The following is a 60948-nucleotide window of genomic DNA, read 5'->3' on the forward strand; positions in this document are numbered from 1 at the left end:
AAATAAATAACATTACGGGAAAGTAAAATTTGTTACGCACAAAATAAGCCCTCACACAGCTCTGTACACGGAAAAATGAAAAAGTTATGGATTTTTGAAGTTGGAGAGCGAGAAATGAGAGAAAAACCCTGCGTCCTTAAGGGGTTAAGGGATTAAGTATATGGTACAATAAAAGCAGAATAGAAGGGCACTGGGGGGGTTAGGGATGGGGGCAGGGGGTCTATGGAGGAAAGTGTTTAACCCTTTAGCTGCTGCCTGCAGTCACTGTAGAGTACCTGTTATCACACTGCAGCAGCTGCACACACTCGGCTCTGCTTCATCAGACGAACTTCAGTGAGGAGCAGGAGGAGGTGGGGGCAGGGAGCCATTGATGTAGCAGTGCTGGAGAGTTCCTGCCTGCACGGAGGATGATCCCCTGGGGCTGCTGTGCAGGGGCAGTGCAGAGAACATGACACTCTGCACTGCTCCATCCATCCATCCATCCATGTGCCTGCAAGTGGCAGCCTGAGGACAGGGAGGGCTCTGCCTCCCAGGGGAGGGGATGGGGGAGGTGCCGGCTCTGCAGCAGACAGCCCGGGAGCTGGAGAGGAGGAGGACGCTGTACCCCGCCCCCTGGCTTCTCTGTATCCTGAGCAGGACGGGGGCGGGACTCGGGGGCGGGACTCGGGGGGGGGCGGGACTCGGGGGCGGGACAAAACGGAAAAATCCGTGAAACCGCAAAAAAACCGGGACTTTCACTTAACGGTCCGTGCAGGCGGGACAAGGGTTAAAAAACGGGACTGTCCCGCCCAAAACGGGACGGTTGGGAGGTATGCGTGTATGAAATGGCTGAGACATAATGATTACCCTCCCTTCCAGGCGTGTGTCTCGAGTTCAGCACCAGCTAAGGAGATGTTATCACACACAGAGGTGATGGCCTGCTGGTGCAGTGCCAGGTTGTGTAGACAAGGAGGTATATACACGGAAACCAGAAAGTGCAGTTGTTTTGGTGCTGACATTGACCTGCAATTGTCTTCTGTTTACTTCTCCATCAACTAGTAATTAAACAACTCAATTAATATGGAGAAAGCTTCACCACTGACTGACAGCTGAGTTCTGCTGGAGGGAAGCCAATGATAATTGTATGGTGCGGTTTATATAGATCTATCACGTCTACTGAAGATGTATGGCAGACAAAACTGCAGATTTTTAACTCATTGGTTCCTAGACTTGGTACCATTTTTTCCTGCACCAGATTTGGTTTAGACAAGTCTCTTAAAATGATGGCTAGATACTTCTGTCATTCTGTAGATCTTTTATTAAAATATATAATATAAAACATAACAAAAACATAAAACAAACATTATGTACAATATATACAAAATATTTACAACAACTCACCTGCTCGTCCAGCCTCATTCACACCTAGCTAACATAAGATATCATTAACACAAATGAACATAAACACACCCTCCACGCTCTAATAACAGACCACCCCACACAAACAACACATCCTACACCCAAAAACATTTATTTTTTTTTTATTAAACAAAATGCGCCCTACACTAAACTGAATCCCATGCCCACTCCCTCCCTGAGACACTGGTCTAATGTCCAAAGTTTGCATTAAGAAGTCCAGACCAGTGTCCATTCCAGTCCAATATCAGTTCCAAAATCCCACCACCATCACCCCCCTCCCAACCTAACACTATATCCCAAAGCCCACTATATACAATATATGCATACAATATAAACACTATTTACAACATGATGAATACAATCATATAAACCAACTAGATAAACCAACCACATAAAGCCCAGGTTTGGCTCCTGCAGCCCTACATCACTATATACTCAGAACACAAAACAAAAATCTACTGTGCAGCATCAGCCCAACACCAGGAGAGGAGATGACAGACTAAGGGACACTAAAGGAGAACCCCCTCCAAAGGAGAGAGGACCTCCCCGTGCCAAGCCTCTCATACTCCAGAGAGCGCACCTTCACCAGGTCACCCAGAATGTTCCTAACCACCTTATCCACCGGGAGGATTTTACGCTGCGTCGATACTAAGCACCATGCGTTCCACTTGTGGTACCTAACCACTAGACTAACTAGGAATAACGTGCAGCGGTCCCGGCCACCCAGGCCTCTGAATGCTCCATAGGCCCACTCCGCATAGGAGAGACCGGCCAACCCGGGCCAATGGATGGAAGCGCCCACCCGGTTGTACACCTCTGTGTTAGAGGGGCACTGAAGCAGGAAGTGGTCCATGCTCTCCAGCATTCTGTAATTCCCCCAAGTGTAACCAAATTAGATAAGAACTTTTCACATTTTAGTACTAGAGGGAATTGTATACTATTTTCCAAGACATATGGAGCAACAACAAATTGGAATGAATAGGTTCAGACCCAAACTTAATATTTTGAAAAAATTGGCTACGCTTCAGCAAAGTGAATCTTGGATCTTGAATTATTGCCATTTTGGGCCTTGATCCCCAAAAGAGTTGTGACCAATTATCACACTCCAAATAAATAGTTGTCTATCCAAAGACAATTTGGCAACATTTTTTACATTTTACAGAAAAATAGTAACTTAAACGTATCCCCCTCTTATAGTTTTGGCAAATAGCAGCTATGCCACAAGATTTGTAAGTATCAAACATGTAAGTATCAAAATGTGGTAACTATATTGCTAGTGACAGTATGTTGGATATGGCATAGATTTACCAATAATAGCTATAAACAAAGTCAGCCCATTCTGTTAGAGTCTTGTTTTGCCATCAGTTCTTGGTGAAAATGTGTAAAAATTTAAAAGACTTAGCTTTAATATAATCATACAGTGGCATACCTAGGAGAGGCAGTGCCCCAAAACAGAACAGCCCCCCCCCCACACCCTCAGAAAATATACATAATTATATACTCACACATTTATACACTCACGCACACATATTTAAGCACTGATGTATAGATTTTTACACTTAGATCTGACCCAGTAACTGCTGACCTTATGGGGGAAATAGACAGAAGGAAATAGAGACAAGAGATCCATAGTCCTATTGCTCTGCTGTCTCCTTCCTCTCCCTTTACATTTCTTATCTGAGCTTCCGATTCATGCTGTGTAGTCTGGAAGATGTGCGCTGTTATATGCATATTATCCTGTACAATGTGCAGGATAATATGTATATAATGGTGCACATCCTCCATTCTTTATTGTGTCAGGACAGATGCGGGCCCCATAGCAGCTGCTATGGCTGCTAGCACTTTAGTTATGCCCCTGTAACCATATCACTGTAGCTGGACTTTATGGTCTAGGACAGTGATGGCGAACCTTTTGGAGACCGAGTGCCCAAACGACAACCGAAATCCACTCATTTACCATGAAGTGCCAACATGGCATTCTGGCGGTAACTTATTGCTACCAGTTCTTCAACATCTTTCAATCGTATCGGCCCCCTAAGGACACCAATACAGTTGAAAGAAAGAGGGCAAATTCAGCCCATAATTGTAGCTTCTTTCCAGGGTCTCTCTGTACAGGAAGAATTGTGGGTCCAGCAGGAGGCCCTTCAAAGTTTTTCTGTCAAAACCTTCTCATTCTTCCTGCAGTTCCACACAGTCAATGAAGTGTCGCTTTAAAATAGCGGTGATGGGAGCATTTCTTAAGTTGCCTGGGAGGAAGGAAGAATCTGTTGATTTTGTCCTGTTTGGTGAACTCTGTCCTGGTGTGATGACCTGAGTGCCCACAGAAAGGGTTCTGAGTGCCACCTCTGGCACCCGTGCCATAGGTTCGCCACCACTGGTCTAGGACATTGGTCACATGGGACTTTTCCCAGCATAGAGATTATCAGACGAGCTCCTAATCCTCCGGTCCCAGGCAGCCCAGGACAAGTCACGTTTAGCGCTATTTTAAAGGTTTGGATAGGACTGAATTATAATTGAAGCTCGAGGACCAAGTCCAGTAATTTTTCATATATGAGGGGCCCTTGAGGGAGCTACAATAATAATTCCCACCTTTTCAATGTTATTAATGTCTGCAGGACACTGATGTGTTAAAAGTTGTGGAAGAGCAGGCAGCAATACGATAGCAATAAGTTACTGCTCCAATCGCTGTATTAGCACTTATTGCAAAAAATAAGTTGGTTCTGGGTTACAGTTTGGGCACTCGGTCTCGGAAAGGTTCTCCAACACTAGTCTAAGGCGATCAATAGTTTGTAAAACCATTGGTGGTCTGAGAGTTGTGAGAGCTATATAGATATAGGAGGTTATGCACTTATTTTACAGATTTTGGATCAAAAAACACAAAATTCTCCAGACCTTATGAGCAAGACTCAACATACAGATGTCTTGTAGCGTAAAGGCCCAGTGCTGATCCTCCTTTCATCAACCCCAGGCTTACTTTCACACCTTTGTCATTCCCATGTGTAGACAAGAAGTGACACAGTGTGATATAAATCTCTTATGTCCTGTAATAAACAGGTAAGTGACCCCGCCTGTTATTGCTTTCTCTCAATAAGTGAGTGCCTCATATGGACAATCCATGTGCAGTATAGTCACTTCCAGGACACACCAAGGCATTACTAAACTGTAGCAGCATTGTGTCTTTGTTGTCTCCCTCCCTCATTATCCCTCAACGTGTGGTCACTGCATTTCCATACATTCGGGAGGTGACTGATTCATTGGGATAATAGCACATCGTAAAGATGGAGCTGCTCCTGAACAAGACAAGACACGAGCCGGAGTTCCAACAACAGGGGAGAAATCTGCCTATTGTTCAACACCTTATTCCCGGCTACTAAAGAAGTGATGCTGTAGTATACTTATAGTATAATCAGTTCAATGTTGTAACAAAATTCAGAAACAGCGCCACACCTGTCTATAGTTTATGTCTGGTATTGCAGCTTACTGCCATTGAAGTGGAGGTAAGCCACATAACTCTTCTCTTGCTTGTTAGATAATTGTTGGTAGATTCTGCCAATATATACAGGATGCATCAACATAGTATCCGTTTTACCATCCCTCTAGGGAAAAATCCTTTGGTCTTCTGCAGAGGGAGAATCTGGGAAGTATGTAAGGAATATAGGAGGTGGATGCTCCGAGGTATTGGAGACCTCTGGGATTAAATTAATTAATATATGCTTTATACATACATATCTTTTTAATAAGGGCAACTGGAAAATTTTATATGAATGCTTTACTAGAGGTAGGTACCCACTGAATGTATTCTTCCCATAATCTTTCTATCTACTGTATCTATCTCCTATCTATCTATCTATCTATCTATCTATCTATCTATCTATCTATCTATCTATCTATCTATCTAGAATCTAATAGTGTCCAGCAGCACCAATATCAACTATGGGTGTACACAGTGTCGGACTGGGTTTCCCTAGGCCCACCAGAGAAAATCAATCCGGGGGGCCCACTCTTTATTATCCCCCAGGAAATATACTCTAGCAGCCTTTAAATTGTGTTGTTTTCTGATGGACCTCTAGGGTTCAGTATTGGGTTGAACCAGGGCCCACCGAAGGATCCTCTGCTACTCTGGTGGGCCAGTCCGACACTGGGTGTACACCATGGACTTGGATAAATAAACACTCATAGTATATAGAATTCAAAACATGGTAGAACATCTATCTACCTATATCATATCTATCTACCTATGTCATATCTATCTACCTATGTCATATCTATCTACCTATATCATATCTATCTACCTATATCATATGTATCTACCTATGTCATATCTATCTACCTATATCATATCTATCTACCTATGTCATATCTATCTACCTATGTGATATCTATCTACCTATGTCATATCTATCTACCTATATCATATCTATCTACCTATGTCATATCTATCTACCTATATCATATCTATCTACCTATGTCATATCTATCTACCTATGTCATATCTATCAGTCTATGTACAGTAACTATCTATATTAAGTGATAGTCCAAGGCAGCATAATTATATATTCCTGCCAAGGAGGGGCACAAAAGCCGGTAGGTCTCCAACAGGACCTCTTGTAGGTATGAATGAAAATAGCAGGCAGTACACCAGGTGCCAATAAAAAGAAGGTGGTGGCTTTATTCCTTGTGTCACAACGTTTTGGTATATACTACACATTTTGCAAGCCTTGAAAAAAGGTGTATTAAATATTAAAACTTCTATCTAAAATATCTTTACAGGCAGTCCCCGGGTTACATACAAGATAGGGTTTTAAGTTGAATTTATATGTAAGTCAAAACTGTATATTTTATAATTGTAGATCCAGACAAATTGGACAAACTCCAATTGGAGTTTCAAAATTTTTTGCTGTAATGGGACCAAGGATTATCAATAAATCTTCATTACAGACACCTTACAGCTGATCATTGCAGTCTGGGACTATAGTAACATCCAGAGACTTCACCAGAGGTCACAGTGGGCAGAGGGGCCGGTCTTTAACTAGGGGTCGTCTGTAAATCGGGTTTCCTTAAGTAGGGACTGCCTGTATATAATTACTTTCATCTTTCTATGTTTATAGTCATATTTACAGCCCTCATTTTGTGACTGATTCTCTCTTCATAGGGAACAGGTATCACCTCCTGTGTTCAGGTGGGAGACAATTTTCCACAGCCTCCAGCTATGAAGCCATTGCATTTGGCATGGGAGCGGTGTATGTGGTTACTGATAAAGTATTATTGCCCCTTAATTATGGTAATGTGATGCTTCTTTGTTTAAATCTATTCAGACTTCTACACTGGAGGTTACAAGTATAGGACTACCAACCCTAGTATTTCATTCATCATTGTCTGTCAGAGATTGTGGTGACCACATACTGACTCCACATACACACGAGGATAAAATTGTTGGTACCCCTCTTTTAATGAAAGAAAGTCCCACAATGGGCACAGAAATAACTTATATCTGATAAAAGTATAAAATACATAAAATATCTATGAAAATGAACAAATCAGAGACAGGCATTGCTTTTCAACCAAGCTCAACAGAATTAACTACTTAACGCTCGGAGATCGGAGCTGAACCGTCATCAGAATACACTGGGTGTCAGCTATAAATAATAGCTGCCATTGCAGTGTAACACCTGCAGTCAGAGTGGGCTCCGATCGCGGGTATTTGACTTGTTAAATTTGACAGGGGTCTATAACCCACATTCGCCCATCTACACCCCACCCATCCCCACCCTACGCCCTCTTCGAGGGGTTCTGATCACTGTCACCGCACCCCTGAGGTCCGATCAGGACCCCAGGCTGTCTGCAGGCAGAGCCAGTAAGATCCCATCTTTGACGGGATCCTAAGGGCACTGTGTCAGCCTATGTACTGTATGTGCATAGGCTGACACAGCTAATACCCTGCAATACATAAGTATTGCAGGGTATTATCACGAACAAGCAATCAGGTGATTGCTTGTTCATGTCTTATGGGGGTAGTAATACATTTTTATTTTTTTTTAAATTGTTCTGAAAATAAATAAAGTTAATCAAAATAAATTAAATAAATTAAAATACATTAATAAATTAATAAAATGCCCATAAGCCACATAAACATAAAAAGAGACATATAATGCAAAAAAAGTCTTAATCAACACATCCGTAACAAGCGTAGATTTAAAAAAGATTATTATTGAACCAGCTTGATGAGTATTGTAGAAAAAAACGCTAAAAACCCAACAAAAAAACATATGCACTCCAGAAAGAAACTGTTGCAAACTACAACATGCCCCGCCAAAAAAAAAACCCAGCAACATCAACCAGCTCCTTAGCCAAAAATGTAAAAATGTTATGCCATTTGGCAGACGTTGATGAAAAACATGTTTTGTAAATTCATGCTTTTTTATGAACTGTTTTCAGAAATAGTGTCCTTCTTGGTTGTCTCCCATTAAATCCATTTTGGCTCATACAATGACAGATGGTGCGATCTAACACTGATGTTCCTTGAGCTTGAAGTTCACCATTAAATTTTTTAAAAGTGTTTCTGGACTATTCTGTTACCATTCATATCATCTCATATCATCTCTTTGATTTGTCATCAACCGTCCAGGGAGGTTGGCTACAGTCACCTTGATCTTAAATTTCTGAATGTTTGCAACTATAATCACAGGAACATCAAGCTGCTTCGGAGATGGTCTCAAGGAAGTGAAGGAAGCAAAATTGTCTCAGGAGCTTAGAAAAAAAATTATAGGTAGAGCATATTATGTTAATAAAGCTGAGGGGCTCTTGGGAGCATTATCAGAGCCCCTCCATGTTGTAGCTTCACAGGTTTTCATTCCCCCCTATTTCCTCAGCCCCTTCCTCTGTCTGATGTAATATAAAATAGTGGGAGGTGGAAGTGCTACTAGACAGTGTAACATCCTGTGAAGCTACAGCACGGAGGGGCTCTGGTATTGCCCCCAGTTCCCTTCTGGCTCATTAGCATAATTTTAAAAGCTTTAGAAGGAATGAGGCCCCTAGTGGGACAGTAAAAAAAGTTTTTAAGTTTTAAAATAATTAATAAATAAAAAATTAAAACCCCACAAAAATCACCTATTTCCCTATATATATATAATTACATATTTGCAAAAAAAAATAACACCCCCACACAAAAAAATGATATTGTTGTATCCGTATCAACCTTGGCCAAGCAGCTAATGCAAATAAAAAAACTGATTAAATATCGCAATTTTAGTGCTTCCTACCTCCCAAAAATAACTTATAGAAAGCAATCAAAAAGTCATATGTACCCTGTAACAGTAACAATCTAACGCTAGCTTTCTCCACAATTAATAGACCCTAATAATCCTCTTTTGATTGAGGAATAAAAACGCTATAGCAAATATGGCGACACAGACAGTTTCAGGCAAATGCAGTTTCTTGAAAAGGTGTTTTATTTACTAAAGTAGTAAAACCTAAGAAAACCTGTACATGTTTGCTGTCTCTTTTATAGTCCTAACCTACAGAATTGTTGTTTATTATACTCAACGATGAACTGCTGTTTTATTCTCTTTCACTGCAGGAAAGAGTTAATAAATTTAGATCATCATTCTATTTTTACCCAAAAAATTAACCCATTAGACTCTTATCGCAAAAACCTCTGGCTGTGCCCACCCCTCGGCATATAATATTCTGCGCAGAAATAAATGCAGCAAGTGCGCAGGCGTTGGGACAGGAAAGTGACGCGCTGGCTGCATGGCCCCTGGTGGGAAGGTGGCGGATAGGGGAAAATAATTGCAAGTGCTAGCAATAAGCTGAGCCCTGATAAATATCCCCCTATGTATTCCATGGTTTGGACACATTGGGGGATATTTATCAGCACCTCTACGTCAGAAAACTGGTGTAGAAGCCCTGAAATAACACTTGCGATTATTTCCCCCTATTGGCCAGCTCCCTGCCAAGGGGGCGTGTAGGGGCGTGAAGTGGGGATCGAGGTCTTGGTAGAATGGGTCGGTGGGGGGTGTTTCTGCGGAAGTTTGCATGCTGCTGAATATTTCTATGACAGGTAGGAAAGAAGCTTCTTGATGTATGGGGCTGCACAAGAGGGGCTGCAACATTATTGTATGACAAATAACCCCCTTGTGTTGTCATTTTCAGGAAATAATTGATATGGATTTCATAAGGAAGTGTTATACAATTTTCCAATATACTTTCTGTATCAATTCCATTCCATTTTCTAGATCTCTCCTTGCTCTCCTGCTGTCCGGCTTTTTTTAGTTTACTTTCAGTGGATAGAAATCTGTCCATGGTGATATGATGGATGTGCAGGTGCACACGCTGTTATTATCACAGAGAATAATCAGAGCCGTGTGATAATAACGACAGATTTCTATCTACTGGAAGTAAACAAAGTATCTTCTCATAGAATGACAGCAAGCAGAGATGTAGAAAATAGTGAGGAATTGATACAGAAAGTAGAGTGGAAAATTTTATAACTTTTCATTACACAAACCATATCAAATATTTGCTCAAAGTGGACAATCCCTTTAAAGAAGATCAGCTATTTACAGCTCTTCTATAGAGGAGAGTGGTACATAAGCACATTTTGGACCCGGGGATACATGATAAATATCTGAGAGGGAGATGACATTTTAAGGGTGCACACGTGTCTGGCGTTCTTTCTATAGAGTCATACAAAACATTTTACAAAAATTCTGTCCTGTTATAGACATAGGGCACATTAACTTACTTGGTCCCTGCGCGATCCCTGATCCGGGATGTGCTCCGGAATGCCAATCTGCCGCGATTCATAAAGATTGTGCGCCCGATTTCTTGCATGTGTCACTTCCCTGATCAGGTCCACCGGAGTTTACCTTATTCTTCCCGGTGCATGTAAGTGCTTTGCTTGCGACACAAATTAAATAGTTACAACCCGCGCTTAGTCCGAATCCCTTGGATCATCCGATGGCCCGCCCCCCACCATTTGTGTTGCGTGAAAGCCGCTGCGATTGTGAAACAAAACGATTGTGTGCAACACAATGCCTTGCACAATCCCCGAAAAGTCGGGAAACCCGACGAAAATGTGGCCGCGGGACCATTAGTAAATAAGCCCCATAGGCTCATCATACAAAGTGCACAAATATGTGATAGAATGTATCTGGTTCTGGCATAGAACAGCTAAAATATGTTACCGCAGCCTAAAAATCACAAATGTTCTCCAATAACCTTCAGAAGATCATCATAAATCTGTATCCTAGACCTAAAATCCTCAGTGCTTGTGGTGATGTGCATGGGGACCTAGCCCCCTCCTGTTTGGCCAGTGGTATTTGACTATTGTCTCTTGTGATGCGATTTTGGATTTTCCAATCTGTTCTTGTTTCTAATGTTTTTAAGGAACCTGAAAGAAGATATTCCATTTATGGGACCATCTCTGTGTGACCTGATGCCAGCTTGAAAGTCAACTGACCACTGTTGTTGTTCCCATAACCCCCTATGCTACATCAACTGTTATCATGGGGGAAATGTACAGTAGCCTGCCCCTTCAGGGGAAATATAGTACTACATGGCAGTTACTCATATAAATTGCCAGTTTTTATAATCTGTCGGAGTTTAGCCCACTCTTTGTAATCTGCTTTGATATGAAGAGTGGGGGTCCCCTCCAAAGCATGCATATGTCCTGTTATGTAAATTTTTTAACTTCTTTATAACAAAGAACATTGGGGCACCAGATTCATGAAGAACAGGCACTACAAATCCTGGTTCTAGTGCCCTCTGTACACTACACAGGCAAACTGTATGTAGTGCAGTTTGCTCTCTTCTTAATAAATTTGCCACATTGAGTTTTTTTGTCTGCTAGTCAGTTACCTATTACTGGGAAAGCTGGGTTACAATGAATATGTCCTTGTATATATTAACCACCGGGAATGTTGTGTGACTAAAGAAACACCAGATCACCAAACAATTAAACTTTTGTTTCTTTTATTATCTTAAAGTAAAAATATAGATTTTATAATAAAAATGTCTGTAAACAAAATGTGCAAATTATACATATGTACAAAGCCTTGTTGCACGTCGCCCCGTCGTATTTAACCCTTTAGCCAGTGGAGAGCCCAGCAAAGCTTTGTCCTCCAGCAACTAAGTGGTTAAAATAAATAATGCAAATCGCATACTCATTTAAAAACCCTTTGGGTTCACAAGGGTTCTTACTGTACCCCTATATTAATATATTCAATCCCCTTAAAGGACTAAATGACCCCACAGTGTATTGCTCAGAATTATCTTCCATGCAGCAAGTGGTTGTGTAGGTAGGAACATATTTACAAAAGGAAATGATGGGTGTGGAATAAATTATAATGGGAGTCTTGTATTTCAGCCATAAGTCCATGCTTGGTCTGCATCAGGTTTCCCAGATGGTGCAGCTTAGTTTTTGTTTGGCCCATGACGGGTCTTCACCAAGGTCTCCAAATGGAGTTGGTTGGCTGAGGTGGGCTTATTGCTTGTGGTCTTGGTGCTGCCTGGTTTGGAGAGAAGCAGATCATCTCTGATCTTCTTGGGCTGAGGTGAAGCACAATTCTTGGACTGCTGTTGGCTTTAGCACTGGGGGATTTGGTGCAATCTTGACAACAAAGCTCTGGGCTCCTCTGCAGATGGTCCAGAAGGCGAGTGCAGGTGTCTCCAGCTATGGCATTACTCTTCCTGAGGAGACCACTGAGGCGTTCTAGACAAGCTCTGTACCCCTCTCTGTATTTTTCTGTAGAATCTTAAAAGAAAAAGAACAAAGGAACGGTTAGATCTCAATCAAGTCAAGCATCAAGTCTATATTTTATCACCTATTCATCTACTGTCACATAGCTAGGACTTCTTAACCCTCACGGACTAATATCATCAAGTGTTTATGTATCATTCCCTTTAAAATGTCTCAAGACAGACATAAGGCCCTAGTTATGACTATAGAACATGTACTTACTTTGTGTCTGCACTGGTGGGATATCCTTGAGGAAACGAACTGTCATCTCCAGAATATCAGCTTTTTCTAGTTTGGAATATCTGGAATTCTATGGAGAAAAAAAATGGAGGGAGAAGGTTACAATCAGAAACTCAGTAGAATCCAAGGAGCTAATGTACAGGACTATGAAAGTAATATGTCGATGATAATAAATGTACTTACATCTTTTCCTATCAGAGGCAGGATGAGTGTCTTGAGCTGGTTGAGACTCTCATTTATCCTTGCTCTTCTCCTTTTCTCCATCAGAGGTTTAAGAGTCTGCAGAATAAGGAGGAACATTTGTTAATATCTAGTTACATTTCTCATAAAACAGAGTCACCATAAAACATGTCAGTGCAGAGACAATGAATCTTCCATGTGCTCACCTTTCTCAGCTCACTGGCTTCCTTGCTCTTTTTGCCAGGCTTGGGCTGGTAGCTGGGAGCAGACTCTGAGATAATCATGCTGGGTGCCATGGCTCAGTGACAAGCAGTGCTCTCTCACTGTGCAGGAGGTAAGAGGTAGTATCTGCTATGGGATGCTGCTCTGCTATTTATGGGAGCTTCAGCTGGAAACTCCACCCACACTGGGGAAGGACAAAGACCCTCTGGGGGACACTCCCAATACTTTTCCCTCCTCTATGAGCCATCTGTTCAGGACAGGTAACTGACTCCAGCACTTGTATGCAAAAATAAAATCATAAGAATAAACAGGAATGATATATTTTAAGAAAATCAGCCACCAATCCAATATTCACACACTGCAGAATGATAACGTCACTGAAGACACTACATAATCATTCATTAAACATACCTATGTATCTATATTCCTGTCTATGTATCTAATATCAATTTATAATCTACATTTTAATCTTCCTATAAATACATTAACTTAATTTTATTATTTGTGCTACCTTTTTAACTTTATCTTGCATTTACATTTATCTTTATTTTTCTATTATCTATCTTTCTCTCTCTCTCATTTATTCATTATTCTGTCGATCTATCTATCTATTTATCTGTCCAACTATCAAATCTATATAATTATTTTTCCATCTCTTGCTCATGGGTAGATAATTCCAATTGCAAAATATGTATATATTCGTTCTTGTATAACTTCCTACCATGTTATCTATTGTTGTCTAGTCATCTATATAGCTATCCTCTACCTACTATCTATCTATCTATCTATCTATCTATCTATCTATCTATCTATTTTACTTACCTGATATCTGTCTATCCTTTACCTATATTATCTATCTTATTACCCTGTCCAGTTACCTAAATATCTGTCATCTACTTTTATAAACTATCGATCTATCTATCCACAAGTGAATCTCATTTCCAATACTATATTTTACTATATTTACCTTAGGTTTACCCAACCTTACATATTCACCTTACTATATTTTACTTTAACGTTAATATTCTGTATAGTGTCTGAGGTTTTTCTTTTCTCAGTAGAGGTTTTTCTTTAATCAGTTAAGAAAGGAAACAATGTAATAAAAGAAGGGTGTTTTCACATTGCATTTCTAAGTGTCTTCGTTGCTTGTATTGTGCCAACACTGAATGTATAATGGTCTGTGGATTCACAGAACACACAGGAAAGGTTTCGAGGGAAACATTGATATGCAAAAGATAACAAGAAGATAATTTGACTAAAGTTAACATTTGCATTAACACACGTGGCTCTATGTGTATTCACTAATGTGTAGATAACATAATCTATAGTATTGTGAGTACAAGGTACAGTAGTTCAAATAAGAAAGGATGGATAGATAGATAGATAGATAGAGATAGATAGGCAGAGAGAGATAGATAGAATGCATGAGATAGAAAGGAGACAGATAGATCTTTAACACATAATATACACAACATACTTTAGATACATAGAAGTGCGATAGATAAAGATTCCACATTATATTGTATACATTATAATAATGTGATATATCTTTCTATCTATGTATCGTCGGTTATACATAATACTTTCAGATAATATATGATATATCTAAAATATTTACTCTAACAGCTTAGATGAGACAAATCCCCTAGACAGGTAATTGCACTTGGGAATTACACCCCAAGCCAAGCTACTGTATTATGTGGGCATATGGGATACATTAAAGGGCTCTTCTGATTGGCTGAGGACCTGTCCTGCACAGTATTGATGATTGCATCGTTAATGAGTTTCGTACAAAGTGTTTTATATTGTCTGCATTTTGTGTTTTTCTAATCAGCATGTCCCCTAAAATATAAGGGTGGGGGTAGGGATGGGGGGTCAGTGTGACATATGAAGCCTTCAGCAGAACAGTAGGTTTAACAAGAAGAGCAGATGTGACATCTATGTATGTAAATGATTGCGGCTTTCATAACCTGGATAGAGACCTCCAGCTGCACCTGGCTTAACCACCCTCCACTTGTTCCTGGTGCTGTTCCCAGATATCTCATTGGCTGCATGGGTTGATATGTAATCCCTGCCCTCATCAGGACCACCTCCATGTCCCACCCCACCCCCTCCCCTGTCTCTTGTTAAGTTTGAATTTTCAGTTGGGATTTGACTATTGAAATAAATATTGGCTTGGGTTCCCCATCTGGGGGGTCAATGTTTAAACACCCCCCTTCCAATTTGGGTAACAAAGTAGCAAGCAGCTGGCAGGGTGTCATAGCTGGATTGGTGCTACTTACAAGGAAGCCTTTGTCCTCCATAAAAAGTATGAGATATAGTGCACAAGTTTGGCTTGGTTTGGGATTATATACAACCCATAACAGTAGGAAGCTAAACAGCATCCCAAGCTGTAATTATCCTGTATTCCCACAATCCACACACAGCAGATGACTACTACATGACTCCTATGTCTGTGCAATCATGATGGACTTAGAAAATCTCCTCTGTGCTTTAGGATTTGGGTTGAGGCATCAGATATCAAATCTGTATATGGATCAGAACGTGTTAAGATGCTACTATATAAATATTCTACATTATAACATTATAATAACATATTCCAGAACTATAACATTCATGGAAATACCCTAGAACCACATAATAGATTCTTCCAACTATGGTATATGTTAAACTGGTGTATACTACGATCTACTAGTTGAATTGGATCAGGATAGATTTCTATTAAAACGCTATAACCCAATATTTGTCGAGCAAATTCTGTATTAGATACCAATGTTCTGATCTTTTTTTGTAAAATTAGCATTGTTGTTGTATTGAATGTTACTATATTGTGTAGGAAATGATTGATTTGGAGGCTTTATTATGTTATTTTTCAGCATTTTTGATATCTTATATAGGGGAACTATATGTGCACATGTGTACTATAGACTATGATCTATTAAACTATTGTAAATCGTGAATACTGTGGCGTGTCGTGTACATAACTGTGCTAGATATGTTTTCTGGGGCGTTATATGTACTATATATGTACTATTATATGTATATAATATATGTATAATATATATACTATATGTACACAGTACGATAGCATTGCGTTTTTTATTATATTACTCTTTCTTGCATAATAAGTGTAACATCAGTAGAGGTCATTGAGTATATGATATACAGTTTCATCATTTATTTGATTACATGTTACCACTTGTATTGTGTGTAGATGAGTGATACTGTATATCAGTAGAAAGCCATGTTCTTCCAGGTTTGGCACAGAGCTGACATTCCATTACACAAAATATACAATTTTATTACAATGTTTATGATTTTATATTATTATACTGTGCCTAGAGATGTTAAGGCTTGTATCTGGGTCACTTTAGCCCCTGGTCATGTACATTGTATTCCTGGAGATTATATTTGGAGGCTGATGCTGGTTTGGGAAGCTGCACGCGTCTGACACACTTCAAATTCCCCGCCAGCCCCCTCCTATGTCCCCCTTGAGACCCCCTGCCTGCCCATCCCCCCGCTTACACGCTTCACAATCCAAACTTTTCCATAGCAGCTTTTTTTGTTCTCTGTTTTAAAAAAAACACATTTTGGCTTGGCTGCTCCATCTGTTATATATGAGACAAAGGAGACCTGTTGTATATATTTATGATTATATGGGGGGGGGGGGGGGCAGAGGAGGGGAGGGGGGCATCAAATCGATTGGGCAAGAACAATTTCTACATCGAGTAAAGACTGTTCTCTACAATGGCCATGGTGTAGAGATGAGTTTTGAGGCTTCTTGTTCTGGTTGTATTTATATGTTACTGTTTTCTCTTTTAGGTTCTGTAATTGCAAACATGACACATTAGAAGAACATGTCTGCTGGATGGTCCCCACCACATCTCCTATCAGGTAGTAATGTATGTCCTGTTATTTATATTTTTGTGTTGCCAGGGTGTTTTATATAATATAATAGATTGTGAAGTGGGATAACTACATGTCTAGGATACTAGAATGCAGTGTGAAGGGTCCTGCCAGAGTACATGCAGGGAGTGGAGAGGGTTAATCCTTATTATTATAAATTGTTCTAAATTACTATACGCAGAATACATGTTTCTATTCTTATTAGTGGTAAGGACTTGTCTGTATAGTGAGTGTCTATAGTCCATTGAGATGTAAGAGTGCTGGTGACTGCACTGGACCTGCACACGCTGCCAGGCAGGAGGCACGAGCCACCGGCCCCACAGCTGCACGCGCCGAGGAGTCACAGGCCAATTATCTGCACGGAGCGAGCCTCCACCCTGCACAACCTGCCCTGCCGGCTCTATCCAGCCTGCACTATGCACTCCAGTCTCTACTATGTATCCTCATCTCCAGCCTCCACTATATATAGTTATATCCAGCCTCCACTATATATTCTCACCTCCGACCACCACTATATTTAGTTATATCCAGCCTCCACTATATATAGTTATATCCAGCCTCCACTTTCTATCCTCATCTACAGCCTTCACTATGTATCCTTATCTCCAGCCTCCACTAAGTATCCTTATCTCCAGCCTCCACTATGTATCCTCTTCTCCAGCCTCCACTATGTATCCTTATCTCCAGCCTCCACTATGCATCCTTATCTCCAGCCTCCACTATGCATCCTTATCTCCAGCCTCCACTATGTATCTTATCTCCAGCTTCCACCATGTATCCTTATCTCCAGCCTCCACTATGTATCCTTATCTCCAGCCTCCACTATTCATACTTATCTCCTGCCTCCACAATGTATCCTTATCTCCAGCCTCCACTAAGTATCCTTATCTCCATCCTCCACTATGCATCCTTATCTCCATCCTCCACTATGTATCTTATCTCCTGCCTCCACTATGTATCCTTATCTCCAGCCTCCACTATGTATCCTCATCTCCAGCCTCCACTATGTATTCTTATCTCCAGCCTCCACTATGTATCCTTATCTCCTGCCTCCACTATTTATCCTTATCTCCAGCCTCCACTATGTATCCTTATCTCCAGCCTACACTATGTATCCTTATCTCCAGCCTCCACTATGTATCCTTATCACCAGCCTCCATTATGCATCCTTATCTCCAGCCACCACTATGTATCCTTATATCCAGCCTCCACTATGTATCCTTATCTCCAGCCTCCACTATTCTTACTTATCTCCAGCCACCACTATGTATCCTTACCTCCAGCCTCCACTATGTATTCTTATCTCCAGCCTCCACTATTCTTACTTATCTCCAGCCTCCACTATGTATCCTTATCTCCAGCCTCCACTATGCATCCTTATCTCCAGCCTCCACTATGTATCCTTATTTCCAGCCTCCACTAAGTATCCTTATCTCCAGCCTCCACCATGCATCCTTATTTCCAGCCTCCACTATGTATCCTTATCTCCAACCTCCACTATGTATCTTCATCTCCAGCCTCCACCATGTATACTTATCTCCAGCCTCCACTAAGTATCCTCATCTCCAGCCAGCACTATGTATCCTCATATCCAGCCTCCACCATGTATCCTTATCTCCAGCCTCCACTATGTATCCTTATCTCCAGCCAGCACTATCTATCCTTATCTCCAGCCTCCACTATGTATCCTTATCTCCAGCCTCCACTATGTATCCTTATCACCAGCCTCCATTACGCATCCTTATCTCCAGTCAGCACTATGTATCCTCATCTCCAGCCTCCACTATGTATACTTATCTCCAGCCTCCACTATGTATCCTTATCACCAGCCTCCATTACGCATCCTTATCTCCAGCCAGCACTATGTATCCTCATCTCCAGCCTCCACAATGTATACTTATCTCCAGCCACCACTATGTATCCTTACCTCCAGCCTCCACTATGTATTCTTATCTCCAGCCTCCACTATTCTTACATATCTCCAGCCTCCACTATGTATCCTTATCTCCAGCCTCCACTATGCATCCTTATCTCCAGCCTCCACTATGCATCCTTATTTCCAGCCTCCACTATGTATCCTTATCTCCAACCTCCACTATGTATCTTCATCTCCAGCCTCCACCATGTATACTTATCTCCAGCCTCCACTAAGTATCCTCATCTCCAGCCAGCACTATGTATCCTCATATCCAGCCTCCACCATGTATCCTTATCTCCAGCCTCCACTATGTATCCTTATCTCCAGCCAGCACTATCTATCCTTATCTCCAGCCTCCACTATGTATCCTTATCTCCAGCCTCCACTATGTATCCTTATCACCAGCCTCCATTATGCATCCTTATCTCCAGCCAGCACTATCTATCCTTATCTCCAGCCAGCACTATCTATCCTTATCTCCAGCCTCCACTATGTATCCTCATCTCCAGCCTCCACTATGTATACTTATCTCCAGCCACCACTATGTATCCTTACCTCCAGCCTCCACTATGTATACTTATCTCCAGCCTCCACTATGTATACTTATCTCCAGCCACCACTATGTATCCTTATCTCCAGTCTCCACTATGTATCCTTATCTCCAGTCTCCACTATGTATCCTTATCTCCAGCCTCCACTATGCATCCTTATCTCCAGCCTCCACTATGTATCCTTATCTCCAGCCTACACTATGTATCCTTATCTCCAGTCTCCACTATGTCTGCTTATCTTCAGCCTCCACTATGCATCCTTATCTCCAGCCTCCACTATGTATCCTTATCTCCAGCCTACACTATGTATCCTTATCTCCAGCCTCCACTATGTATCCTTATCACCAGCCTCCATTATGCATCCTTATCTCCAGCCACCACCATGTATCCTTACCTCCAGCCTCCACCATGCATCCTTATTTCCAGCCTCCACTATGCATCCTTATCTCCAGCCTCCACTATGTATCCTTATTTCCAGCCTCCACTAAGTATCCTTATCTCCAGCCTCCACCATGCATCCTTATTTCCAGCCTCCACTATGTATCCTTATCTCCAACCTCCACTATGTATCTTCATCTCCAGCCTCCACCATGTATACTTATCTCCAGCCTCCACTAAGTATCCTCATCTCCAGCCAGCACTATGTATCCTCATATCCAGCCTCCACCATGTATCCTTATCTCCAGCCTCCACTATGTATCCTTATCTCCAGCCAGCACTCTCTATCCTTATCTCCAGCCTCCACTATGTATCCTTATCTCCAGCCTCCACTATGTATCCTTATCACCAGCCTCTATTATGCATCCTTATCTCCAGCCAGCACTAGTTATCCTCATCTCCAGCCACCACTATGTATCCTTACCTCCAGCCTCCACTATGTATCCTTATCTCCAGCCTCCACTATGTATCCTTATCTCCAGCCTCCACTATGTATCCTTATCTCCAGTCTCCACTATGTATCTTCATCTCCAGCCTCCACTATGTATACTTATCTCCAGTCTCCACTATGTCTGCTTATCTCACGCCTCCACTATGTATCCTTATCTCCAGTCTCCACTATGTCTGCTTATCTCACGCCAGCACTATGTATCCTTATCTCCAGCCTCCACTATGCATCCTTATCTCCAGCCTCCACTATGTATCCTTATCTCCAGCCTACACTATGTATCCTTATCTCCAGCCTCCACTATGTATCCTTATCACCAGCCTCCATTATGCATCCTTATCTCCAGCCACCACCATGTATCCTTACCTCCAGCCTCCACTATGTATCCTTATCTCCAGCCTCCTCTATGTATCCTTATCTCTAGCCTCCACTATGTATCCTTATCTCCAGCCTCCACTAAGTTTTCTTATCTCCAGCCTCCACTATGTATCCTTATCTCCAGCCTCCACTATGTATCATCATCTCCAGCCTCCACCATGTATCCTTATCTCCAGCCAGCACTATGTATCCTCATATCCAGCCTCCACCATGTATCCCTATCTCCAGCCTCCTCTATGTATCCTTATCTCCAGCCAGCACTATCTATCCTTATCTCCAGCCTCCACTATGTATCCTTATCTCCAGCCTCCTCTATGTATCTTATCTCCAGCCTCCACTATGTATCCTTATCTCCAGCCACCAATATGTATCCTTATCTCCAGCCTCCGCTATGTATCCTTATCTCCAGCCACCACTATGCATCCTTATCTCCAGCCTCCACTATGTATCCTTATATCCAGCCTCCACTATGTATCCTTATCTCCAGCCTCCACTATGTATACTTATCTCCAGCCTCCACTATGTATACTTATCTCCAGCCTCCACTATGTATCCTTATCTCCAGCCTCCACTATGTATCCTTATCTCCAGCCTCCACTATGTATTCTTATATCCAGCCTCCACTATGTATCCTCATCTCCAGCCTCCACTATGTATCCTTATCTCCATCATCCACTATATATCCCTTTCTCCAGCCTCCACTATGTATCCTTATCTCCAGAATCCACTATATATCCCTTTCTCCAGCCTCCACTATGTATTCCTTTTTTCCAGTCTCCTATATTTATCCTCATCTCCAGCCCTCATTATGTAGCCTCATCTAGAACCTCCACCATGTAACCTTATCCCAAGTCTCCACTATGTAACCTTCTCTGCAGCATCCACTAAGTATCCTAATCTCCAGCCTCCACCCGGTTTCCCCTACATTTTTCTTTATGGTATCCATCATGTATAATTTTCTCCCACCGGCTTCCTCCCTTGTATCCATTACACAACCTGCACTCCATCCTCCACCTATAGTCTTCTGTTCAGTGCCAAAATTGCATCTGTCTTCAGTCCCCATCATGAATTCCACTCAGTGCCCTCTACTTACATTATCTTTATTAGAAGCACAATACATCCTTCTTGCAAGGATTATTTTATTTCCTCAACCTGTGTAGTCTCCACCTGCACTCTCTCCCCTGTACTGCTCAGTGTAGCCTCCACCTGCTCTTCACTTATACCTGTAATCTCCAATATCGCTCATCTTGGATCAAATTCTTAACCCTCCATCGTGAATTTTCCTCTTCAATCTCCAATATTTCTTCTCTAGCCTCCACCATATGATATTCTACCCATCTCCCTACTATACCCCTCTCACAATCTTTACCTGTTATCATTCCCTCAGCTCTTCACTGTACACCTCTCTCCAGCTTTCAACCTGTTCAAGCCTCTTTAGCTTCCACCAGGTACATTTCTCTCTAACTTCCCCCTTCTCTGCATCTGCATCTGCATCGTGTATCCTCCTTACTAACCACCATGTGTCCTCTTCATCCTTCATGATGTATACTTTTCTTTAGCTTCCATCAGGTAATCCTCTACAGCCTCTACAATATCTCTTCTTAATGTATCCGTCTCTCCAGACTCCATTGTAGCAACATTGTCCTCAGCCTCCACCAGGTAAACCTATTTTGTAAAGTATATAATCTATCCTTCTACTCTTCCAGCTTCTACAATGTATCTTCTTAATGTATCAGACTCTCCAGACTCCTTTGTGTACTATTGTCCTCAGCCTCCACCAGGTATTCTTCTGCACATTCTCCCCTATTTCCAGTCTCATCCTTCTCCAGGTAGCCTCCTCTCTGTGTCCTCCTATGCTCTACCTAGACCCTGCCATTAAGCATGTTCTCTATGTTCTATATTATTTTCGCTCCCTTATCTTATACCATGCACTGTGGCTATAAACTGTATATAATGCTCACTGCCTCCTCAAACCTTAGCCAGGCTGGATTGTGTGTAGAGGTTATCTGTACTTCATTACATTTTGGATCATCATTGTCTGAATTCTGCAATCTCTTCAAACATCTTATGCCTTTTAGTGCAAAGATGAGACCTCACTATTTTACCTCAGGAAAACTCCTATAAAGACACTTCTTCTTCTTTCACTTTTTCTATTTACCCAATTTCTACTTTCTTCAACTCTTGATATGTTTGTTTCTTTTTCTTAGCTCCTATTGCTAAGGTGGCACCTTGTTGACCCATATCCTTCTGTAGTTCTTCCACCCTCTTCACGCCTATCATGAATTATAATTTTCTTCCACACCTACTCAGAACTTGGCACACACCACATTGGTGACCTTGTCAAGTTCCTGGTGCTAATATGTTAGGTCTCAGTTGGAATATACTTGAAATTGTACCATATCGGCCAAAATGTTTCATCACTGTCAATGCAGGCTTCATCAGAGCATTTGCTACACTTAAGAAGTTGCTTCTAAATGATTTGGTAGTGACATTCTAATTTCACTTTATATGTAGTATGAATCAAGTAGAAACATTTTATGTTCAATCTGTGACTTTAAATATTAAACTGTATCAATTTCCTTTGTACTATGTAATACATCATTTTAATTAAAGGGTTTATAGCTCCCTTCAATATTGAATGGCCTTGGGCCATATCACCTTAGGGGAAAGGTGTCCCATAATTACAGGTTCACACAGGTAGTATATGTCTCTCAGTGGATCTCATTGCTTGTTTTGTTTTGGGTCACTGATGAAACGTTACAACTATGTATAATATTCAATGTCTGTAAACTGTAAATAGACGTCCTGTTCTAAATACAACTGTTGTGGGGTCCTTGGAACTTCAGCACTCAGAAATGGTTATTGTCATCTTCCTAAGAATGAGGGCAAACTAATCCTTGGCGCAGAGGCTTGTGGGTGACCCTGTAGTCTACTAGACCTCTCCCCTCCCCCATACCCTGGGAATCTCTGAGTGTCCCCTTCACACCCAGAGCTGCTCCCACACATCAATACTTTTAAGTATTCTTGTCTAAGAGACACTCCAGCGTCCCCCTCCAACACACAATGTACATGGCAGCTGTAAGCATGAAGATGGTATCACAATGCTATGGCAAGAAGTGGTAAATGATAATAAAGTGGAGGGAAAGCTTGAGCACAGCACAGATTGGGGCGGGTGGAATATTCATTGTCACATAAAGTGAGGTTGAGGTTGAGGTTGATGATGATAATATAATTTCTATCATGATTATTGTTATTATTATTATTACTACTATTGTCTATTTATTTCTCTTTTCCCATCTATCTATCTATCTATCTATCTATCTATCTATCTATCTATCATCTATTTATCTATCTATCTATCTATCTATCTATCTCATATCCCCATATCTATCTATCTATCTATCTATCTATCTATCTATCTATCTATCTATCTATCTTGTTTACCCTGTCCAGATACTTAAATATTTATCCTCTGCCTACATAATCTAGCTAGCTATCTACAAGTGAATCTCATGCTTAATGCTATATTTTAAGAAATAAAACAATGGCAAAAGCATGTCTAAGCGTCTTTGTCTATCTATACATAGATAATATTGTACATTCAACATGTATCTAAAAAAAAGCATGACACATGAATAAAGAGCACAGAGGTGGAGATCTTTCTGCAACTGGAGTGTTTTCTTTCTATTATAAATGGAGGACCCAGAACATTAGCTCATGATAAGCTCATGCTGCACTGTGGCTGCATACACAGCTATCTAATCTATAACATCTCTTTCATATCTATACATGTTTTCATCTATTATCTGCTAATCCAATTGACACTTCTCTGTATAATTATATATAACTATATTTAATTTTAATTTCGTACTTTCTGTCTATAACTTTCTCTCATTCTCTATTGCCTCTCTTTCCTTTTCCTTTCATTCTTCCTACCTATCTTTCTTTCTTTTCCTCCATTCTTTCAATCCTTCTTTCTCTCTTTTTTCTTTTCCACCATTCATTGACTCTCTTTTCCTCCATTCTTTCTTTCAGCCCCTCATTTCTTTCTCTCTCTCTCCCTCGATCTATATGCTTTCACACCCTCCATTCTTTCATTCATTCCTCTCTATCTCTCTCCCTTTCTTTCTTTTCCTCCATTCTCTCCTTCCTTCCTTCCTTCCTTTCTTACTCCCTCCCTCCCTCCCTCCCTTTCTCTTCTTTCTTTCCCTCATTTTTTTTCTTTCTTTCTTTTCCTCCTTTCTTTCTTTCTTTCCCTCAGTTATTTCTCTCTCTCCCTCGATCTCTATGCTTTCACTCCCTCCATTCTTTCATTCTTTCCTTCATATCTCTCTCCCTTTCTTTCTTTTTCTCCATTCTCTCCTTCCTTCCTTCCTTTCTTCCTTCCTTCCTCCCTCCCTTTCTCTTCTTTCTTTCCCTCATTCTTTATTTTTTATAGAAATTTTGAACAGAGATGTGTGTGGCTGTAACAGTTCTGCAGTAAAGAGTACATAAGTCTAGAATGTATATCTAAGCAAAATCCCAGATACCACAGCAGCTGGAGACATGATTAATATCATTTCATAGCTTTCTTTAAATGAATATTTAGGGTTCACTATATGTAGAGAGCTTAGGTAACGGCAGCCCCCGGTGTAATCTCCAGTAATGAGGGTATTGTGTGTAGATAAGATGCCCACCCTGGTCCTGATCAATGGGATGATGAGACACGAGAGCAACACGAGCCAGGACAGAACAGATGGAGGGGAATGTAGTGCAGAGATCCAACCCCACCCCATCCAGCACTCATCATGCCTCACCCCATCCAGCTGCCCCCGTGCCTCAGACCTCATCTTTCACATCCCATGAATGAGTCAAGATTGTTCCTTAGCTGTTCTCCTTCTGGTTAAAGTAAGACTGCTTTCTGCTGCTACACATCACTTCAGGTAAGAGAATATTGTAATAATAGTGCATATGAAGATTATAGATGTCAATTTGTATCTACAATATGAGATATCATAGGAAATGATCTAATAAGGTATGACAGTAATAGCTTTAGTAATCAACACTGTGGGGAATGGTTTAGATTTGGGTATGCATGTTTTGTCTCAGGTGCAAATGTGATTGACCAACATTGTTTCACGACATCCTTCAAGTTTCTTTCCAGTTGGAGATTTCACACTTTGCAACCATTATACCACGTTTCCTAGTCTCTACCTAAAGCTCCAAAATGTATTTAGGGTCAAATATTTACTGTATTTGTTTAACGGGCGTGTCCATCTTTGCAACCATGATAAAGCAACTTTACAGCTTCAATTTGGTTGGTCGGCAAGAAATAGAGGAGAGCTAGAAGAGGAAAGGGTCCGACTACACAGAGGTTGTTTGTTTTCTGTTAAAATCGAGATGCATTGGTGTGCATAAAACTAATTTAGACAACATAGTAATATATTGTTTAATCAAGATTTTTTTATAAATATTTTTTTGATCCACTGGTAACTTTGTCTTAAATGAGTTACACAATAGTAATGTACATGATCTTAAATAGTACGAGAAGAAATCATGCTGGTACCAGTGCTCTTTTTATGTCCCATCTTGTCTGGGAATAGGTCAGCAAGATCTTTTTTGTGAGCACTACCAAATAAATCCATTCAGTGTTGCATGTAAAGAGGAGTTTCAGGTATTGGCTTTATGACATAGACTGAAACTGTATTATAATATTATAAAAATACCTGCTTTAACCTTTCTAAAGCTAATATTAGCCAGGTCCAATAATTATCCATACTGTTAAATTTCTCTTCAAACGTCTTCCTCTGATTCTAGGAAGAATCTACATGCTTTCCTAGGTGTACATAAGGTAGGTGAATCTAAATGAATGTGATATAGTTTTATACATAATTGTTAGCTGTAATATTATTTATTCACATTGATGTCTTATATTATTGTTTCATTATATTTCTCAACGTAAGTTTGTAACTAAATACTGTCTATAGAATTCCTGTATATTATTTTTTTCCCGGTACTATGATTTTGGTGTGTCTTAGCTTAAAGAACATCTCATTTTCATCGATCTTCCTAGGTTGAATGCTAACCTGCAAGATCTTTTCAAGTCCTTTGCTGCTGAGTTATGTTAATGAGGATCCTTGTTCACAACAGGAATCATTTTCCTCCTGATTATATCACGTATTTTTAAATTCAGATATATAGTGAGAGTGCATATCAGATAATGATCCATTATGGATCTTGTGCAGTAAAAGTGACTATTTAATACTGTGATCAGCTGCTCTCATTCATCTTAACAGGTAAGTTATTACAATTGATACTGGTTTGACTATGTAATATAATAAGCCTTAGAAAATGTAGTTTAACAATATTCTTGTTATCATCATAGTGATATTATAGTACAGTATAGTAGTAGTAGACTGTGTATTATAGCATTAGAGATACAGTGTACTGTGCTGCATTCATATCCCTTATTGGATCTTTTAAAGTAAAAGTGAGTACAGTATATTACTCCATTGACAGGTAGATATTTGATATGTTGTTGATATAACTACAAATACAAAATTTCCTCTATTAGTAATAATTGGTCATTTTTGGAGACATTATACTGTACATTATAGCTGTACCTCTTGTGCACTCAGTTATACACTCACTTATACATTTATAAAGAGTGAATTAATACTACAACACTGATAATAATGTCATAATAGCTAGTGATCCCCAGTTATCAGGACATGAAGCCAAAAACACATTTAGGAAAACCGACCCACTGTAGTATTATCACTGGTTGGTTCATTTAATAATATAAATATTTCATGTTTATTGTCTTATGAAAGAAATATATAACGTCCTTATGTATAATAATTTCATATAATCTCCCATGGATATAATGTGTTACCATTTCATATAGGAAGTTCTCCTAGGCATTGTATACTCATGCTGGGATATTCTGTAAGGACATTATTGTAGGAGGGAGACCAGAAAACCTGAGGGGGAGAGATGTTACAGGAGAACGATGGAAAATGGATGATAGGTCATTTAATACTGCAGTAACGATAGATAGAAGTATAGATAGATGATAGATAGATGGATAGATAGATAGATAGATAGATAGAGGGAAGGATAGATAGATGATAGATAGATGGATAGATAGATAGATAGATAGATAGATAGATAGATAGATAGTATAGATAGAAGTATAGATAGAGGGAAGGATAGATAGATCCATTCATTGCTGGGGCTGGTGTCTGCACGCGCCGCTATCCCCTGAGCTCTGATCCCATTGATCCATCTCTAATTAGCAGAGGGTGAGCTGTATAGATGGAGGCATGAGGTCTGCACGCGTCTCCCACCTCAACAGATGTCTCTACAAGGATCCAACTGCTACCACTGAAATCATGGCTTCAACTTCCTAAAGAACCAAATAAGTACAAATAAGTTATTTGTAGAATGGAGGTGGTAAGAGCTTATATACATTCTAGCATTAGATCCTAGTGATATAACAGATGTTCCCGAGTAACATGATGAGTAACCAGTCTCCACCGAAAGGCAAGTTTCTGAAGCTGCATGTACTATCTTAATGTAGAGGGATACAGAGACATGAAAGAGGGGGGAAACAGACATGCAGATTTACATAAAAAGTAAAAGACAGACCCACATGCAGTGACCGAAACAGATACATAGACAGAGGAAAATCCAGAGGAACAGTACCAGACAAAAAGACAGAGAGGTACAGGGGGCGGGGGGAGAAATAAAGACAGAGGAAGATAACGGTACAGAAATATAGAGACACATGGATACACACAGAAAGGAAGGAAGAGTAGATAGAAGCATAAGCAGAGAGAGAAATAGAAAAATAAACAGTGACAAAGACAAAATAAAGATATATATATACATGAAAACAAGGAGAGAGAGAAGAGGATAGATAACAGAGACAAGCAGATGGAGAGAGAGATATAAATAAGAATATGGATAGGTATAGATAGATAAAGATAGATAGCGAAAAAGATATAGTATATAGAGACACTAAGAGTTAAATAGATCTAGAGAGAGTAGAGGAGAAAAGGGAAACAGAGGCAAGTTAAAGCATATATCAGTATTATATATAGTACTTGTACAATGGTACATTAGATAAGTATAATTTTGCTACTGCGTTTTACTGCAGCATGTTGCCAGGTAGTAATGGGCACCATACATTACATCCTGGCTCCTTTATTGTGCCCTATAATGCAGATGCTATAGAAGAAGCTGCCCATTGTTACATGATGGTGCATGAATAGGGGGTAACTAATCACATGACCCGGGGAGATGAGGCAGATGGAGCATGTAGCGTCCTCTCCCCAAATAGTGATGTTTGAGTATGATTCAACCTGTGTAAGCCCCACCCCCATGGCTATCGCTGGTCTCCTGGAGACATATCAGACAGCTTGGGTACAATACTCATCCCAGACTTGTTATTTCCATCATTTGCTTTATTGTAAGGATACCTTGGCGTCTGAACACCATCTGCCCCTAAAATATGATGCCCATACCTATTAATGATGAGGTGGGGGATGGGGGTATAAGCGGGGGTGGGCTTGGGGGGATTAGCTGACCACTAGGGGAATAGATGCAGCGGTGGCTATGCTGATGCTTGGTGGTCGCTGTCCACTGCCTCAATGGTGCTGAAAGTCAGTGAAGATTCTGGGATTTATACATTACTTTATAATTTTACTTCATATTAAGTCATAATGTAATTTCACAATGTATGTTACATCTATGGTTATCTATTTTGTGTATGGGGGTCTACCCCTGGACTGCAGCTAGTGCCAGCTCTATTGCATATCATACACGCTACCTGTTCTTGCCGGATGCCCTCTTTGTTTTTATAAAAATTATTTATGATTTTTATCAGCTAATCGTTTATAATGCAATCTTTGTTTTGCACAAAAATCATCATTTTTTGTGTGGTCTTGGACATGGCTCCCTCTTAGTATAGTACAACCTCACGGACTAACATTTTCTTCCCTAAATTAGGTTCCCCTTTATCTTCTAGGTATTGCCCCTTCACCTTCGTCTATCTGTATAGTCCCATCTTTTACCTCTAGTGAATTGTTTTACCTATTTTACTTCTAGTGAATTGTTTTACCTATTTTACCTCTAGTGAAGATGAATTGTTCCCTTCTCTGTATTGGCTCCTCCATCTTCTGTGTTTATATCCCATTATCACTTACTCTATGGATTATCCACATGCCTCAAGTGTGATATGAGTCCTCGTATTATAATACATACTTCAATGATGTTTCTTTCATTTTTCAATGTCCGATTAGACTTATATCCCTTCATAGTCCCAATCATCTTCCTCCAACCATACAATCATATCCTCATACCCATAAATGGTCTCTACTATCCTCATCTCCCCATACAATTCTAAACTCACATCCCTCTATAGTTCCTACCATCCTCATCTCCCCATACAATCCTAAACTCACATCTGTCTGCAGTTCCTACGATCCTCATCTCCCCATACAATTCTAAACTCACATCCCTCTATAGTTCCTACCATCCTCATCTCCCCATACCATCCTAAACTCACATCCCTCTATAGTTCCTACCATCCTCATCTCCCCATACAATTCTAAACTCACATCCCTCTATAGTTCCTACCATCCTCATCTCCCCATACGATTCTAAACTCACATCCCTCTATAGTTCCTACCATCCTCATCTCCCCATACCATCCTAAACTCACATCCCTCTATAGTTCCTACCATCCTCATCTCCCCATACAATTCTAAACTCACATCCCTCTGTATTTCCTACCATCCTCATCTCCCCATACAATCCTAAACTCACATCCCTCTATAGTTCCTACAATCCTAAACTCACATCCCTCTATAGTTCCTACCATCCTCATCTCCCCATACAATCCTAAATTCACATCCCTCTATAGTTCCTACCATCCTCATCTCCCCATACCATCCTAAACTCACATCCCTCTATAGTTCCTACCATCCTCATCTCCCCATACCATCCTAAACTCACATCCCTCTATAGTTCCTACCATCCTCATCTCCCCATACAATCCTAAACTCACATCTGTCTGTAGTTCCTACGATCCTCATCTCCCCATACAATTCTAAACTCACATCCCTCTGTATTTCCTACCATCCTCATCTCCTCATACAATCCTAAACTCACATCCCTCTGTAGTTCCTACCTTTCTCATCTCCATAAAATCCTAAACTCACATCTTTATGTAGTCCCTACTATCCTAAGCTCACCTCCCTACAGAATCTTAAATTCACATTTTATTATACAATTACAATAGCCCTCAACCCCTACCATAACTTTCCTTTCACCTCCTTATATTATTCTTAGCAAATTCCCTTCCCAAGGAAATCATCCATTAAGGACAACTTATACGTGAATCCACAATACAGTTTCCATTGATCACATCTTCCTACATAGTCCACACAATCTTCCTTCCTTACATAGTCGTCATTTTATTAAGTGGACTATTACTCATATACAACATTTTTGGATACAATTACAACCAATCTTACCAGTTTCCCCAGCTGCATGCAAGTATACCACCCTTTACATTCCCAACCAACATTATATCTCCACACAGTCCCAATTTACTACATCACCCTATACAGTCCTAACCAATCTCATATCCCTGTATATCCCCAGTCACACAGTCCTATGTTTACTTCTCTATGTTAGGTTCCTACAAACTATATTTTATATGCAATCCAACACATGCTTACACAGGCTTTATTTACTTCTCTTTACAACTCCCATCAATGTCACCTCCATACACCAAGACAGGTCTATGATCAGCTCCTGGGTCTATGAGCAAAAAATCATGGAGCAGGTGATGAATAATGGAGGAGATGATGGAGCAGTTATCCTAATATCCATATATCACAGTAATGTCAGAGTTGCAGTATACATATGTATTCACGTGTCTTTCCCTAGATCTTAAATACATCCACACCTACCCCTCCACCTCTTGTCTCCAGTGTCTACACACCCCTGTGGCTGCAGATCATGTCAGGAGCTCTGTGCAGCAGATCATGAGAGGCTGAGGGGCTGATACAACGTGATGAAGATCTTTCCTGAACTGATATCTTCAGAAGAAGAAATTCTAGACATAGGAGGAAACCGTGAGTAGTTCTGGAATTACCCAGCAATGATATATTGTTAGATTAATCACAGGGAGAGCTGCCAGCATCTATATGGTTCATGACATCAGAGATGACTGTAAAACACTGACATCATTGTTTTACTGTAATGTGTGAGTACATGTATGATTGGTGGCTGATCATATGTGGTATAATAGTTTGATAGCTAGACACAGAAAGGGAGAGGTGAATAGATGGATAGAGACAGAAAGATTTAGGGAGGAAGGTCAATAGATGTGTTGATGTGTTGAATTGTAACTTAAGTTGATATATAATAGATAGATATATAGATGATAGATAAATATTGAAAAGATCGAAAGAAAGATAGGTAGCTAATGGAAACATTGATGTAAGATATGTGATTGACGGTATATAGAAGTATATAGATGCTCATAAGATAATAATTAAATAATGGTAAACTATATTAATAAACTAGTTTAATAATTAAATTTTTAGAGTTTTAGATACATGTAGATAGGTGATAGATGGAGGTAATCGATAGAGGATAGACAGATTGATATATAATAGATCGAAATGCAGATGTAGATAGATATGTAGACAGAAGAAAGAAAGAAAGAAAGAAAGAAAGAAAGAAAGAAAGAAAGAAAGAAAGAAAGAAAGAAAGAAAGAAAGAAAGAAAGAAAAAAAGAAAGAAAGAAAGAAAGAAAGATATAGCTGGACAGAGGATAGAGATATATATATGTATATAGAAAGTTGATAGATACTGTACATAGGTGCTAAACATAGATACTATACATATATAAGCAGTGCATTGATATATATAGATACTATACATACATTATATATATATATATATATTGTACATGGAAAGATAGATACTGACTGTACATATATAGATAGATTCTGTACATATAGATACTAAATGTACATATGTATAAAGATACTGTACATAGTAGATATATAGAAACTGTAGGTTGATAGATGATGTTACTGGTCCCCTGTAAACGGTGATGACTGCTGTTGGGGCTGGCGTTGTGCACGCGTCCAGTCTATGGACAGATGTCTCCAGTTACCTCTGTGCTGCTTCTTACATTCCCTCAGACTTGTATACTGACCTGTATACTACATGTGTACTGTGCTGAACGTATCTATCCATCTATCTATCTATCTATCTATCTATCTATCTATCTATCTATCTTTTCTATGATAACTCTCAGTTTGTGTACTTTATATCATGTATATAACCTCCCAGTATAATTGTATCTGGAGTTTTGGATGTCAGCCTTGCTTCCCCTCTCTATACTATGACCTCCCTCCTCTATGGTGATGTTTCCATCCTGTGAATTTACCGTTTTCTCTTTTCCCCAGACGAAATGCAAATAGTAATCCCCTGCACGCGTCCCCCTCCCCCAATCTGCCAGTATTACCCCCAGCCCTGCCTCCCACCTCCTCACACATGAGGCCAATGCAGAATCTCAGACACGTTAAGTTCAGAGAAGTTTCATGTTGTATTAACATTATAACGTTTTCTCTATTGTTTTCCTATGGAAAGATCTTGGCGTCTGACCACCATCTGTGCACATCCCCCAGAGGACCCCATTGTATGAGCAGGGATGGAGAACACTTTCCCAGGGTATTAGTGACAGGGGAGGGGGTAAGAGAATGCTGGGACCTGGGGCTGGGGGGACATTATTCTTATCTAGTGTCACCATAGACCACATATTCCAATTAATCCATATATAAACCCATGTATAACTATGCATGATGGTACACTAGACACATCTTTCTTATTAACTTTTTATTTTCTATCTATTACAAGAATCTACTTTCTGTCATTAGCTAGAAATCTTGTACAGATCTAGACCCAATTCTTCCCACTGCTGAGAGTTTGTCACAGTTGTATCCAGTCTAGATAATCAATTGTGCACTCCATACAAATACATTTCACTTTCACTGATACTTTGTAACAAACCATCAGGGGAAGAGCTTCTGGTGCTGGTTATGTACAAGTTCTCAGAGAGGATTGTCTAGACTGGATGATATGGTAGCAAACTCTTTTTAAACATTTTTAAACAATTACCTGTTGTCTATTTGCATAAGAATGGTGCACCCATAAGTTTTATAGTAATATTATTGAATACATTTTGTTATGCTGGAATCAGTAGCATAACTTGCAAAATTAAAGTTTTTAAATAAAAGTTTGCCAAGGGACCACCCACTGAGCACCTGCTGTGTAGTAATAGAAGGGTCTTTCAGCTTCAGGCACCATTGCACGGGTGTGGCTGCTATATCTGCATGCCCTATAGTTACACCCTATGTTGGGACCTTGCAGGTAATCTTGCTCTGTAGGGAGTCTGGTACCCTTTGGCACTGTACACAGTATATTGCTTTATTGCAAGAAATCTAAAGGAGTGTTGGAATTTTTTTACTGGTGACCTTAATCTAAGGCCATATACCGCAATATACTCATCCTCAGGGTATAGTGCTGCCACTCTATCACCTCCTTAATCACTGGCTAATTTTGGTCTGTAGCCTGTGACAATAAGTATTCATCTGCGCCATGCTGCAGGTTGGACAAATGAACATTATTACTGTTTCAGGTCTTATAACTAATGAGTGTACTTAAAGGAAGAATTATTACTTTTGGGGACATGGGACCCAGATTTATTAAAACTAGTACAGTCTGTACTATGTGTAGTTTGCCTCACTAATGTGCAGAGTGCGCCAAATTATGGAATACTGGCGCACGGTCTTCATATTTTTTTGGTGCACATACAGCATAAATTTGGTACACTGTCCGATTTGGCACCGGAAGCCGCTTTAGATGCAGAATTTTGTGGCGCGGCGGACACAGTGCACAGCGCTCCAAAACTGGAGCGAACTCTTGAGAAATACATGTGCAAGCCGTTTACACGTTCTTTTCAATGCAAATTTAGACAGAAAACACTTGAATAAATGTGGCCTATCATGTTGGAACACTATTATTTATGGAGGCAGTTTTAAGGGTACCATTACTGTTGGTATTTCTGGCAAGTTACTTTTAGGGGTTCTGTAAGGAAGTGCTCAGCATTTCTAGGGGTATTCTGGGGGTATACACTTTTGGGCGACACTGAGGGGGCTCCATTACTTATGGGTATTCTGCATGGCACCATTATTTTTTAGTTAATGTGTGGGCACTTTTGGCATTAAGAGCACTATTTTTTGTCATTTACTTTTATTAGGGCTTTAAAGGAAATAGATGTGATGGTAGATTCCTCCTGCCTGCTTTTGCCCTAATCTGTAATTTAATAATCCTGGAACCTAACCTAAATTGTTAAAAACTTTAGTACCGTGTTTCCCCGAAAGTAAGACAGTGTCTTACATTCTTTTTACCCTCAAAAGTCTCACTATGTCTTACTTTCGGGGTATGTCTTATATTGGAAAAAATGTTGACGGTATAAGCACTGCTTATGGTTCTGTATCACAGTCTCCCATAGGGTTCTGTATCACAGCAACCCATACAGTATCCCACACAGCCTTCCATAGGGTTGCAGCTACATACAGTGTCCCACACAGTCTCCCATAGGGTTACAGCCCCATACAGTATCCCACACAGTCTCCCATTGGGTTACAGCCCCATACAGTATCCCACACAGTCTCCCATTGGGTTACAGCCCCATACAGTATCCCACACAGTCTCCCATAGGGTTACAGCACCTGGTACCGTAATGGCGATTGGATCAATTCCTCTATGGTGCTGGGTAGAGGTGTGGCTTCTTCTTCCTAGTGGGACAATCAGAGGCTGCACATGAGGGCATGGAGGCTGCGTGTTTCTGTATGCCCCGGCCCCCGGCCTCCGCCGGCATCAAGCTCCTGCCCACCCTTTGGCCAGCTCCAACCCACCCCCCACATACCACCGCTTTCCACCCCTCTGCTCCCGGATCCTGCATCGAGCTCCCGCCCCTGCCGGCCGACATCAGACTCCCGCCAGCAGCCACCAATCCCCCCTCATAATGGCACTAATATTTCTGCAGTACAGCATTTGGGATCACTGACCAGCACGTCATGTTAGGGCACCAGAAGGGAAGTTTATGTCATAGAAGTGGTGAAGAAAATTGGCATTGGACATCATAATGGAAACGTTCAATCATGGCTGGAAGGGGCATCATAAACGTCTTCACTAAGCACTGAAGATGAGGAAAGGGAATGTTTACAAACAGGAAAGAAGTCACATGTGAGTTACTGGATGCAATTTTTGGGTGGTGCTCTAGTCTCCTCAAGGTACTGTAATATTAAAGATAAATTAAAAAATTTATATTCATCCAGAGACTGCATGTAGCTGCCAGAGACAGTGGGGGACATTTATCAATTGTGGTGCAGGATCTGTGTATTTAGCACCTTATATTGTGTTATATGTGTTACATTCTGGTGCAAGGGGTTAATGAATTGGTGCAAGACTGAGAAGGTTTAGAACTGTCTCCACATGATGGTGAAATAGAACTTCCTTGACCAGCTTTTTGCAGCTCTAAGAATGTGCCAAATATTGAGTGAATGTCAGTAAAGGACCAATAGTGTGGTAAATACCCCTCATAAATAAAGCACAAAGGTTCCGCAAGGCAAAAAAGAAAATAATAAATGCCCCCAATGTCCCTAATTTTATTAGAACCTATGGATGTATTTTTGTTGTGGATATTTTGAATGACAGAGGTCTCTGGAGGCCCTTCAACTGGTATTCTTCTTTCAGACTGGGTAAATGACAAAACATGTCAAACTGGGATTACATAGGTCACCAGTACAGTTATTCGAGTGGCCCAACCTACATCAACCCATTGAAAAGAGACTCAAGGTAGCTTCCAAAATTGTCTTCTGTAAGATCTCTGGGTTCCACTATTGGGTTAGATTCTGGACCCACTGGAAGATCCTCTGGTGCTATGGTGGGCCAGTCCGACACTTAGTACAATGGGCAAGAGCATGGCACATATGTGTCTTTTGAGTCCTGCAGCTTCCTTTACCCCTCCATAGGATAAATTGAGAGCAGTATGAGGTTGTGATAATAATAGAGCTGGAAGCCACTGCTGCTGTAATGCAACTGTTTTGTTTTTTTCCTAACCTACATTAAATACTGTCACATATCAATTTCTACTATGATTTTGGTCTGAAGTTAGATCATTATCTGTCCGTGGCCATAGACGTTCCCATATATAATTCATGTTGGTTGTCATCTTCACTGCTTAATATAGGGATGGTCAAAATTTATATTTTTCCAGAAACAGCGCCTCTCGTGTCCATTGCCTGTGTCTGGTATTGCAGTTTATTCCTATACATAAGCTGTAACATAAGGCTGAGCCTAAGTAGAAAATGTAGAAAATGTGTTTTCAAAGAAAAAAAAAGAAGTTTCAGATTTTTTTTCTTTCAATGGCAAAATTTAGATGTATTATCTAGACTTCTGAGGAACAGCATAAATAATAATAATGAAAATCTATTAAATTACAAAGGTTTAGCTTCTGACGTGCCAAGGACATGAGTGAGTATGTGTGCTTTCCAACAGACTATGTTGGCGGCATATAAGCAACAATGAGTAAACAGTAATGTTTCAGAATGATTTGGTGAGTAGCTGAGGATTTTCTGCCTTTTTAGTTCCCAAGCACTTGAAGCTCCCATGGGGTTCCTTACTTCACCAGGCAAACAAGTCTATGACCCTTCTGGTGGCCTCACAACAGGAGACATCCAGTTCCAGGCACAAGACTTGCACGCGCCAAGAAGACCAACAGATGGGTCCAAACCAAGCTCTTTGTCATCCGTTGTCTAATTCTTAATAATCCTGCTGTCTCTGTGTGTGTTAATGGGTGGGTGGGTGTGGGGGGCTTGTGTGTGTTTGACCATCAATGCCATTGACATGCTCACAGTTTGCGAGTGAAAATAATGAGCAAACAGACCTTGACAGATTGTGTTGTATCAGCATTGAGCTGAGGACGCAACCTAACTCATAACTCAACGTGAAGGAATCTGTATGACGTTCTTCCTCAGGTTGCCGTGAAAAAAAAAGATAAAAACAAGCAAACATGGGGAACACGGTAAGAAATAAAAACTACTTAAGCAATAAGTAACGGTCTTTAGCATGAAAGTTGCAACTCGATGCATAATGATATAAATCATAGTATCATAGTATCATAGTATATATAAGGCTGGAAGGAGACGCAAGTCCATCAAGTCCAACCTTCAAGAATTAAATAAATGTTTTATCCCCATAACCCGTGATATTTTTTCTCTCCAGAAAGTCATCCAGGCCTCTCTTGAACATGTACATAGAGTCGGCCATAACAACCTCCTGCGGCAGAGAGTTCCACAGTCTCACTGCTCTTACAGTAAAGAACCTTTGTCTATGGTGATGGTAAAATCGCCTCTCCTCTAGGCGTAGAGGATGCCCCCTTGTCCTGGTCACAGGCCTAGGTATAAAAAGATCTTTGGAGAAATCCTTGTACTGTCCGTTCAGGTATTTGTACATTGTAATGAGGTCTCCCCTCAGTCGTCTTTTTTCTAAACTGAATAATCCCAAATTTTGTAATCTGTCAGTGTATTCTAATCCCCCCATTCCCCTAATAATCCTGGTTGCTCTCCTCTGCACCCGTTCCAGCTCTATTATATCCTTTTTATACACTGGTGCCCAAAACTGTACACAATATTCCATGTGTGGTCTGACCAGGGATTTGTATAAGGGCAGAACTATGTCTTTATCATGAGAATCTATTCCTCTCTTGATACATCCCATTATTTTATTTGCTTTAGCAGCAGCCGCCTGGCTCTGGTCACTAAAATTAAGTTTACCATCCACCAATACGCCCAAGTCCTTTTCAGCTTCAGTTTTACTAAGTAATTGACCGTTTAGAACATAATTATACTTTTTGTTTCCATGGCCCAAGTGCATAACTTTACATTTATCTACATTAAACCTCATCAACCATTTCTCTGCCCATCCCTCAAGCTTCCACAAATCCCTCTGTAATGCTAAACTATCGACCTCAGTATTTATTACTTTACACAGCTTAGTATCATCTGCAAATATTGAAACTTGACTGTGTAAACCCACTACAAGGTCATTAATAAAAATATTAAAAAGAAGTGGCCCCAATACTGATCCCTGTGGCACTCCACTGGTAACATCAACCCAATCTGAGAATGTGCCATTAATGACCACCCTCTGTTTTCTATCACTAAGCCAATTACTTACCCAGATACACAGATTTTCTCCTATTCCCAGCAGTCTCATTTTATATACCAACCTTTTATGTGGCACGGTGTCAAATGCCTTTGAGAAGTCCAGATATACAACATCCACAGCGTCCCCCAGATCCAGTCTTGAACTTACCTCCTCGTAGAAACCAATCAGATTAGTCTGACAGGACCGATCTCTCATAAACCCATGCTGACGCTGGGTTATAAGGTTGTGCACAGTGAGATACTCCAGGATAGCATCTCTAATAAACCCCTCAAATATTTTCCCCACCACAGCAGTTAGACTTACGGGTCTGTAGTTTCCAGGATCGCTATTTGATCCTTTTTTGTATATTGGTACCACATTTGCTATGCGCCATTCCTGTGGAACATAACCAGTCCTCAGTGAATCTTCAAATATTAAAAATAACGGTCTGTCTATCACCGTACATAATTCATGCAGAACCCGGGGGTGTATGCCATCTGGCCCCGGTGATTTATCTATCTTAGTGGTTGCGAGGCGGCGCCGTACCTCTTCCTGGGTTAAACTGTTGACATTATAAAAAGAATTAACATTATTCCTCATTGTGTCTTCCACCAGGGGATTTTCCTGGGTAAAGACAGTTGAGAAGGCGACATTCAGTAGATTGGCCCTTTCCTCGTCTCCTTCCACCATGACCCCCATGTTATTTCTAAGGGGACCCACACTCTCTGTTTTTAGTTTCTTATCATTTATATACTTGAAAAATAATTTGGGATTATTTTTGCTCTCCCTGGCAATATTTCTCTCAGTCTCTATTTTTGCGGCCTTTATCTGCCTTTTACAGGATTTATTTTTCTCTCTATAATCCTGTAATGCCTCATCGCTACCTTCACGTTTTAGCACCTTAAACGCTTTATCTTTCTCGCTTATTGCTTTCCTTACAAGACTAGTTAGCCACATAGGGTTTTTCTTGTTCCTTTTATGCTTTTTCCCATAAGGTATGTGTTTCTCACAGGACTTTTTCAGAATATATGAGAAAAAGTCCCATTTTTGGGGGGGGCTTTTGTCCTTGAGAGCATTATCCCAGTCTATGCCTTTAAGGTCTTCCCTTAGTTGCTGAAAATTTGCCCTCCTGAAGTTTAGAGTGTTGGTTGCCCCTTCACTAACGCTCTTAGTAAAGCGTAATACAAAATCAATGATATTATGATCACTATTCCCCAGGTTCCCCCCAACCTGTAGTTTTGATACCCTATCAGGTCTGTTGGTAAGGATAAGGTCCAGCAGTGCCCCCCCTCTTGTTGGCTCCAGGACTAGTTGCGACAGGTAATTGTCTTTTGTTGTTGACAAGAACCTGCTACCTTTGAAGGACCTGCAGGTTTCTGCCCCCCAGTCAATATCTGGGTAATTGAAGTCCCCCATGATAAGTACTTCACCATGCTTGAAGCATGAAAAGAAACAATATAAAAAAAGGGTGACATTCCCACTGGGGTATTTCAGCATCAGGATTTCTCATCATCAGGAATGGATTCAAGGAAAAGAAATGAAATTGTTGTATTTATGTTCTGTCTTTATCTTCCACTTCAAGATTTGTGTATGAGCTTGTCAAAGGCTTTTAATTAGAATTAAGAAAACAATGCTCGGTAGCTAGGAGGTTGCTAAAATTTTATTTTAGAAAAACAAGTTCAGACACATGACAGTATGTAAAATCACTCAAACAAGAAAAAAACTGATTTTGAACCAAATTTTTTCTGTTGTAGCAAAAATGAGAAAAACACAACATCCTGCTACAAAAAAGTCCTGTATGGTCTTGGTTTTCATTACAGCTTAATGTAGCGGCCATGAAGAGTCCTAATTCCTGTATAACAAAAGATTCTTCACCAAAGGTTTTTTGTTGTAATTAAAAAAAGGGCGTAAGAGACAAAGTACAATAAAGTATTTTATTTTTCTATCTGATAACAACAACAACAACAACTCAATGGGGGACATTTATCATATGCTGGCACTCGTGCGCCAGTGGTTGATTGCCCCGCTGCTGCATAGTCGCAGTGGGATACATCAAGAGGCAGAAGCCTCTTGATGTATCGGGGCAGGATGCTGCGCCGTGTTTATAAGCGCAGCTGGTGACTTAAAAGTCGGTGGCACCAGCAAGTGCGCCGGTGCAGGGAAAGTAACGCCCCGCGCCAGCCCACTCCCGGCCAGCTGCGCCCCCTTCCTCATGCCCCTTCATGCCCCACTGGCGTGAAGGTGGCCGGAGAGATCTAAATAGTCTTAAGTGCTAGCAATAGGCTAGCATTTGCGATTATTTCAAGTCCTGATAAATATGCCCCAATGTCTTGTAATATTTGGCTTGTGACCAGGTGCATTACACATGATACAAGAGGATATAGGTGATGACTGCAGAGGTAAACAAGTCCATTGTTGCTTCCATTATTGCTCTACAATGAGCATCGCTTCAGTCACCATCATTACTTTCACTATTATTACCTAGACGGAAAAAGGGCCTAAAAGCAGAGACAAAAATTGGTGTTGCCACCTAGTCTTCTATGTCATTTTCAAAAGGCCAAACCCTGCCCTTCCTTGCCAACAATTAAGGTGCTCTGTAAAGGGGAGTCCGATCACAGGGAATGGGATCACAAATGAAGTGGGATGTTGTTTCCCTTAAAATATATAAGAGCTTTAGGTCCTATGTGTTGAAGTAGCTTCCCCACTAAATCATGGTGGAATGATTAATGCCGGCAGAGACACAACCATGTACCATGTAATACCAGCATTGTTGTTCCACAGGAAGGCAGAGACTCCCTGCATCATGTATAACTGCGAAGCTTGGAGTCCTGCACACGGTTCAGTATGTGAAATCTGACCGCCACGTTGGGGCAGATGTATTATCGTATACGCGGCAAAAAAGTGTCAGAAACTCATTTTTTTTAGGCGCAAAAGTGTTGTGGATCATTTATAATCAGAAAGAACAGATGTTTCTGACTATCCCGACTCGTCCGTCTTTTTTTGGTGCAAGTGGGCGTGGCCTACATTTTACACATGATCCCCCGCATTTATGTTGAGTTTGTTGGCTTTTTTAGGCGCAACATTTGGCGAGAACAGACCGGGAAAAAATGGTCTGAAATCAAAAGAAAAACAGCTGCAGCCCATGTAAGATTTTGGTGCACATCTCATTTGTGTCAGCAATTTTATGGCGCCCGACTGATTAGTTCCGTCTGCGCATTCATTACTTACAGCCGTGCGCTACTTTAATACATAGGGCTATGCTTTTCATTGTCGGTTCTCAGATGCCGACTGCTGAGGTTGCTACAGAATTAATAAATCCCCCCATTGTCTGTGAGTCAAGGACTGAGCGTGTTCATGTATTTCAGCCCAAACTATGGGACAGTTGACTACACACAGAGCAAAATATGGAACAAAGTTGTGCATTTCTAAACTAGTTTTCAGCAAATTTGAACCACAATATTCATTCTCTAAGTTATCTCTGCTGTAGTACGACCTCACACTCACACATCAACCACCACAATCCAGTGCGACATCTTAAACAGCCAGTGGATACCATTTGTCTAATGGTGGATGCATTCTCTAACTCTCTCTGGTCCCCTCCACAAGGCATAACCTTTAACCTATAAGGTAAGTTTAGAACTTTAGAGTCCTCTTTGGTCCTATTTTTTAGCCCTGGAGTAGATGCCCTTGTTAGTGAATGCTACTAATCCTCACAAGCTATTGCATTTCTCCTTATATTCATAAACATCCAGGGGGCATGTGGACCAATTCCTGGCTGACCCCTTGCTAACCCATGACCCAGACATGTCCCGGACCCTCAGCTATCACCACTAGCACTTCAGACTCTTCTTCAGCCATACTACATTAGGCACTTCATTGCCCTAAGGCTGCATTCACACGGACATGTATTTCTCCAGTCCTGTATCTACAGGCTGTATTTCTGTATAAATACGTGACGTTTTTCATCCGTATGCAGCACGTATTTAACCCGTATTTTATACATGCCCATAGACTTTTAGGGCATACAGAACTGAAATGCGGGAGAAAATAGGACATGCTCTATATTTTTATACGGCCAGTATACGGTCCGTACACTCCAGTGTCAAAAACGGCAATATAAATGGTTGGACGTATTGTCCATTGAAATGAATGTGGCCGTATGTAACCCGTAAAAAAACGGTACGTATACGGCCGTTTTTATACGTCCGTGTGAATGTAGCCTAAGGGTGTTTTTCTCCTTTATCCATGACATTATCGCACAATTACTAACGTCTGTCACATGTAAGTACAGTCTGACACACATCTGTGTTACAGTGAACATACTTATTAAAGGGGTCATTTTTTCATAGTGGGGTCTGAGCATAGGTCGTCAGTATGAAAAACCCTTTCATAAATAGACTTTAAAGATCAGTGGTTTCTAAATGTTGGGTCCAGGGTCATATAAAAGTAACACAATAGGGGAGATTTATTAATCTATCCACAACAGGATTCTGTCATAATTTGTACTAAAAAACTGTCTGCACGACATTTACAAGACAAGTTCTCTTGCACGGCCTACATGAGGCCTATGAAAAGGGGCGTGGCCTCTTGCCAAAAATGTCCGCGCACCAAAAACATTGCTGACCCGACAGAATGTTTTTAAAGTTTTCTGGCGTAAAGTTATCCAACTAATAGGAGGTGCAGAGCACGACTAGACAGACTTATACTGCACCAGATTCATCCTCCATCACCAGACACTTATATAAATCTGGTGTAGAATAAGACTGTCTAGTCCATCTCTGCCCTTTTCTAGTCTATATACTCACCCATTTATGGTGCTCTGGGTTCAAAATTCGTTTGAATACAGAGGTTCAGTGGTCACTCGGTTGACAGCTGTGCATTTGCTACAGCAGTAGTCGTAGGCTGTAGTGCGGAGCCCTATTTGTAAAAACCCCTGATTCTGGACCACCCCTTTAACTACAAGGCATAAAGCTACTGCTGGTGCTATACTACACATTTAGGCCACATTCACATGACCAGCGTTGGCACTCGGGAGAGGAGGAGGAGGGGTTGCGCCCATTGCCAGCCTATGGGGGACGTATATATGCAACATATATAGGTTGGCCATATATGTCCCCTAACGGCCGTGTGAATGAGGCCTTAACATTACATGACATATAATACAGAATGCAATCACATTATACATGGTGATATTTTTGACCAGTAAGAAGAGCTGGGACCCTGCTAGTGGCAAGAAATGACCATAGCCATAATCAATACAAGATCTTCCCTCTGGAGAAAATAAATTGGTTAAAGTAAACAAAGAAAAAAATATATTTAAAATTAATACTTATAATTATATAAGATTAGTAATCTTTTGTAATTAGATAACAAGTCATGCAAGGTACTTGGTTTGTGGTAGATGAATAATATACGGACAGATGAGTGCGGGGGGCAGCCGGCGGTGGCGGTGGTTTCAATGATGGCATCTGTTGTAATGAAAGGACATGAGACTATTCATTGGAGATTAATGCGCCTTTGTGAACTCTGGACAACACAAAGAGCAGCAATATGTTCTACATGTGCTGACAAGACCCTACAAGGCTAATAGAATTGATAAGACTCCTCACTGACTAGAAGAGGGGATTACAGGAGATTTTCATTGCCCGTTAAGAGAAGGGATTTTCAGCATATTGTGCATGTATTCTACATGAAGGATTAGTGAGTTTATGTTTATACAGATACACCACATTATATAAACACGCAGAGCTGCAGTATAAAGCATGGTGGACAAAACCATGGAGTCTATGATGGGACAGGAAGCAAGATGTGGTACTACATAATCTCCAATGAGGAAGTGCAATGGAGTAACTGAGCAAAGCCCTTGAGCCTAAAGGAATTACACAGCAGGTAAGTGATGGTGAATAACAGATAATTGTTATTAATTACAAATATGTTAATTGATTGAATTAAATTAATTCCTGCATCAATATTAATTATCAAATACTGGAGGCCAGAAACATAGGGGGTAAACTGACTGCAGAATAGGGCAGAACTACCGTATCAATCAATAATTCAACAGAATTCTGTAATGTGCCATATTTATAGTTTTTAGACATTTTTATGATTAGTACTAGTAAAAGGACGTGACCTTGCAATAAAAGAGTAAAACACCAAAACTTATGTTAATGTGGCAGAATTTTAAAGCAGGTCCCTAAACGAATTGGAGGTGCAATGTGAAAGTAGACAGTCTTATCCTCTTATCTTATCCTAAGGCTAGCTGCACAACAGCGAAAAACAGATTTTTAAAAAGTTTATAAAGTGCATCCGTGCCATCAGATCTGCTTTCACTGATCCGTTGTCCAACGGAAATCAATAGGTCTGTAAAAAAAAAAAAAAACACAGATGGCACTTGGATAACATCAGTAGTATGTTACGGATTTTATTCACAATAGGGCATTTACTAAGGGCCGTACGCCAGTTTTACATCGGTCTTTTAGGTGCAAACTGCTTGCACACATTTGTGTCGCAGCAGGACTAGGCATCATGCGACACAAATTAGGGGGCGTTCCGATGCTCAGTCATATTTATTATGCAAAGTCCGACAGAATTGTGTCGCAAGCCCTATGTTTAAGGTGCACAGAAAGAAGTTGATGCTCGCTTCCAGAGCAGTGCAGGGAGTGTCAGATTCATAAAGAACCAGTGCCAGGAATGATGTGCTGGCGCCCCCTGCACATTACACAGGAAAACTGCAGTTTGCACTGTGCTTAGTAAATGTGCCCCATTGTGTATATGGCATTTTCATTAATCCCATACACTTCACTGCTACTTTATTACGGAAGCAGGGAAATACTGTATGACAAATCCACGGGTAATGCATTATGTGTGTGGGCGACCTGCAGTGCCACCATCTCCATGTGTCTCCAGCCACATAAGGGTTACTTACTTATGGCTCACCAAGTGTTATGATACTACAAATGCCAACATACTGTACAACTGCTGGGAGTTGTAGTGTTTAAAGCAGCTGGAGAACCCCTATTGGAGACAGATCCATAGTAGAATTTTGTTTTGAGAAAGCTGAGTCATAGCCAACATGGACACCATTATAATCTGGGTTCCCCTAAGGAAGGAATATCACAGAAAGATTTGTCCAACAGGAATTTGGGTGATAGCAAACATGGCCACAATCTTCACCCTGTTGTACCAAAGACCAAATACAAGTTTCTCCCAAGATAAGGGAAACTACCAAGAGGATATATCCGTTCAGGGCTCTGGAAAAGCTGGGTGGTATACAGCTGTGGTGGACATAACAAATAAATGCCATGCTAGAACTAGGTTGGCGACCTAAATAGTGATGTTTAGGGAGGATTTTCTCATATTTTGGGAGTAATTGCTGTTTCGTCTTCCTCACAGCCTCTAGTACATTCCCTGAAGATGTGCAGCGAGCCGGATGCTCATTCTCAGCAGTGTACTACATTCATAGATGGGAATGAATCACAGAGCTAATCCCTGTATTGTCAGGGGGCTGCTAACAAGGAGCCATTCAGCTCTCATTATCTCCTCAATGGTGTGCCAGTTCACTATCCAGTCTCTGAGGTGTTGGGCGCAGCAGATCCCATATGTCCCCATCAAGCACAACAAAAGCCTTGAGTGGTGGCCTCATAAGCTGATGAATGGCAATTTCCTTCTCCAAGAGCATGCAATGGAGGCACGTGCACAGTATGGAAATGTCTCATCGGCGCGTGGGGTCCCTATATGGCTCCATACTGCCTACCTGTGTGCATTCACACTCTATCCCACCTCCATACAGTGCACTAAAATGAAGATATTTCTGACTCGATCTAGGCAGAAATAAGAGCTAAAAGGAATTTTAACAAATGTTAAAATTACATTAAAAATTAACTTAACTTTAAAGAAATTTTTATTTCAGAAAGTAATAGTCCAGCTGATAATAGTAAACTTTGTACTATACTTCATTAGATAAATCAGCTTCCCAGTGCCTTCTTTCTGCCACTTCTTTCTCCTACAGTGAGCGAAATATGTAAAAGTTACAAATAAATCACAGAGGTAAGAAAAGCAGTCTAAAGATTAAGTCTTTCCATACCTAATATTTTCAGTGATTATTCATCTCTCTGATGAGACTATCTAGGGACAGTATGTAAAGAGTTAAGTAATTAGACACTTATCAGATTCCTTTTCTGTCAGTGGATACAGGACAGAAAGCTTATTTAGGCTACATTCAAATGGCCGTTTAGGGGACCTATATACGTCCGACATATATACGGTGTATATACGTCCCCCATAGATGGCAATGGGCTCACGGCGCCATACAGGAGCGTTATGGTGCAGCACTCGTGCGGTGCCTTACCGTTCCGTAGCTCGGAGAAAGATATCCTATCTTTCCCCGTAATACGGCGCCTTGCATCAAACATTGCTACATCCCTCCTCATCTCCTGGGTGCCAATGTGTGCCTGCCATGCTACGGTACAGCGGGCAAACGTTCGTGTGAATGCAGCCTTACATAACCTGTTTAAATCAAGAAGAAAGGCAAGGTAAAAAGAAGGAGACAGGAACGTAGTTCTTTAATAAAGTATAGTACAAAGATTATTATTATCATCTGCAATATTTATTCATAAAATTTTTTAAATCATTGGATTTTGCAGATTTAAGCGTGAACCACTTTAGTAATACAACATCACGTCTCAAATAAGTTCTAATGACGAAAGAACATGTGTGATTTCTCTATCTGTGTCACATGACTATTGCAGATTAGCACACTTTTACAATTGGGTTGCATATCAACAAAGTGCAAAATGTGAAAAACTGACGTTTTGACGTTATTTTCATTAGTTCATTAGTTTCATTAGCATTTTTAATGTTTTTAATGCGTTTTTAATGCATTTTTCACACGCAGACAATACACATAAAAAGCAAGTGAAAAAGACTGATGACCATGGTCTATCTTTTCTATGGCAATCAATCAGTGAAAAATTTTTGATGCATCTCCATAGACTTGTATGGGGCGTTTTTCACGATCTTGACTTGTTGAGCATGCTGAGAGTTTCCGTGCATTAAAAAAAAAATGCAAGTCTGCCCAAACCCATTCGGGCTCATTTACTTATCCAGTCCATTCGTGATCCCGCGGTGCGTTGTCAAACATTGATTCGGAGCTTGCCGGGATTCACTAAGTTCGAGAGCCCGATATGCACTAGGTTTCGCTGCTGCGCCGAGGTCCGCCGGAGTTCACCATCCTCTTCCTGGTGCATGTAAGTGTGTGTCAAGCGACATTTTTTTTTTTTTAAATACTGCGGTTTTTCCGAATCCATCTGGTTTTCCGACGGTCACCCCCCCCCATTTCCGTCACGTGAAACCCGACGCCGATGCGTCACAATCCGGTTGCGTGCGCCAAAACCCCAGGCAAAATGGCGCAAATCGGTAATTTTAGGGAAACCCGACGAAAATTAGCGATTTGGGCCCATAGTAAATGAGCCCCATTGAGTACAATGGGACAGAGTGTAAAGCAAGTTTTGCATGTCAAAAACATGCACAGAAATCACTAGGATGGTGGTAGTCAATGTGGCGCACACTGGTAGTGAATGGAATCCGGAGTAAGAAAAGTTTTTATTTGTAGCTCAGCATTGCAACGCGTTTCGAAATCTCAAAGGATTCCTTTTTCAAGTTGGAACAAGCTGAAAACATGTACATACGTACACACATTAAGAGGCATAGCTAAAATTGACGACATCAAGAGATGGAAAGGATTGACATATACCAAGTACGAATATTAGCACTGCACATAACTGTATGGCGGAGGTGATTGCAATGGATAAATAAATGGATGAAATAAAAATAGATATATGCGTGAGAATAAATAAATATAAATATGAATACATGAATGTATTCTTCTTCATCCCCAAACTCCATACCTTTATCCTTGATTAAACCATCGATCATAGGCATTATTAATATATCCATCTGCTACCACATCAGTTTTTTTCATTATATAATGAAATTACAATATTTTTATATCGACATTTGTGTTTTCATTTATATATATTTTTTATCATAATAATTATATATATATATATATATATATATATATATATATATATATATATATATGAATATATATGAATATATATATTCCTTATTCACTTCCACATGTATTTCATCTATGTATGTTTTATGCCCTGTGCAGCAATCTTTTTGAGGCCGCCGGCAGCTTGGCCTGGCGTCAATGGACGGGGTAACACAGCAAGGACTTACTGGCTATGGAGACGCCTCTGCCGGTGAGCCCTGTCCATGCACCCACACCCGACATGCGCCGTACTATTACGATGCGCTGCGTTAAGGGATTAATGAAGACCGTGCCCCAGTTCTGGCAAACTGCACATACACAGACTGCACTGGTTCTGATAAATGTGGGCCAGTATGTGTAGCTTGCCTCACAAATCTGCAGGGAGTGCCAGATTACTGAATACTTGCACCTTGCACTTGCTTAAACTGAGTGCACCAGGTTTTTTTTTTTGTGCTCAACTTAACGAGTGTGTACCACATTTCTGTCAAGTACCCGTAATAAATGTGGCGCACGGTCCGAATCAGCACCGGAACACCCTTCATAAATACACGTGCAATCACATTGCACTTTCTTTTCCGTGCAAAGTACGACAGAAAAGTGGCGCAGCCAGTTTAATAAATGTACCCAATGCTTTTATCGTAATGGATCAGAGCTTGAAACAGTAAAGTCTAAAAACAGTAGAATAGATTTCCACAATTTCACCAATGAAGTCACAGTAAAATGGTGAATTTTTTTTTGTTTGCTTAATGGTCGGAATTTTTGTAGGTCAAATGAGACTTTTTTTTTTCCAGTGAGTCACTGAAAATGTGACATAGTTGCACTGCTTCAAGACTTGGGATACACTGAAAAGGTATTAAGATTACAAATGTCAACTAACAGTCCCTGACTGTTAAATTTGGTAACATAGAAAACCATAAGGGTGCGTTCTCACGTGGCTTTATCAAGCGCATGATAACAGCTGAGAAGAAGAGATTTACCTAATTACATTGCTGTCAACATTGTGATTCCAACATTCAAGCAATAGGAATGTCTAAATTAGACATCAGCCCCCTCTTGTGGAGAAACAGGTAAGAGTCACTAGTTATGGCTGCACTGCCTGTTATGCACCACTAGAGTGTCCTAAATATCTTGCTCCATACATGTCTACTGTGCCCTATTTGTGCTGTCTGTCTACTTTACACAGCATTTGCACAGGGCTGGCTGCAGGTTTTAGTAGGCCCCTACTAAAAACCTAAAACTTTGCTCCCCTCACCTCTGCCAAGTAATAAGACTGAAGCTTCAACTCAGCTGCTGCAGAACATAATACACACTACATCTGCTGCAGAACCTCATAATACAAATCTGATCTGCTGAAGACCCTCATAATACACATCACTGCTTCAATACATCATAATACGCAATTCATCTGCTGCAGAACCTCATAATACACAACTTTGCTGCTGTAGAACTTCATAATACACACCTCATCTGCTGTGGAACCTCATAATACACATGACTGCTGACACAGATCCCAAACAGCCGCCAACCCCCCCAGTAATACATCTATATACAGCCTCCCACCCCCCAGTAATACGTCTACATACAGCTGCCAACCCCCCAAGTAATACATCTACATACAGCCGCCAACCCCCCGATAATACATCTATATACAGCCACCTAACCCCCAGTAATATATCTACATACAGACGCCAACCCCCCAGTAATACATCTATATACAGCCACCTAACCCCCAGTAATACATCTACATACAGCCGCCAACCCCCCCAGTAATACATCTACAAACAGCCGCCACACCCCCATTAGTACATTTATAATACAGCTGCCTCACCCTCAGTATTACATCTATATACAGCCACTAAAACCCACAGTAATACATCTATAAATAGCCACCTCACCTCCCAGTAATACATCTACATACAGCCGCAAACCCCCCCAGTAATACATCTGACTACAGCTGCCTCACCTCCAGTAATACATTTATGGCCCCAAATAAAATAATGTGCTTGATCCCGTAGTGAAGGAAGGTGGTGACGGACCGGCGCTACGGGATCAAGCACATTCTCCACCTCGACGAAGTGGTTCCCTGGGTCCACCCGTGACGAGGCTATAGGCTGGACAGGCTGCCATCATCTCTCCAAAGCTTTGACTCATCTGAAATCAGGTGAGAGGCTTCACTATATGTGTTGTCAAGTCCACACATTACCTATACAATATTACACTAGGGTTGCACCTTTTTTTTGTGCTTGTTACCCCGGGGTTATCAAACACACGGAGAATTCCGTGTGCCCCCATTCTCCAGGTTCACAGCCCCAGATAAAATAATAACATTGTACTCATCCTCACCTGCGCTGGTCTCCTCCTCTTCTCCTGCGGTGTGATTTCACCGCCCACATGTGTCACGCCGCCCACGTCCAGTGCGCGCTGTGGGCTATGGCAGATCAGAGAATGTATGGTTCCCTGCTCTGCCTTACACAGAATTCTACCGACTACTGCCTGGTTCTCCAGTGGAAATGTAGCTGCCGATTCGGGTGGCCATTCGGCCATGTGACACTTGGTGGGGGACCCCTATTATGGCAAAGTGGTGGAATCCCCAAAGGGCTCACCCTGGGCTCCCACCCTCTAATCTGGCCCTGTCCTAGAGCAGCGGTCTCCGTACAGTTCCCCTCTAATGAGCGAAGCGGTTTCCACACACTGGCAGCAAGCAGAGGAACTGGAATGATGGAAAGATATAGAACTCTGCATACAAAGTTTGAAAGAGAAAGTTTTAAATGCTTTTTTTGTTTACTAAATGCAATTCCACAGGGTGAAGCTTAAAGGGGCTCTCCAGTCACTATTTGTACTTTTGTTTTTTTTAAACTGACCAGTTCTTTTGCATTTATTATAGCTGCACACACTTACCTCACCACCCTGGGCTGGATACTTTCTTTTCCTTCACTTGTCACTTCACATCTCACTGCTGCAGCTGCATCACTCCAAGATGGCTGCCCCCGTTTTGCTAAAAGATAACATCTCCCACAATCCCACTGGTCAGCATGGCTTTTTCATACAGAGGAAGGTGCAGCCACACCCCACAGCAGGGAACAAGGAGCTGACTGCACATACCCGACCAGAGAGCAGAGAAAGTAAACTGGTCGTTTCTATGGCAGTGCACAGGAATGACTCTGATTTCATGAAAAGGGGGCAGAAGAATTAATGACACTGAATTAGTGAAGTGATAAGTATGGGGAGATAAGGTATAGTGAGGTCTATCTTTGTCACTGGAGAACCCCTTTAAGGGGGTTCTGTTTTTTTATGCTGTTTTTGAATACAAAAGCAGGTATGAGCAGGAGTGTGGAGGGGTGAGTGCTCCTCACCTCTCTCCTTGTCATTGACTTTCAAACAGAAAATTGGCAGTTTCTTTTATACTGTCACTAGGAAATACACTTTGTTCCCCTGAAAACAGGCCTTTCAAAAGCTCTGTACATGGAAAAATAAAAAAGTTAGGGAATTTTGAAAGTGGGGAGTGAAAAATGCTTACTCCTGATGAAGTCACCGGATAGGTGATGATACGCATTGGGTCTGCTCCACTCACTATCTATCTGACCTTGCCTGCTCCCACCCCACCTGGATATTTGGATGTCATTTGGGTATTGTGTGATTAGGTTTGCGGACATATATGCAATCAGGTTTTTTTTTTGCACGGGTCACTTTGTTGCACAATTGATTTGGGCACATTTATCGGACGCATTTTCGTCGGGTTTTGCGATTATCTTCAGATTTGCCCTGAATTGCCCCAGGTTTTTGGCGCACGTGATCGGATTGTGGCGCTTCGCCGCCGGCTTACATGCATCATAAATCGGGGGCATGGCCATTGGACAACCCGACTGATTCGGACAAACCACAGAATTTTAAAACCAAATTGTGTCGTAAGATCAGCACATGCACCAGGAAGAAGAAGGTGAACTCTGGCGGACCTCAGCGGGGAAGCGACACATGCAGGAAATTGGAGGCACGATCTTAGTGAATCGTGGCAGCTCTGAATCCTCGTCGGACATTCCGAATCGGCGGCGTCAAGGTGTCGGGTAAGTAAATGTGCCCCATTGTGTTGTATGGGTTCAGATGTTTACCTGGTTATCTATTGTTTATTTACTTACCCAGGCATTTTTTGTACTGTCAGAGTGAGATAGGGAGTTTAGGGCACACCTCGCCCTTGGCAGCTATATACATCCTTTTGGGTGTATTTTTTAAGTGTTTTTATCTTTTTGTTGTCCTGTAGTTATTGTCTTTTTGATGAATAAATAAATATTAGTGTAATTGTCAAGTCCTGTGTTCGCATCCAACTTTCTTTCCTTTTTTTGCATCATGTAGTTCATTGGGATGCGCGGACATCTTACTCACTGATTATGCTGGTAGTGCCTGCTCTTTTTTTGTTTTATCACTCTCTGCACTGCCACTCATTTTACCTCCATCCAGGCCTAGAGAATTATTAGATCTCCCGGCATGTGGAAGCATCTTGTGCCAGGCCGGAGCTCCATTGATAAAACGGGGGTGTAACATAGTTTAGGACACATGTCCTTCAAGTTCAACCAAGGAAGGAAATGGATTGGATTACGGGAAACAATTCTATAGAACATAACTGTCAATGTTATTTAGGTGTAAAAAGGCATCTAGACCCTTCTTGAAGCTCTCTGCTGTCCCTGCTGAGACCAGCGCCTGAGGCGCGCTATTCCACGGATTCACAGTTCTCACAGTATTGTGGTAATATGATCCTAAAAGGGTCTAAAGTGGTTAAAAAAAGGACACATAACTACAGGGAGTAGGCCAGATAAAGTACAGCATAGTTGTGGTGCAAATAAGGTTCCCCCAAGTTATTTGATGGACTGTGGTATGAAGGATAGTCTTTTAGCAGATAAAAAGCTAAGTAGCTAAAAAATTGTGGTCTTTCAGAATCTAAAGAATTGTTGACTTTCAGAATTTAGTTTAAGACACCCCCATCCCAATTCACTAACCTCATGACTTTAAATCATGTGTGCATATGATAAGATTTGGACAGGTTTCAACCCTCTGTTTCTAAATTAAAATGTTCCCATTCATTGACAGCAAGCAGAGATTCTGAAATTAGAGGAAAACAATTGTTGCCCTTTTGTGGTAGTAAAGGGTCACAATTTATATAAACTCTGGGGATTTTCACTGAGTTTTGTTGCTAAGAGATTAATCGACCTGTTTTGAAAAGATTGGTTCTGCTCGACCTTTTATAGGGGCTAAGCTGAGATCCCGACAGAGCGACAGAAGAGTTTGTGTTATTCTACTCTTAATCATTGCAGCTGCTCTCACAGAACACAATACAATTTTTATGAAATTCCTGTAAATATATAATATTTTTAACACTGATGCAGCCCCTGTAGAGTCTCTTTTGCTGTAGGCTAATTTATATGGAGAAGGTCTAAAATATTTTAAATACCAAGTGACGGCTCCTTATAAGATTGTGGATTACAGCATAGAGAAAGTTCCATCTCAGTCACTTATGTGATGGCCAACGAGTTAAACCTCATTCTGATCATCTGTGGATCGTTCACTATGGCGAGCACAATAGCCGCACTCATGACGGACTGCTGGCAGGTAAATATATGGGGGTACATTGTTGTGGGGGCCAATAGATTCTATAATTTGTAATCAAAAAGCTGTGTAGTGTAGTAGGGAGTGATACCATTGCATTGGGGGCAGTACCAGACAACTGTATTACACATGGATTTCCATATACTGTGTGATACAGTAATATTATAATGAATGCGGTTACGGAAATCTCATTTACACTGAACAAATTTTTCTGTGTGGAATTTGATTTCTTTCATCCTGTGCATGTCAATTTTCTTCTTTGGCTTCAACCTTTATTGACACTGAAAATTCATTCGAAAATCAGCAAGAATTCTGATTGGAAAATCCGTAATGTGATTAGATTTTCCCCATTTTAATTTTTTTTTAAGTTTCCCCACATGAAGATCTGCATTGTCTGTGTCTACAATCAAAGTTGGTCTAAGATTGGTCAGGGCATTTTAGCTTTGGTGGCAGTGATAGTGATGGAAAACCTTTTAGAGTGCCCAAAGCGTAACCCAAAACCTACGTGGCAATTTAAAGGAAAACCTTCATAGTTTTGACCAGAAAAACTGCAGCCAGTTTTTGGCCCTGTAAAGCTGTGTAATCATACCTTTGTGTGTGTAACAGCAGGTCTGAGTGTGTATCGCCATTCTGAGGAAACCAATACTGTTGAATACTGTACCATGGATTCACCACAACTGCGCTAAGACATCCAGAACTTATAGACAAACTGCTTGATGGAGAAGTCGTCATCTGCTCGGTTCATTATTACAAATTTCAAAGTGACTCTTGTAGTAATGACCAGATGGTTAAAATTACTATGACATTGGGTTTTGGTTTGAAGCTCTCCCCCTTTAAGGGATTTATCAACATGTACACTATTAGGTAATTGATGAAACTAATGTTCGTTTCACCTTTTATTTGCGGACTAGAAATTCCTATGCAGCTGTTGACAGAAACAACCAAAGCCTCGTAGAACAGATCCTTACCGAAAGTAAAAAAAATGTGGAGGAATAACAATTCTCTTTATTTTACTTTCAGATCAATAGCAAAGGATCTGTAATGTTAAGCACTCGCTGTAAGGGTCTCTGGAGAGAATGTGTGTGGGACCGATTTGTAAAAATCTGGACTTGTGATGTGTTCAGCTCCTATTTAAACCCCCATCCTGGTAAGTTAAGCCTCTATCTATCACCGTGTACAATGGTCTATCTATCACTGTGTATGATGGATGTAACAAATGAAGTCCTGGCAAAATTTATGGGTACACGAATATGGCCAAAATTTACTGCATCAAAATCAGCATATGTCATCCCTAGTTTTCTTTCAGATTTTAAGCCAGATTTCGAGTTCTTTTTAACATTCAATGGTAAAAGAGTTTAATAAGGAAGTAGCAAATTCACAATCTAATATACTACAAACCTACCAATGTCTAAATCGACACCACTACAAAAAATTGTGATTAAAAAGTGATAAAAGTAGTAAATTTACCTAAGTGGCAGCAATGTAAACAACATATCATCCCAAAAAAATGACACCTTACACAGCTCTGTAGACTGAAGTAGAAAAATGTTACAGGTGTTATAATAACAGCCCATACTAAGAAATATTTCCTGGAAGGATGCGTAAAACTGTCTTAAATCACTGGACACTTGGTAGTAGGTGCCTTTATTTACATATAAAATGTATATTGTTACTGCAGTGCACAGGGTTTTATACCTCATAATTGTCACCAAAAGTGGAATATCACAAAAATAAAGATTCCTAATTCCTGGGTAGAGACCCCTGTACTATATTGGGGTAGACTCTAATACATCTTATGGTAGATCTTTACACTTGTATCTCCGATCTTGATTTTCACATGCTTGATTCAGAATTGTCTTGGTTCTTTTCAGCTACAATTGTCCTCACCAGAGCATTAATAATCATCTCCAGTATAATGAGCGTTTTCGCATTTTGTTTCCTGATTCTTGGATTCAAAAACTTTAACTGGTGCCAAGACACAAGCTCCAAACTACAATGTCTGCGGCTCACTTCAGGGCTCTACTTTCTAGTGGGTAGGTCATCCTTTTATCTTCAGTACTAGATGGCACAATTTCTAAACTCACAACAAAACCAGATGCAGTACTATATACATGTATTGGATACAACCAATAGAACAAGAGTTACAAGCAGTTTTATTTCTTACTAGAGACCTAAAAGAGATTGTAAGTATAAAGTTTTGGGGCATATTCATACCATGCCTCTTCTTTCCTAATCACTAATAGTGCCATATATTGTATAGGAAAAGCAGTCAGGAGAGGCATGAAAAAACTGCAACGTTTCGATTCGCCAGGAATCTTTGTCAAGCTTGACAAAGATTCATGGCAAATCGAAATGTTGCAGTTTTTCATGCCTGTGTGAATAAAGGTTTATCACCTTTTTCATCATATTGGATGCTGTGGCCTTTTCCTTGCCATATATTGTATAGTGACTTACTGTTAAAGGGGTAGCATCAAATATGTCACATAGAGCAGCCACACACGAAATTACAAGTTTAGCAAATTACTGAAGACTGAGAGATATGCTTAATGGTCCAAAATGATTTCAATCTATATTAGTAGCAAGTTAAAACATCTTAGAAACACATACAAATGTGTACATGAAACATCACCTCTAGTATGCAAATATAGATCAAATGAAACATATCTACAAAAAATTCATACAGATGCGAAGAGGTGAAGATACATACATGTAGTATACAAGAATTATAATAAACAGCTAAAATGGCCTGGAGGAGTTTGAGCAAATGGGAGAATATAGATGCAGAGAATAACCAATAGCCACCGAGTTATCAAGACACTGCTAAATGACCATAATATATAAAAAGCAGGTAGATGGAGGACAAAATAGTATTATACTAATGTCATATATTTGTAGACACTTAGAGGGACATTTATCATTGCTTCAATGCCAGTTTTCTGGCGTAAAAGCACTGACATATTCAATTACGCCACCTCCACGCCGCAGGGGCGCAGCCTGCGGCAGAGTGGTGTGCACTTTCTAAAAGACTATGAAAATTGCAGGTTTTTATGCAAAACTACACCAGGTTGGGCCTGGCGTAGTTTTGCTTAGCATTGCGGCCGGCTGACGCATACATTAATAGTTATAAGAATCCTGATGTAGCCACCAGAACAGGGGGCCTGGCCTATATCATACTCTGGCACATGAGCGCTGGTGTATGATAAATTCCCCCCTTTATATCCGACTGAGATCACAAGTGTACTTAACTTATGATTCTGTGTTTGTACTTATTGTTAAAAAAATGTATTAAAAACTTTTTGAAAGGAAAAGTAATAAGTATAAACATAACATATTAGTAAGCAAGCGTGTCACCCTACATTACTGGGTTAGAGGCACGGATTGGGGGTGAGCAAAAGCCCTAAGCATATGAACGCTGATATATCAATTTCTCAGGGGCGTGGGATGTACAATGAGTATGGTGCACTCAGCAGCTGACCGAGGCCATGTTTCATCTCCCCCACAGAATGGTAATTGCTAAAACTCTGACTAATGACTACTGTACTGCATGAGAATATCATATATAACAATGGAACATCTAAGACTAAGTTCACACAGTATTTGTTGCATCCCTTTTGGGAAAGAGTGTATGCGTCAAACGTATATATAACATGGCCTACCAAGGGTATATCGGGTGTATCACACTGTGGGGGAACTTTTTAATATTGACGCAGGGTCCATGCTTTGGACGCACAAATCGTGCATTAATTCATGAAGGGCTGTTAGATTGTGGTGCAAGGGGTTAATGAATTGGTGCAGGACTGAAATGTTTTTGAACTGTCTCCACATTCATGAAGGTGAAATAGATGTTGGTAGACTTGTTTTTGCATCTCTTAGTGTGCACCAAAAATTGTGGAAAAAAAAGTGTAGGGAAACACACAGGAAAAGTGTTGGGAATTCAAAGCTGCGGCCAAAAAACAAAAGGTGTTAGTGTCGGAAAAGGACCAATTTTGTGACACGGACACATAAATAAGGCACATCAGGGCAAAGAAAAAAATCTGAGCAAACACATACAATAAATGCCCCCTGAATGTCTATGCAGTGGAATATGGTAAGTATACAACACAAAATCCTTGCAATGTATGCCATTGTCTAACGTCTGAATAGGCACTTAGCTGTAATTGGAAAACCCATCTTTCAATAGTGTTGGAGTAATCTGCACACCATATGGCAGCTGAGGGTATAAATTGTCCAGTGTAGGAAGACTCCTGCACACAATTGTAATGCAAATGACATGCTTACAGACCCTTCCTCATGGCAAAGACATGTCAGGATGGTGCCTGGCATTGAAAGATAAGGTCCTGTCCACCATTCCTCTACCAGGCTGTCAGCTGTCATAATAAACCAGTCATCTTATCTGACCGCATGTCTGTGTCCCATAGAAGAAGTATTAAACTGCCAAGCCGGGATGTATGATTAAATTGTCTGTATTCTCTTTCAGGAATGTCCTCGTCAGCTGCCATCATAAGATACTGCGTCTATGTATATCATGTTCACCAGTACGAGGTACATCACCCCCAGATACTGACCCTTATGACGGTTCTCTATACCTGAATGATAAAACAATTCTAAATGAATCACTATTAACATAAAATCCCCAAATTCCCTATAAAAAACAGATCATTGACTATTTTTTTTCTTTAACATCATTCAAAAGTCTCTTATTGATATCCATTTTGTTCTTTCTCTTTAGGTATCTCTGAAAATCCCAGGGTTCCCTAGTTTTGAATATGGCTACTCTCTTTGGATGGCAGTCGGTGGTAATCTAGGGGCGATCACCACAGCTGCAATAACCTGCTACCTAGGTCTCCACAAAAAGAAATCAACCATGAAAGAAGATAAAGCTGAGAACCAAAATTTGGAAGGTCCAGATGTACTGAAGACTTATGTTTAACAAGGTGCCTGCAGAAACATCTCCCAAAAAAACCCATCTGACAGTTTAACTTTGTTTAGGCACTTTGACATCATCTTTGATTGATACTTTAGTGTCTCAGTGGGGAACATCTATCACTCCTATTGCTTCCTTTTTCTTTTTTTGTGCGACTTTTTGCAGTTTGAGACTTTTTAGGTGCAGAATTACCAAAGTTTTCTGCCTCAAGTATTTAATGCAGTTGCCATATTTATCTTTGTAGCCCAGATGTTTGTTTAACTTGTGAGACTTTTGGACTTGGAATTGTCCCATTCCTGCACCTAATAAGTTGCAAAACAGAGCACGCTAGACCCAGAATTACTATTTGGGATTAAAAAGTCGCACATCACAGAAACTCTCAAAAGTGAGACTAAACAGGCAACTCATCACATGTATCACAAAGAGAAAATTTAGGATACATTGCAATGATTAAGTAGACCGACTTCAGGAAACTTGAAAAAGTGGCAGCCGAAAAACTATAATACATGTGCCCCATTGAGTCTGAGTGTTTGCAAGTACAAAAAGTTTTCAGATCTCAAAATGAAGCTCTGGAGGTCTTTTTTGAAGTAGGATTTTGTTATAATGTGGAACAAATGAATGGGTCTGTCATCTCATTTCTGACTGAAAATTGAGAATAAAGAGTTTGTCATTTTGAAAATCTGTCTCATTCAGTGTAACCCTTTCCTTATGGTTTGTGTGGCATCTACCATAAAGATTATTAGATTGGCATCATAGAAACATAAATAACAAAATAAACAAAATAATAAAGATAACCATAGTTTGTTGTGCCATTGAGTGGCCAATAGTTTTCTTTAGACAAAAAACTAAATTAGTGCCTTGCATCCCAGAACTCTGGTGGTTCTGTGATTTCTGAAGGTTTTTGCCTGCTGGCCTGTAGTGCTGATGTGCCTAATCACAAGCCTCGGTCATAATGTCAGTAAACTTATTTATATTTGCCAGAATTATAAGAGAAAAAGAATATGTATATGCAGTTTTATGACTTTCTACAAAGTCAAAAGTTAACATGCACTAAGATTACTATACCTTTGAACAATTTAGGACATCCCAATTGATAATGTCATGTCTTTGGAAGCTTCTGGCAACATGGATTATTGGCAACATCTATGTTAATTACAGACACACCTGTCAATGTATTTGAAGGCACACCTGAAACACAATGGGGGTCCAAGGGCCCGAATCGCGTTTTTCCGCCGGGTTACCCAAATTTTACCGTTTTGCGCCGATTTTCCCTGAATTGCCCCAGGTTTTTGGCGCACGCAATTGGATAGTGGCGCATCGGCGCCGACGTGCACGCGATGGAAATCAGGGGGCGTGGCCATAAGAAAACCCGACGGATTCGGAAAAAACACTGTATTTAAAAAAAAACGCTTGACACGCACTTACCTGCACCCAGGGTAGCTTGGTGCACTCCAGTGAACTCCGACGGACTTCAGCACAGCAGCGACACCTAGTGGACATCGGGTGGACTACCTTAGTGAATCGCCGGAAGACCTGAATCCTCCACAGAGAACGCGCCACTGGATTGCAAATGGACCGGGTAAGTAAATCTGCCCCAAAGTGGCTTATTTACTAAGGGTCCGTGGATCGCATTTCCGTCGGACTGTTCATAGTTTTCGGGATTTGTGCTGCTG

The 60948-nt window shown here is 40.7% G+C and overlaps 2 protein-coding genes and 1 long non-coding RNA gene across 4 annotated transcripts; 1 reads left to right on the top strand and 2 right to left on the bottom strand.

The window, feature by feature from the left end:
* Positions 1–11418: 11418 nt before the first annotated feature.
* Positions 11419–12890, bottom strand: HES2 (hes family bHLH transcription factor 2). The gene is made up of 4 exons (XM_072113284.1): positions 12763–12890; positions 12560–12655; positions 12359–12446; positions 11419–12151 (listed from the first exon to the last, which is right to left on the bottom strand). Exons 1-4 carry the CDS (start codon positions 12850–12852, stop codon positions 11841–11843), a joined length of 585 nt encoding a protein of 194 aa, XP_071969385.1. The 5' UTR covers positions 12853–12890; the 3' UTR covers positions 11419–11840.
* Positions 12891–25204: 12314 nt separating this feature from the next.
* LOC140065708 (claudin-16-like) lies at positions 25205–59892 on the top strand. Its single transcript, XM_072113286.1, has 7 exons — positions 25205–25339; positions 26214–26247; positions 31356–31543; positions 55372–55498; positions 56223–56384; positions 58829–58893; positions 59081–59892. Exons 4-7 carry the CDS (start codon positions 55393–55395, stop codon positions 59279–59281), a joined length of 534 nt encoding a protein of 177 aa, XP_071969387.1. The 5' UTR covers positions 25205–25339; positions 26214–26247; positions 31356–31543; positions 55372–55392; the 3' UTR covers positions 59282–59892.
* On the bottom strand, positions 27169–32546 carry LOC140065709 (uncharacterized). 2 transcript variants are annotated; one of them, XR_011848030.1, is made up of 3 exons: positions 32472–32546; positions 31379–31524; positions 27169–27804 (listed from the first exon to the last, which is right to left on the bottom strand). It is a non-coding gene; the product is annotated as an uncharacterized lncRNA (long non-coding RNA). The 2 variants fall into 2 exon arrangements; XR_011848029.1 differs by having other exon boundaries at positions 32406–32536.
* Positions 59893–60948: the final 1056 nt, after the last annotated feature.

The sequence above is a fragment of the Engystomops pustulosus genome, chromosome 6, assembly GCF_040894005.1.
Source record: "Engystomops pustulosus chromosome 6, aEngPut4.maternal, whole genome shotgun sequence".
Classification (NCBI taxonomy): Eukaryota; Metazoa; Chordata; class Amphibia; order Anura; family Leptodactylidae; genus Engystomops; species Engystomops pustulosus.

What these genes read in the sequence shown, in the direction of transcription:
- HES2 (XM_072113284.1), bottom strand. Translation starts at nt 12,852, where the DNA reads ATGGCACCCAGCATGATTATCTCAGAGTCTGCTCCCAGCTACCAGCCC. An exon ending in AAGCCAGTGAGCTGAGAAAG is followed by an intron (nt 12,656 to 12,762) that starts GTGAGCACATGG and finishes CTTATTCTGCAG; the next exon opens with ACTCTTAAACCTCTGATGGA. An exon ending in CCCACCAGTGCAGACACAAA is followed by an intron (nt 12,152 to 12,358) that starts GTAAGTACATGT and finishes TTTTCTTTTAAG; the next exon opens with ATTCTACAGAAAAATACAGA.
- LOC140065708 (XM_072113286.1), top strand. Translation starts at nt 55,393, where the DNA reads ATGTTAAGCACTCGCTGTAAGGGTCTCTGGAGAGAATGTGTGTGGGAC. An exon ending in AGGGCTCTACTTTCTAGTGG is followed by an intron (nt 56,385 to 58,828) that starts GTAGGTCATCCT and finishes ATTCTCTTTCAG; the next exon opens with GAATGTCCTCGTCAGCTGCC. An exon ending in ATCATGTTCACCAGTACGAG is followed by an intron (nt 58,894 to 59,080) that starts GTACATCACCCC and finishes CTTTCTCTTTAG; the next exon opens with GTATCTCTGAAAATCCCAGG.